The 71,754-nt window shown below is 44.0% G+C and overlaps 4 protein-coding genes across 4 annotated transcripts; all 4 read right to left on the reverse strand.

The window, feature by feature from the left end:
• Positions 1-2,391: 2,391 nt before the first annotated feature.
• On the reverse strand, positions 2,392-3,192 carry LOC132258431 (cuticle protein 21-like). The gene is made up of 2 exons (XM_059755758.1): positions 3,181-3,192; positions 2,392-3,123 (listed from the first exon to the last, which is right to left on the reverse strand). Exons 1-2 carry the CDS (start codon positions 3,190-3,192, stop codon positions 2,392-2,394), a joined length of 744 nt encoding a protein of 247 aa, XP_059611741.1.
• Positions 3,193-4,848: 1,656 nt separating this feature from the next.
• On the reverse strand, positions 4,849-27,822 carry LOC132258432 (homeotic protein proboscipedia). Its single transcript, XM_059755759.1, has 6 exons — positions 27,465-27,822; positions 7,851-8,008; positions 7,666-7,783; positions 7,473-7,604; positions 6,906-7,078; positions 4,849-6,631 (listed from the first exon to the last, which is right to left on the reverse strand). Exons 1-6 carry the CDS (start codon positions 27,820-27,822, stop codon positions 5,726-5,728), a joined length of 1,845 nt encoding a protein of 614 aa, XP_059611742.1. The 3' UTR covers positions 4,849-5,725.
• Positions 27,823-48,220: 20,398 nt separating this feature from the next.
• LOC132258168 (homeotic protein deformed-like) lies at positions 48,221-57,014 on the reverse strand. Its single transcript, XM_059755309.1, has 5 exons — positions 56,889-57,014; positions 55,735-55,835; positions 55,490-55,676; positions 49,840-50,174; positions 48,221-49,637 (listed from the first exon to the last, which is right to left on the reverse strand). Exons 1-5 carry the CDS (start codon positions 56,956-56,958, stop codon positions 49,410-49,412), a joined length of 921 nt encoding a protein of 306 aa, XP_059611292.1. The 5' UTR covers positions 56,959-57,014; the 3' UTR covers positions 48,221-49,409.
• LOC132258433 (homeotic protein deformed-like) lies at positions 57,007-57,614 on the reverse strand (the record flags this gene model as incomplete). The annotated part of the gene is made up of 1 exon (XM_059755760.1): positions 57,007-57,614. A coding segment is annotated over exon 1 (321 nt), but the record flags the coding sequence as incomplete, so codon positions are not given.
• Positions 57,615-71,754: the final 14,140 nt, after the last annotated feature.

Genomic DNA, 71,754 nt, shown 5'->3' on the forward strand with positions numbered 1-71,754 from the left:
ATAATCTCTTCTTTGCTTTTTTGACTTTGACTTTCTCACACAACACCTGGATGACTTAATCACGTCCCTCGGGATTTGCAATGAAGATTTCCTTGTCGCTCTGCGGAAGATGATTGAAAGGCGTCTGTGGGTGATGATTTGGAGAAGAGCAGCCTGGAATTTATAGGCATATCTTGTGTGAATCGGGATGAGTATATGTCAATGGACAAGGCATGTCGCAGAGACAGGTCATCAGGGTAATTGACAGGACATCCCAGGATATCCTTTGTGTCTCACTCCGGGATCGTCCAGCCTTCTTCTCCGGTGCTGTCACGTGAATTCTCCTGCATGACACTTTTCAAATGTGTCTCCAAAAGTTCGTCCTCAAGCGCGCTAACACACACTCTCCACCCTTCAGTCGCCTGAAACTCAGTGCGAGCTAAAGGTGACAGAGATAGTGAAGAAAAACCGACGTGAGTTGCTTATCGTGGCCCATACATGAAATTTGTAATCATTTACAGCTATCACTTATATCTTTTTCAACTAATCCCCGCGCATTAAGTGGGATTTTCGTAGTCCGATTACAGGAGAAGGTAATTTTGGTTATTTTGCGCGTCATCCGTAGGTGGTTCGTCCCTCTCTCAAATATTTATATTCAATACTATGCATATATTTGCCATGTCACACCCCAGCCAGAGAGGCCCTCATCATCTGCCAAAAAGAAGCCCAGAACAGGCTTAATCTGATTTCGCGAAGTGTCGCGCGAGAGATCACATTAAGATGTTGTGACAACATTAATTGTGACTTGGTCTATCGCGGTGAGGTGACTCTTGACGAGGAACATCCGCCTCTAAAGTTGATTAATTAAATTATAATATCCTTTCGCGCCACTTGACACACCCACACGACATCTTCAGCGCGCCACTTTTCGGCCTCGCAAAATGTGTCTCTCCAGCTCCAATAATCGCATCTTAGCCCGTCCGCGTGTCCAGCATCTCGAGGACTCTCCATCTCTGCGATGCACTTTGAGATTGAAATGCGATACCCAAAATATTGAAGACAGTCGAGCAACAAAGTCAACGATTTCAGTGGTTTTGTCCTGTCACCTCGATCAAGTGATGGATGATGACAAAATAAATTTAACTGTGCAGGATATCGTGGCAGAAGGATGATGACTAAATTACTTTCGCGTCCTGGAATTCATTACAGGAGGTTATCAGCGGTGAAATTCCGCAGAAATGGTCGATGAGAATCGAAGGGTTTCAGCAGGTTACTTTTTGTTCAGCTACAAACTGTCATACAGTTTAAAGATTCTAACCCCCTGGAATTAGGGATATTCAGCCACGATTTGAGCCCACAGTAGAAGCATTATTTATAAAACATAGTGGATTCTTATTGTGAGGCAAACTAGCGAAATTCCACGAGTCATTCTCATGAGAAGACGTGTGGGGAAGGATTAAGAAATCTCAGCATTTTTTCTCTTTATCTCCCACATGACAAAATATCTCTAGCGCTGCAGGGAGCTCCAAAATACTCACCATTGAATGTCATTCCTTGTGGTCTTGTACAGTTCTTTCTGTCTTTATGAATATGAGAGATAGAGAGCTTGTGTTATTGCTTAGAGAAATGTATGCCAAAAAGTTGATGCAGTTCATTGTCCATTCAACTTCTTTTTTGAGATGTTGGGAGTGTCTCGACGGAGGTAAAAGGTATCAATGTCTTCCTGGAAGATTGTTTACACAGTTTAGCCTCTAAATCCCATTATTGACCACACTTTAGGGATTTTACCTGCCTGAGTAATACTTTCTCAATTTCATCCTATACAAGGATTAATTCGGTGGCTCACAATTTGTCACACGCTCTTTTCATGACTCGGAGGAATTTGGGTTGAAGGTCGCGGGGGTGTTTCTTTTTTTTTATTAATTAGCACAGGTGGTAAATTTTTGGCGCTGCGTGAACATGGACTCTTTTGTACCTACTTGTGGTTATAAAATTACTTATTCCACCTTCTTGACGGCTCAATTTACCATTGACATGAATGAATTGCTCAGTGGTGGTCACTCTGGAATTATACCATTCTTTCCCGCTGTGACATTTTTCACCTGAACTGATCTCCCGTGACAGTTGCTGGGGAGTTTGGGGCGCGAAGGGGCCCTCGATGGCGCACCGATAGCATTTTGCAACAATAAATCAATCAAGAGAGTGTTCTTCCAGATTTGGCCTAGTCGTTGCTCAACAATTAATCAAACATCCACTTATTGGAGGTGATTGAGATGAACCAGGAAAACGTGAGAAGTCATTTTATAGATCTTTTCTATTTTGCAGAAAGAAATAATGGATATAAAGTAGAGTAATAGATGTCGGAGAACAGAATTAGGTGTAGAGCAAGGGTTGAAGATGTTCGTTCGATTATCAGTATTTAATATACTGCGTCGAGGCGTAGGGTAAAGTCGTGGCGTAGGCAGCAGGAGCCAGAGGAGCATAAGCTGGCGCCAAGGCTGGAGCAGTCTTGATGTACGTGGCTGGAGCATAAGCTGGGGCAAGGGCTGGGGCGTAAGCTGGAGCAAGAGCTGGAGCATAAGCTGGGGCCAGAGCTGGAGCCAAGGCTGGGGCAGTCTTGATATAGGCAGCCGAAGCATAAGCTGGGGCAGTCTTGATGTAAGCAGCAGCAGCCAGAGCTGGGGTCAATGTGGCCTTAGCGATGGCCGGAGTGGCGTATGTCTTGATGAGAGCTGGCTGGGCAGGAGCGATGGCAGCTCCAGCATATTTCACATCAGCATTAAATCCGTTGATAGGATCAGCGATGTAGTCCACGATTCTCTGTCTGCCATCGGGCTCAATAAGGCTATACTGTCCCTTGATGACGCCATTGTCCAGCGTCTCTTGTTGGTTCTTGATATCTCCTGTCAGGGCATCCTTGATGTCGTAGGCGAAGCTGTACTGAGGATTGGGATCGATGGTTTCAAACTCCTTCTTCAGTAGCAGAGGCGCGGCGGGCTTGGCCAAGAGAGCTGGCGCCAGTTGAGCCTGGGCAATCAAGGGAGCTGGCTGGATGAGAGCAGCTGGAGATTTCAGCAGAGCGGGCGCCTGGTAGATTCCGGGATAACCGTGAGCCACAGCCAAGAGAGCGAGAATAGGAACAAACTGCAAAGAAGTGACATGTCAATACAGGGAATTATAAGACAATCTTCTTCTACTCACCTTGAATGCCATTTTAACTGAATATGTTTATTGTGCAGAAGGTGCAGAAAAAGACTTGTTTAATGCTTTATTGCGAGCTGAGGCTCTTCTATATCACTTGAAGGTGTGAATACTGAATGAATTGCATTGGCGATTCCAGTGACTTTTATACAAAAGTAGAGTGGACCAAGAGTGGTTGTGGAGGGAAATTCGAGACCGCGGTGCAGGTAATATTTTATCAATATATTTCACGTTGAATAAGAGCAGCGCAGCAAAGCTCGTGGCTGATGTAATAACATTGGCTGGTGTCGTTGATGCATTTATACTGAAGACACATCGCAATCCTTCATCACGCTGCAATGACAATGAAATAAGCTCTCATGTCAGTGAAGGAAGTGTGATTGGAGAGAAGAGTTATCAATTTTTCCCGAAATTTGACTATCAATTGTAAAATTGCTGATGCAATTCCGCACTGAAATTAGTGCAAAATACCAACTGGATTGCAATATAACGCGAATTCGCGGCTTTATCCCCACACCAATGCTCTGTTTGGAGTGAGAGAGCAGTAAACTCGTCGGTTAATCCATCGCTTAAAGTTTCAATGCAGAGCTTACGCAACGGCCTATGTAATTTCGTATTTTTTCTCTTCATGTAGTTTCGCTGATTCCAAGTTCACGGTCACAATTATGCTGTGGTTGATGACAAAAGAGCTGTTTTGAGAGGATGATGAATACCAGGGATCGTCACGGTGGCGAAAATTGAATTACAGGATAGCGTTTCGGTGAGAATTCATATTTCTGCTATCTGGAATGACTTGAGTGATTTTTATTGTGCCTTTCTTGGAGTACGGAAAATTCCCAGAAGATTCCAGATGATGCCAAGAACAGAGTTGAGAAGGAAGAAAACACTCTCTACAGGTTTATTGTGGATGTGTGGCAATTTTCACTCCATAATACCCTTCTATGCTGCTGCCAACTCTGGCTGGGAGGAAACTCAATGTCTAGGGAAAGAATATAGCGTTAAATAAGACGATTGCAGAGTGTGAGTGCAGTATAGAAATGGTAATATAATCCGACTAGTGATGGCAGAAAAGTGATCAATCTAAAAATTTCACCGACAATGTCAAAATCAATGTTCAAACTCTTATTCAGTAGTTTGCTCGCTCTCGCATTTTTTCCCGTCCAATAGAAGTATGACTCTGGGCTTTGGATGTTAAATAACACTTCTTTCCCTTTATCTCTCCTCCCTGTATTTTCTTCAAATGCTTCCTGTGCGACATTTGAAAGACGCGAGCGTGTTTTTTTTTGCTCCCGCTTGATGGACGAGAAAGAGGTGCTGCGTGGAAGAAAGAGGAATTTCAGCAGAGTCGTGATATTTTAATCTAAGCTCATGCCGAGGGTGGCCTGAACCACCCTGTACCTGTCCCATTGAGACGCAGAGGAAAACCCATATGGATGCTGGACAGCTAAAGACCGATCTATCTTTCTGTCACCTACAATGCGTATGTATGCTGTCCATAAAAATATTCCTCTCGTGTAAATGTTCGGGATATTATGTTGAAAGGCATGTACTTTGCTCCGTCTTATGTACTCTCGAGAGGGTGGAAGGCTGACTAGGGGAGATTGCATGAGCTCACACTTCTTCATTTAGATTTTATTCTAACTTTTACTTTATTCTGTTATGTACATTGCTAGAGGAGAGATTCAAAATCATCAAAAGATTATACATTCCTAAATTGCTCGCTGTCGCTCAGCTAAGAAATTCTTTTCATTCGATAAAGAAAGGCATTTTCATGCACAAATCATAAAACAAAGCAAAATATTAAATGGTGCTTTTCTTTGAGAGAATAATTTTTGAACTCAACAAACTCAACATAACAATTCATTTTGCCGAAATGTTTCCCTGTGAAAAGAATTCGCGGTGAACAAATTTCTTGAGAGAAAGATATTTTGATCATAAAGTTTATCGTGGTTTTACACATCAATTGTTATTTATGTTAATTCCTTATTATATCTTCCATTTAAATACTAATTGTAAGTTTTTCTGTCATAATTTAAGTATCCTTCTTGCGCTTTATACAAATATCTTGTGAACTTTTATGCTCTTTACACATTCAATAAATTATTCGAAAATTTCTTCTCTTTTCCTATGTCCATTCTTGCTTGAGATTAGAATTGATTTTTTTTCTTCTTCTTCTTACAGGATAAGTTCTGTCCGATGATTTTGGAGGAATAGTTCTTTCCTATAAAGTACTGAATTGAACTTTATGCAAAATAATTACTTTTTTCTATTAATAGTGGACAGCAAAGCTTCCTTGACAATGTATTCCTTATCAACTGGTAGTATTGAAATATAGGGACAAGACGTATCAATTTATCTGTGAAAAGTGTCATCTTTCAGTTGAATATTGATTTTCAGAAACATTCTAGTCACTCGAACTTCCTCTTCAGCGGACATTGTGTGCAATTTACAAATTCTTCTGACACTGCTCGTGACTCCGTGGATCACGAGGGATGTCGCATCTGTGCGGTGCGTGACCCATTCACTGCGCTGCCCTGGAGAGTGACTAACTCAGCTGGTAATACTCGGGAGCGAAGTCGTTGGCGAGATTGCTGAGGAAGTTGAAATCCGACGAGCTGTTGCTGTTCTCCAGCGCCACCATGGCAGCATTGGGATTCACATTGGCGCCGCCGTGGTACTGGTGCTGTGTCTGCGCTGGCATTTGCTGCTGCATGGTTTGAGGCCCCACGAAGTTCGCCGCGTGCACGCCGTGGTGATGGGCGACGTGGCCGGCCGGTGCGGGGACTTGGTTGCCATTCGGTGTCTCGTAGTACTGCTGGAAAGTGGCGAAATTATCACAGTTGTCGGTGGATTGGATGGTGGCGCCAGCTGGCGGCGTCATGTACGCCTCCGCGGGATATTCGCCGGGCTGCTGATAGTTCATGCCCTCGTAGTAGTTGGTCTGTGTCTTGGGTTCGTAGTACGCGGACGGGTCCATCGAGGGCGCCTCGTAGTCGCCGGGGTAGCCGCCGTACTGATTGGGGGGATACTGGACGCCGCCCTCCTGGTAGTACGCCTGCCCCTGGTGGAAGTTGCCCACCTTGTGCCCGAAATCGCCCTTCATCTGGTGATAGTCCGCCTTGGGCTGGTGCACGAAGTCCACCTGATGCTGCCCCATCATCGGCTTCTGGTGGCTCGTGAACTCGATCTCGTACTTGCCGTAGTACTCGGGCTGCTGCTGCTTGTAGTAGCCGGGGAAGTAGCCGCTGGCGGGGTCCATGCTGGTGTTCTGATATCTCTGCTGGGGCCCCTTCATTTGGCCCATCTGGGCGCGAGGGTACGGCGCATTTGTGGGCGCTATCGGCGCCGCCACGCCCGCCAGAGGCGACACTTCGCTCTCGCGCCGGTACAGTTCGTAGTTTCCGAAGTAGGTGGACTGCTTCGATGTGGACACGGCCTCCTTCTTCACAATCTGCAAAGGTGGTTCAAATAGCAAAGTTGAAAACGCACCCAATATTGTTTCATAGATTTTGGAGAATGTTGTTGAATTTTTTTCATAATTCAATTCTATAGAATATTCAATGCTGAGAATTGTGATAATTGCTCAGTGTGCAATGATTTCTTGGGCAACATAAGAAATACTCGTGTGAAAGTCTTTCTGCTCTTCATAATCGCCTATCTTATCGTGCAACAACTCTGTTGCGAAACTCTGTCCAACCCTTTCTACCCTCGAATGGGACACTCACGTGATTATCGTCTTTCTTCTTCACCTTGGACGGTGCCTCGTCGTCGTCGTCGAGGCTGACACTTGACGCCACGCTGGAATCCGCACTGATGATGCTCGTGGCGTTGATACCGTTAGACACGACCCCGTTGTTGGTCGGCGTTCCGAGATCCAAGCTGCTGGAATTTGGTGTTGCTGCGAATGGAAGAAGGCCCTCATTAGGAATTAGTCACACTTCTCCGCAGACACACACTCGAGATGCCCGCGAACGGTTTTCTCTCTCTCTCGAGTCAATTGCAGGAAATCATCTGTCGTCAATTTGATGGTTGTTTTTCTGCTAAGATCTTTTGGCAGAAAAATTGAGGAGAAATATAATAGAACGAATGGTGGGATTCAGTTATTTTTGTACAATTCCAAGATGGTGGACTCTGTGTCTTTTTTCTCTGGGTTAAATAAATAAGGATTTCCCACTTGATTGTTATATCTTTTAACAGTTGCTGCGTAGCGTGAGTGTTGATAAATTTCTTGTGTCTCTCCTTGACCTTCCGCGCGCGAGAGAAGTTGATTTATTGACCACCAAACTTACCACTGTTTGAATTTTGATTATTGTTGTTGGTGGCACTTGGAGTGTTATTGTTGTGGCCACGAGAATTGGACGTGGAGTCAGGAATATCGTCGGATGGAAGTTCGCATCCTTGGCAGGATTTCTTTGAGTTTGAATCTGCAAAAGCACATCACATCTGTTTACGCCTGCTGAGGTGTCAATGTGGACAACAACTTACTACAAGGTTGACTGTCATCATCACCTTTTAAACCATCCTTGTTGGAGTCCTCGTCATCGGTCTTGGACAGCGTTTGTCGCTTGTGTTTCATCCGGCGATTCTGGAACCACACTTTCACCTGCCATGATGGAAGGGTGCAATGGTCAGGAAGGTGTGGTCTTTGTTGGGAATTTTTGCCGACTCACCTGTCTCTCCGTGAGATCCAGACTGGCGGCTATTTCGATTCGTCGAGGACGGCACAGGTATTTGTTGAAGTGGAACTCCTTCTCCAGCTCCAGCAGCTGCGTGTTGGTGTAGGCGGTCCGCAGGCGACGCGGCAGTCCATTTTCTGCGACAAATTCAGCTGTAATGTGTGAAATTTTGCATAACTCTCAAATTGATTCTTCAGCACATGTGGAATGATTAATGGATGAATGTGGAATGGATCTTCTGCCATTTATTGCACTAATCGATCGGATGCCACACATTTTCGCCTCAGTGCGGCAAAATTGATGGGTGAGAACCCCTTCGAGTGGAAGAGAGAGAAACTATTTAGCACTCTGAGTGGGTGTTGTGATATCATTGAGGCACTTCCTCACATCAGGAGTACCTCTAATTCATGCTAGAAACCGAAAGTTTCAATTTTCCGGGAAATTTTGGTTGAAACTATGAAGTTTTCAACAACTTCGGGCCACTCTAGAGGTCAATCTCTCGGTTTGATGCGCCTTTTCCTTTCTGGCTTGCCTCTAATTTCGCTCAAGAGTAGTCAGTACTGAAATATTGCACCAATTCTCGTGAAATTTGCAAATCCGCAGGCAATTGCACAGCATATGGAGAGCAATACAAGGGGAGGATGTGCCATAAGTTACCGGGTGGCGTGGATGAGGAACCTGGGACCTTATCGGGAGCACCCGGCGGAGCATCCCGGCAAACTATCGGGCGACGAGAACTGGTGATGACACCCTCTCCTTTGTGTTCGTCAAATCGGAAATTTCATACGAGAGGGAGTCTCATTTGAATGCCGTGATCGTGGCAAGACGCGCTGACGGAAAAGCATCCCCGATAGGACAGACGCTCTTCGGGTGCGCGAGATAAATCCCACCAGGAAGAACAGCAAAGCCCGGAATACAGCACAATCGGCAATGTTGCGGAATCATCTCGCCCGGAGATTCATCTTGAATTGTGTGGCGCATGAATTATGACAATTTTCTCACTCTCATCGTCGTCAATCTTCCATCCCTGCGAGCGAGGAAATTGTATCGTGAGTTCAAGGGTGACACATTCGAGGTGAGTTCGTGTACAATATATGTATGTATTGAAAATATGCTCTTCTCGCGCGGAGATTCTTTTTGCCGGAGCGCGTCTCACACGAGCCGTGGGTTAGAGTTGATGTAATTAATATTGTAAGAAAGTAAAAACATGTCAATTTGTTAGCATGTCAACCTCCACTAATTACACGCAACAGTCCCACAAGTTGGAGTCTGTGTGGTTGGGAGGATTCGCCACCCCGCATGATATTTCACTGATTCCCCGCGCGTTTTGACCGTGATAATTCTGCGAATAGACAAAATGGTAATTGTCTCCGGAATTAGTGTAACATCGCGCGTTATTTGCTATGTTACTAATTCTGGGTAAAACAATTATTGGTACATAAATTATCTGCATCATCGCATCACTTGATCCTAGGTTAAAATGTTTCACATTATGTGAGTGTCCAAAACGAGAAGAGATGGGCTAAAAATACGCACAAGATCTGAGAGGATGTTTCACAATGGAAGCGACAAGGAGGGTGAGGCAGGAGTCCCTACAGTTTACCACTTGTGCCAATGATGAGCTCAATTATCTCTCATCATTGACTGCCTCCAAAATAGATATGAAAATGTTCGCTGCGTGCGCCAAGACAGATCCAATGAAAAAGCCATCCGGCTCCACTGAGTGCGGACGGACGCGAAACTCCTCGGGAATGCGTGTCACGAGAGAGTGAAATGTGACATCCAAGTTGAGGAAATTACTGAAAGACAACTCTGGGACAGCCACAACTTTTTTTGTCGCGTCCATCCAACTTGTTCGTCTTTTCGGGCACTTTTTTGTCACCCAAAACACTCCTGATGGTCCCACAGAGATGTGTTCTAAACGGGCAACAGTCAAGTCGAGAGAGAGAGAGAGGGAGAGAGAGTGAGGAAATTTAGGGGAGGGAAAAGTTTGAGCATGTATGAGGACAAATGATTGATTTCTTCTTTTCCTGCTTCACACGCAATTTTTTCTCTCTCTCTCTGGATGCTTTTTCAGGCCCATTTCTGGGTCAACAAAAAAGTGGTTTTTCACACACCCCAAAAACAGCAGAGATGGAAATCCCTCGCACTAATTTCTGCCCTCGACCACGGGGGAAAATCCTCGGAGGGTGGCTGGAGTATTTACAGCCATGGCGAGAGCCTCCCCGAGCCGCACAAAATGTATTAAAGGGAAAATATGCAAATGGGCGCAATCAAAATCGCATTTGAAGAAAGTCAGAGCGGTGAGTGGTTTTGCCCAAAGTATAAATCTCGGATGTGCGCTTTTTAATGCATATCAATTTACTGGAGTGCGCGCATTCCCAGCCACCCCTCAAGAAGTCACCACGCACTGTCGCGAGTAAATCCACCGTGGCGAATAAGATTAAGTTCACAGCCTCATAACAATTAAAAACACTAAATATTGCCGCCAATTTGCCCCCGCAATGTGGGTGAATTTAATTAATTAAAAGATGTCTCTTGCTCTGCAACAAGGCGAATGATATTCGCCGCTTTCGTACAATCGTCCGCGGCAGCATTATGGACAATTTACAAGATGTGGTTAAATGTTTACAACAAAACACAAATTATGCATTGAGGAAGCAATTAGACCACTTCGTGCTCAACTAACTGTCGATACTCAATCAGTGGAGGTGATTGAAATTGCAAATTGAGGTAATTTGCCTGACACAGTCATAAACTATTTCAATTCTAGCTGTAATTGAGTGATTTGTTTCACAGGTAAGGAAACATGAAGCTTCTCAAGAGACATGCTGATGAAATAGGAAATGGGTGGTTTGATTTTTCAAGGATTGTGTATGTGTGTATATTCTATCATTTGTTAGAACACAAATTGCAAAGTTCGATTCGAAGGTAGAATATCAGTGAGTTCTATTTACCTTGAACTATCTGTATATGTAGTTTAGAATTTCGACAACTAGTTTCTTCACTTCTACCTCTTGTCCAATGCTAATTGGCAAGTATTCTGGCTACTGAAAGCGCTTCAGAGTTCAAAAGAGCGTCTGATTTGGCTGGGATTCGTGGGAATTTCTGCATTTTCGCCCGTATTGATCTATTGAGATTGATTCTATTGTTGGCTGTGAAACAAGAAAGATGACTAAATAATAATGATTAACCATCATTGTGACCTCTTCAAGTGGCTTAACATTGCGGTTTGGTGTTCATCAGTCTTCTTCTTCATGCGCTCTCTGAAGTCAGTGAAAACGGAACTTACCACCTTTAGCGGCTTAGAGGCTTTTTTCGGGTGTTTGGAACTATTATTGTTTGGTCCGCCAGAGGAAAAAGAGTGGAGAGAAATTGAAAAATGATCGGACGAGGGCTTTTTTGCCCGTCTCTGGGTGTCTATTGAGGTTCTGACGGAGGAATCCTCCACTATTTATATCCTCGGCAGCCTTTTCTCTGCCATCAACAGCACTCTCGGTATTAATTTGTTTATTTTCTCATGTGCCATCGAAAAGACTCTCAATGGGGGGAATAATAGAAAAATCAGAAAGCCGAAGGCCGATCGCATGAACCCATTCAAATGGGATTACCGCGATAATTAATGATTTTTTCGGGGCCTCCATTCAATCTCGTTACAGGTGGTTGTGTACTCTGGAGCTGAATATGGTTCATGAGCCATACACTCTCTTCATCTTACCATGTTCAATTTCAAAGCTACTCAAGAGAGACGGTTGCCTCTAAGGTCTCTCGTCATTCTACAAAATATGACGTTCTGTGACGACTTTCATCTGATGAAATTTCCCTCTGTGCGCGTTTTTTTTGGGGGGGTGGAGGAAGAAAAATTATATTTGAAACGCTGTGCTGAGGGTGGAGAAGCAGCCAAGAAACATACACAATTAATTTATCAGAATTACACTCATTCTAGCGTATGAATAAATCTGCATTTCTGTATAACTTTCAAAAAATGCCAACCCATAGAAGCTGTGGCGTATTCTTGTGAGGCGAAAAGGGACGACGAAGGAATCAACTTGTATATTTTTCCAGACACCCAAACCATTGAGGGGCAACTTTCAATGTGAAATACAAGCACAAGAGGGCAGAGGAAAAATATCTCTGTGTGGAAATGTTTAAAAATCTCCCGAAAAAAAACCATTTAAATGATTAATGATGTTTTTCCCAAGCAGCATTTTTACACACACCGACCATTTTATATTATTCAAATATGAAATGTTTTATTTTTCTATAATATGACAAATGTTAAAATGTGTCGACGACAGGTCCTTTAGCGAAAGGAAAAATATTCCATGCTAGGAGAATAATGAATTGCGTCACAGTTCTCATCCACCGCGGGGAGGGTGTTTCCGAGGGCCACCCTCTCGATGATTATTTGCCGGCCAACAGAGGTGGCGAGACAATAAAAATGCTCTCGAGACTGAGATTTTTTCCTATCAATCATCCCGCAGGAATCTCAAGTTTTCACCCAGAAGCTCAGTGGTGGATTGCTGCTGAAGAAAGGAAAATGCAAAATTATTTAAATGTGACCTTTTTGCAACTTTTTATGCTCTGATCCCAAGTTGGACGTCCAACATGGGCTTGTGCGAGGCTGTTGAGTTGTGTACTGCGGGGAAAATATCTATTCTCTCAGATCGGTCTGTCAGACGTTCGTTTTTTTTTTTTCAAACTCATATACTATATATAATTTTAGTATGTGAAGAGCAGAAGAACAAGCAAAAGAGAATAACTGAAAATGCATATCTTGGTGGTCTAATTGAATAAAATTGAGCTTGTTTCTCAGAATAATTGCTTAGATAGGCATCAAAGATTATCTCAGTGTTGAATCGTGGGTCGTTTGCACTGAAGGAGGAAACAAAATAAGCATAGAATTGCATAGAGAATTCAGGTGATGTTGTACAGAGACAATTTGTGTGGTTAACCGCGCTGAATATTTCTCTCAGTGATGCTGTGTGTGATAGTCTGAATGGCGCTCCTCGAAAAGGGTGAATCTGTCAATCAAATCCCTTCCAGCCATTCCTGGCATCCACCCCATAGGAAAATGCCTCAAAAACGGATCACGAAGAAGCCCTTTTTCTTGCTGTCTCCTCAACTCGGAATGGGTGCGGATTTTCTCATGTATTAAACATGGAAACCACGATACCACCCACAATTTCGGGCTCCTCGCCTTTTCAATACGCAACCCGTGAATGTAAAATACTTGAGAGAGGATTTCATGATTCCATGGGGGAGTGATTTGAGCTATGGAAAACTTTCAACGGATATTGTGTTTAATTATTGGGAGTACGTACACACTTCCACCCTTGAGCCGAGCCCTGAGCATGGAAATGATGTGCTCGAGACGGATGAGTCTCACCCGGAGATTGAACTCCATACACGCCATATCCGTGGCCCATGAAGGGGTTGTGAAAATCCTCGGAAGCTCTCTTGGGTGTAAAATTCACCCGGGAGGAGCTTTCAATCATTGATTTTTCCCTTTATCGTGTCACACAATAAAATCAACCCTCGCGCGTGAAGTTCTTTTTTCATCTGTGTGGAAACTTTTCTCTCTCACAGTAAATATATTAGTTTCACGTGTCGATGTGAGTGGGAAATGGTGGGAAAAAAAGCCTCAAGGGTGGCAAACAGATCGATTCTGGGGGGAAAAATGACGAGACATCTTGAATAAAACATTGCAAATGTGATTCTCAATATTTCTACAGAGGGTGGAAAAGTATGTGAAAGGTTTCGGGGGAAAAAGACAGCTGATTCATTCTCTCAGTGATTTTCTTCATAGTTGCACAAGATATATTTTCACCAACTGAACACAATATTTATGCGGACAGTTTGTGCAATCTCTGCGCTGAAAAATTGCGAAAGTTTCTTGGCAAGCGGGTGAAAACATCAATGTCTTAGCGCGACAGATCATTTCTCTACGGGTTTCGCCAGAAGTCGCACCATGTGATGCCGAGAAAATATCGATGTAAGTTTTCCTCGCCTTATCAAATGGTGAAATTTCCATAAATGATGACAATGTCACACAAATGAAACTCCCTCCGCAGTTGAATGGTCCGAGAAAGGTGTAATTGATGGCCTCCTTTTAGAAAGCACACCAAATGAACTTTTCTCTCCCATTTGTCTCACCGAACACCCATCAAACTAACACAAACTTTTATTGTTTATTGTCCCAATTAAATTCAATTGCACTTGCCGTGCAGCGAGTGTCGTTCGCTGTTTCTTTCTTCCTTGTTGGGGAAAAGTGGACTCAACAGCGCCCCCTTCGCCTCCTCAGCCATGGTGGGGCATGTTCGTACCATAAAACGCAGAAGTGAAATCACTATGAATTGAATAGGCTAGAAAGACGTGTCGAGATCGTCATAACAATTCAAGCAGCAGATTCGCTCAATTGCACTTTCGGATCCGCGCGACTATTTTTCACTGGCACACATTTTTTCGATGGATTTTAATACCTTTTTTCCGCCACTGCACAGACTCTTTCATATTCCTCACGTGATGCTCAAATGGCAGCGACCTCACGAATATATGAATAATAGGCGAAAGAGGGTGGATGAGAAAATATTCAAAGGTTCGAAGGGGGTGGCGCGCCGCCACCCCTCGGCATCCCGTGGCATATGTTTCATCCATGAGATCTGCATGGAATACGTGTTTTTGGTGCGTAATGGCAATCAATAAATCACACGTAGCGAACTCACGGAAAAGTGTATCAACACAGAAAATGGGAATATGATCAATTGACTGCGTATCACATTCTCTCGAAATAACACACTTTATGTCATTGCCTCGGCCGGGCATTTGCGGAGTCGCACATTGCGAGAGATATGGCCAACTTCGACCCTTGCGCATCCCGTCTCGAGGATAAAAGCCACAGAAACAGTTCATAAATTAAACCCTTTCCTCACCATCTCTCCGTCGAGGCCTCGACACGGAAATTGAATATGAGTCGCCCTCGAGTGGCAAGAGATCACACGGTTTATCTGCAATTTGGGAATTTATTGCTCTCTCAATTGCTGAGACAATGGTCAATTACACCATTTAGCAGTGCTGCTGGGCCAAGGGAAAAATGAATTAATAACAGGACACACTGGGACTTCCCCGCAAAACCACAAATTCGTCCGAAAACAACTTCCACCCTCGAGGGTGGGGAGAGTCTATCAAACATTTACCAAGACAATTTATTACATCCACTTGGAAGATGGTGTTGTCCCGCAGACATGAGAACACTGTAGATAAGATGTAAATGATCTTTTAATCTCTCCTATCAATTTAAATGAAGTTGTTATTGATTCCATCGTCGATACTTAAGACGTTTGTCTAGAGATTGAACACTGAAGATGTGAAGTTAAAACACTTAATTTAAACGTGGATTCTTACGAGGCTGTTTTGCAATTAGTGACTCTAATTTGCATCTCACTTTGAAACATCTACAATCTTTAATTCATCAACTCTGCGTAGGATGTCAGGTCCAGGATTACGAGAGCCACCCACAGAGCAAAAACGTTGTGAGGGTGAAATTGGGGTGTCTTTATCATGTGGTCACTTAATGTAAAACATCAACCACCTTTTGAGGGATTCCGTATCATTTTTCAACTGACCAAGCGGGAAACCCACAAGAACTTTCATCAAATTACCAGAAACACGAATGAAATAATTATAAAAATCGAGCTGCCGAGGAATTTTAGAGGCACTATATGTGTGTGAGTTTCAGCCGAAAGGAGAGATAAATGGTGGTCATCTTTCACTTTGTGGTCGGTGTGCCCTTTTGACACCCACCCCGAAAACACAGACGCCCCACTGAGAAGACTCTTGGGTTTTTGCACCCACTGCAACTTCCCTTATCGGTCGACACTTCGAGGGTGAGCTGAGGTGACCATTAAATAAATTTGCTGCATGTGCGTCGAAGAGGACAACTTCTGACCCAACGAATTTGCCTGCAGTCCAAGAGGGGATTTCCAAAGGTAACACACAATTCCATGTGATGCCGCGCTAAGATGGTAGCAGACGCACATCCATGCACACCCTAAAGAAGCTGGAAAATGCATTTGAGGGTGAATGGGTAAGTGGAGATACTTTGTAATACATATTTTCACTTGAATTAATGCGATTGTGGTTTTGTAAGTTAACTCCATAAAATGTTTGTGCGAGGATATTTCAGGAAATTAATTCTTTCAAGCAGTTAAAAGTCACCCACTCTCATTCCCTCGTCTGGAATATTATAATAATAATACCATTGCGGGTTGCACAGACAAACCCCCTTTTTTCTCGGGGCGCTTCTCTCTTTTCCAACCCTCCACGAGGGGTGTTGTTTTTTCACGATATTTTGCGTCTCGACGTGAACATCTGCACCCCATCCCCAACTCGTAAATATCGTCGGTGGGCGAGGAGCAGCCTTCCCTGGAGATAATTCAAAAATACCCAGCGCACGCTAGGGGAAGAGTCTCGAGATCTCCGAGCGAGATTCACGGATTTTTCACGCTCTTTTTCACCACATTTAAATGATCCCTAAATACACCATTGGGGGTTTGTTTAATTTGGCACTGCTTTAAGGAGTTGTTTATGGCAAAAGACGCATAATTTAAGTGCGAGCAAATTGAGGTATTTTTGCAGAATAAGAGTGTAGTGAAGCAACGCTCGAGAGCATCCATGGAGAGAATTGAGATCTCAGAGATGATCTTCGCTCGATTCTTGGCAGCTTCCGTGTGTGTGTCACGAGCAATTGTGGTTCAGTGTGAAGATTTGAATAATTCTCACGTGGGGAGTGTAAAAAACAAAAGACAAATTACAACGCGAGATGGGAGAAAAAGCTCCCACCTTTGATGTGACCGCGATGGCCGCGCAATGTCCGTTGAAATTTAATTACTCGTTCCCGTCCGTCGAGCTTCATATCTCTTGTGGCTTTTTACCACTGCATCGACAATTTATTAAAATTGGTCATGGAGGCGTGTGTTCCACTCTTTCACTGTCTCCCCACCGCGAGAGGATCACGAGGAGCTGGGCTTTTTGTTGGAGTTCCCGGTGAAAAAAGGCGCGCATCTTGAGGAGAATTAAAAGTCGAGTAATATTTATGTGGTGGCCATTTATCAAAAAACACGGAGGTATCAAAAGCTGCAGCAAAAAAAGCCCGGCTGTGTAATATCTCACAGAAGTCATTCTCTCTCCCAATTCTTCATCGCGCCATTGAAGTGGCTTCAGCTGCTGGTCAACCACGCTCCATTTGGGGCTGCCCCGAATGGAGCGCATATAATGAGAGACATTTTTCCATTTCAAGACGCAGAAAAGTCAATTTCAGCCCGAATGCCCAGGTGATCTTGTTATACCTTCCGCTCAATTAGGGCCACTGGCGTTTGCTTTGCAATTGTTCCGCGTCTTCTCTGTTGGTGCCGCCAAGAGAATTCATTGACAGCCAGACACTTTTCACATGAGGGAAGTATGGGAAAATGCTGAATGAAAGTTTATAGTTGAATATTGAAGGGTATTAAAGCTTCTGCCAAAGCTCTGATGCAATTCAACATCAACAGCATGATCTCATGAGCTGCTGGGAACCACTCGAAGGCGGATGGAAAAACGCGTTTTATGGAAAATAATCATTTCTCACTCATCCAGCAGGTATTACCCGAGGCGTGGAGAGAGAGAGGTGCTCTTTGAATAAACAATCTCCGTAGCGTCTTTGGTGTGCAATGAAAAATATTTGTTACACTCTACTATGTAATTATTGGTCATTTATTCTCATTTTGTGCTCGCGAGAGAACATGTTTTGCATATTTATGCAGAAAAGGTGCACCGTAGAGTTGACTTGGCAAATTGATAGGTGGAAAGTTGACCTGCAGAGGTGAAAAGCGTCTCTCTTTCCCGGAGACCCCAGTGGGGGCGCCTGGTGGAGGATCCGTGAGCGACTAAATTGGAGTTCTTGGGGGTGTTTTGTATCGTGGCGGCAGTGGGGCGTGAGTTTTTCAAAGATGATATCCTGAGGGTGTCGCGGTCGATGAAAATACGAGGGAAAATCGACTGGAGAGGGCAAAAAAGGGCGCCGAGTGAAACTCAACATAGAAGAAACATGAGCCTCAATCATGTGTAATTACAATGAACGTGTTCGTGTCCATGTTGAATTCAACTCAATGATGTGTACCTATAATGTTTGAAAAAGCAAAATTATAGCCTTCCAAGTCAGCTTCGTGGCATTTATAGTGGCTACGTTAGACTGTTGGGGGGACCAAACGGTGCCAGAGGGAAGTGCCTTTTTGCTTCCACCATGTTTCTGCTCAATTTTTCACTCACAACAAATAAAAAACCCACCACATGGCCCAATGGAGTCACTGGAAACATACCCAAGAATCTCGCTTGCAGTTGTCATACACCTTGTGTGGATCTAAAATTATTTCCTCTATCTTATATGTATGTTGTGTAGCGCTGAGACAAGAGAACATCCCACGAAATGCTGTGAGAAAGAAACAATTTAATTGGATGATCGTATTGACGGCTGAATTGGAAGTCATCGCGAGACAGTGGAAAAAAAAACGTTCAAAGTGGGAAGAAGAAGGAAATAATCGTAATAAAGTTTAATGGCAAAATCGTGGTCAGATATAAAATTATTGGTGATCAAGAGAATTGCTAGGGGTCTCAGGTTGAAATTGGCTCAAATTGGACAGCTCAGGAAATTGAGAGGAAAAGAGATACTCTGGCGCAGTGATGAAAAATCTACCTTTAACAAAAATTCCTCCGCCTCGCATGCCTTCGGTCCCCAAAACTTCCGTCTCCCCATCGCATTTTATTTATTTATCTGCTCCACAGACAGTGCCACGCCTTCGCATCCCATCCCCCAAAGCATTCCCACCCACTCCTCTTGAGAGGTGGAATTTCCCATCTTCGAGACAACTCACCTTAAAGACGAAGTGTGGAGATGTGAGCCCAGCAAATTGGGTCTCGAGACAGAACGCCGCGTCTTGAGATTTGGGGTCTGGTGTGACCTGGGTGGGTGGCAAGTCAAGGGTGATAAATGACATTGTTTTGGGGTATGTAAACTGCTCCACAATATACACTTGTCGCGGTTTAGCGCAGCTCCTTAACATATGTTCTTCGTGGCCGCAATTGTCTCACCATCTCATGGCCGTTTTCACACGAGACATCTTCTCCCCCAAATTGGGCGATTAGGTGAAAGGGTTAATAGTTGCAGAGACTTGTGTGATAAATGGTCCCTAATTTTCATCACCTGCACAGATTTTCTGATTACTTTAAATGCAATCTTCCATATATAGAAGATGCATGTGCGAAATTATGGGATTTTCATCTCAAGACAAATTGCTGTGATAGTTATTTCAGGGAGGATATAACGGAATGGGTGTTATTGAAATTTTATCTAATGACTATAATTGTACAAAAATGCTGAATAAATACTTGTCCATCTTGATATATCCTCCACAAAACATTACGCAATGGAAACAATTCAACAAATCGCTCACAAAATCATAGAGAGACTAGAAAAGTGTGTGAAACGTTTAGCGTTTTCTCTCTAATGGCCTCAAAGGCATTTCTAAAATGTGTCCATCAGTGAAAAAAAAGTGTCTCTAGCATGGGTAAATTTCTTAATTATTTCTGATGTTTTCACATTTGTTTAATTTCAATTTAATGTCTCTTGGAATTCTGATCGTCTTGTTCGTCGCTCTTCGCATCTTCTGCACGTTTCTTGTCGATCAAAGGAAGAAGCGCGTGGAAGTGGAATTGTGGGATGTTTTTCGTGGGGAGAAAACGAGAGGTTGGCAGGCAGAAAAAAGTCTCATGTATGGGAGAAAACTTGGAAAGTCGCTGAACCAATGGAACACATGACGCTCTCATGACGCCTGGACGGAAGGCGGGAGGGCGAGATGAGGGATGATGGTTCCCCCTCGAATGTCCACACCTACTGTCAATCAAGCATCATCCCTGAGCTCTCTGACACATTATCTCTGGCCATGGGGAGATTAAAGCGGATGGTGTGTTCGACTGGAGGAGGATCGCGCTGCCTCAAATAAATTGGTTCTCGCTTGATGAAGGAGATTTCAAGATTAATTTGTGAGAGGAGCGCTCTTGGAGAGGAAAGGCATCATTTGTGGCCCTCAGTCTGGGATTTGTGAATTTTGCCATGTGAGAGCAAAACACTTCCTGTGGGTGAGATTGCTGCGAAAGGCCATTCATGCACAGTTGTGTATAGAGATGGAAAACTTTGTGAACGTTCAGCAACATTAAATACACAACACAAAATCTCGAGTCTTCAGCAAAGTCCCATGGGAAAGAGACACTATCGAGGGGTTTATGAAATATTTTATAGTATGAAATAATGGAGAGACTCGATATCTTGCTGAGGAAATTCTCTTTTTCTTCACTCTTCCTTTAAAGTTTGCACCAGAGAGATGAGAGCCGAAGTGACGGAGCGAACGAGCCAGACAAGAGTGAATCAATTTATTTGAGTCTCTCGCGAGAGGGAGGCGAAAAATGCGAAAGAAGCATTTGTCCTAATCATAGCGAGGGTTCCTTACTCATGACTTTAAGGGCAGAACCATTATATTTTTCAGGCTAATTACCCCTTATCCGGTTTAAAGGAATACCATCAATGGCAAAAGTCGACCGACTAAATTTCATATAATAATTCTTGTTGTCTCTCCACCGCCAAATCTCACCCTCGGAAACTTTTCACGATCTCAACCACCATATTTTCACCCTTATCTCTGCAGTTGGAGACGCAAAAAAAACGGCAAGCGAGCACAATGAGAAACGGGCATTTTTAAAAGGTTGAATTATTAACTTCCCGGCGAGCAGTGTCATTTCATCCTCGGTCTCGGCGAGAGAGCACCAAATTGAGCTCATTGATTGAGATATTCCATTCACCCAGTGATATGAATTTCTGGGCATTTCCCCGGCTCTCCCGGTCTGGGAATCAGTCGGGGATGAAAGGCAAGAAAATGCGTATTGATTTGTTAGAAAATACCCAACCGAAAAACTCAAAGTCATCTCCGTATCATCAAAATATATGACTCAATCATGATTTTCATATTTCACCAGCGATATTTTTCACCATTTCCACGGATTTCCCGGCACTTGTGCGAGGGGCGGACTCGTGAGTCCACTCACTGGACCATATGTGGCGAGACTGATTATTTCTCATTGACCCAAGCGCTGACCTGCTTCCCTCTTTTCGGCGCCAAATGTTCCAGCGACACTCACCCCAAACCCTCTTCGGTCTGGCCCACACCCTCGACAAGATGCAATTATTCTAGCAATTTTATGCTAAAAATTCTCACTAATAGGCATGGAAATGGATTCTAGCCGGGAGCGAAAAAAGCGGAATGTTTTCAATAAGATAAGACATTTTTCTAACAAGATGAAGGTGCTCAAAAAGTTTCCGGACAAGATATGCTGCACAAAAATACTTTCTTTTGATATTTGCAACGCTTGTCCGGACACTTTTCGATCATTTCTTAGAAAGAAAAAAAAACTTTTAATTCACTCCCTTTAAGAAGTCAATTTAAAAGCCGGATAAAATCGGCATGAAAAAAACTTATGTTGCTGATATTTGTCTTTGGGAAAGTCGTATTTTGTGGGCATTTGGGGTCTTTAGTTGTTTTTAAATATAATAAATTTAGCAAAATTCCCCATTAGTTTGCCATCCTTCGGCAGCGCTACTCGGCGAACAGGAAAGTAGATAGAGGGCTGGGTTTGAACAGGGTGAGTCTGTGGAAGGGAGGGAGTTTCGGTAGCGGAAAAGTCGTAGAAAGGGCAATGTTCGTCGCACATAAATTATTTCGACAACAGTCTTCTTATCTCGAATTTAAAACGTTTAAAATAGTCGAGAGAGAAGCCCAAGAGCTGGGTGGTGAAAATTTTTATGGGGTATAAATTTTCGTTCGATTTAAATGACTCCCTCTCCGAAGGTTCTCCGCACAAATCCCGGGAAATTCTGGGCGGTGAAAGGAGAGTATTTCCGCTCCAAGTGGCTTCGATCCCCCTGTGGAAAATTCACAAGCAATGGAAAAGGGTGGGCTTTGGAGGAAATTATTGTTCCGCCCGATATTTTGCGTTTAATTTAATCTCAAATACGTAAATGACTCAATGTCTTTTTCCCGCAACTCAGATAATTGGCGAGATTGCGTTGTGCGCCAGCAGAAAAAGCCCATCTCTCTCTCTCTCTTGGCTGGCTTTTTTTCTGCCACCATTGGCGCACACCGAAAAATAAACGATCTCCCACAATTTGCGGGTGGAAAAAAAGCTCTCGCGGGACTGAGTGTTTTTTTCGTCTCTCTGAGGCCCACGGAAAAAATTTCACGTGTGAGAAAAAAGCACATCTATCAATGGCGGGAAAAATTTTATGGTCAACGATTGAGTAAATTATTCAATTACACGCATCAATTTCACTTGAATGCCATCAAATTATTGAATATTAAATTTCAGGCATGAGGAAAAAGCTGAAATGATGAATGATTGGGGAGCCCCCGAAAAGCCATTGCGCCAAACAATTCAAATTGCAACATTTTGTCAATCAATTTGCGAGAGAATCACTTCAAATGGATCTATTTAGAGACTTTTTCCATCATCACATCGCTCGCACGCTTGCCGGAGCCCTCGAGATTTTTCCGAGCGTGGAAAGCCTTGAGTGATAACGTGATCAGCGTGAAACTCGCATAAAAATTGAAATTTATATGCAGCAAATATTTCATATTTCTCCATTGAGGACACAGTAATGCGTTGTCATTTATAATATGATGCGCGGTGGGGAATTGTAAAAAATCTGTTGAATACATTTCATTCTCCGCCGAAGAGGATCATCTTGCATGTAATGCTTGAGAAAAAGACACACTCTCACCACATAAAACAAGTAGATAAACATTCCATTTGGCGGAAAGTGTTATAAATAGAGAGATGCCGCGATGACAAACACGAGGGGTAAACTTTCGTACGTCTTCATAGGCGAAATCTGTGGGCCAAAGTGGAGGGTGACGTGCGGCAATGTGCGTCAACCCCTTTTTTGCACCCCCGCGCGCACATTCATGTGCCTGAAAATAATTTATAGTCGCGGAATCACGTGTCAAATGCGAATCATCCCTCGCAACATCTTCGCATCTCCACTTCCGGCGAGGGATGGAAAATAAATCAACACATATCGCCCGCGTAAGTAGTCGGATTTGCTTAATTTCTGCTGCCCAACTTTGCATGTCATTCGACTACTTATGGGGTAGAGTTTAACACCATTTGGTACATATTTCATGCAAGATTTCATCCATTTGTGCGACAGCGCTTCCCACTCACAATGGCTCAATGGGAAAGCTCGGCGGAAGCTTCTTTTCAATTGGATAAATCAATACCACATCACTTGATCCACTTTACTTAAATTGCCCTTGAAGAACCTCATTAGAATTCGCGGAATGCATCTCAAAACTGCGCTAATTCCAATTCTTCGCCCAGTCATAATGCTTTGAAAGATTCAGTCCCCATAAAAAAGTAGTTGAGGATAATCAATTCAATTGACTGTAAGACTGAAAATCCAATTGTCTCGTCAAATTCCGCCTTTTCTGCGCTCCAGCACAGTCCATTCGTGAGACATGCAGAAAAGTATTTTAATATAACGAGGAGAGAAAGAAAATTTCCTCTCGAGTCTCCCCATTTGAGATTTCCCTCCTACTTTTTTTCCCCCGACAACTCGGGGGTGGAAATGGTGGATTAGTAGAGAGTTATCTCTAATTTGTGGAGGATTTGTGATGTCATTCTTTTCTGCGTTCCTCATCCACCCACTTTTGCATTTTTCCACCGTCGAGCGCGATGGGGAGACAAAAATGGTGAGGGTGCGGGAATCATAGAGAGGAAATTAAAAAGAACTCCAAGTATTTTAAATTAAAACCGATTTTCCATCTTCTCTGTGAGACGCACATATTAAATCGAACTTTGAGTGACACATTTTTGATTAGATTCCCTAAAGCTCTTTGGGAGCAGAATCGATTTCGCTGCTGAATTTTCATCAAAACTTTTCTTCTGCCTCTCGCAGTTTTTTTTTTCTTCCCGTGCCCCAGACAAACCCCACAACCCACTGGCATCTGGAGACGAGGGATTTCCATTCAATTCGCGATTATACCGCCTCTCCGACGATTGCGTATAAAAATTCAATATGAGTGGCAGTTGAGGCTGAATTCGACATGAGAGTTTTCTTGCACCAATTGAATCTATCTCAGCTGGAAATATCTTTAAGAGGTTGAAGTACTCCCTCAATGCCGCGCTGAATACTTAACCGAGACATCCTAGCGTAACTTTGGCAGAAAATATCACAGAGTAGAGAGTCAAGGTAACGGTCTTGTTTGTGCACGGAGTTGACTTAATGCTGATAATTTTATGCCATCAGACGTGGAACTTCATGGTCTGATTGCACGTATTTATTTGGATAGCTTTTTTCTGGCACAATATATCAACATGCTGGCGTAGAACAAAAAAGCCACCCAGAAATCGCGAGAGTGTCATGAAATACCTTTCGCAATGCATGGAAGAATGCGACGTCTTCGATATAGACACATGGCAAGATGGATTTTTTGGGTGGAATAAAAAATTCTTTTGCCAATTTTGTGCAATGCACGTGATGAATCTGAAAATAATTAGGCATGTTCGATGGGGTGAGATGCATAAAAAAGCCACTTTCACACAATCCATCATTTCTCCGGCGAAACGCCGTGTCTTGTCTTGTTCTTCGCGAGGGTCGCGCGGCAAGATCGAGCGTTTCGACGACAAATCACACGACAATTTCGCCAGCTCTGATCCACGGAAAATCTCTCCATCCATCTTTTCAGCGATACACATAATTCTCGATTTTGGGTCAGGGCGACTGAGTGATAGATGGCAATGGGAATCAGAGGGTTGTAGACGATTCATTTTATCTACAGCTGACTTCTCGCCAGCTCTGTTCGGAAGCACTTTTGGCACGCTCAGCGAGTGATCCCCGCAGTCGATCATTGATCACTTTGGGGCCTCCTGAGGAGCATCCAAAATTGCCCACAATTAGTTCACTCATCGAAGTCACTCCGATGAATTTATAGCTCAATTATGAGTCTCTCAGTGGATGATTTAGTGACTGAGTGAGAGCAAATAGAGGGAAATTTATGGTGTTCATTGAACATCTGGGTGAAACAATGGTGTGTGGTTTCTTTTCCTGCGATTTCCGCGCTGTATGGACTCGACTGAGGGTGGACTTGACTGAATTTTTAATGAAAACAGTGACGAGGGGATGAATTGGTTGGCCAAAACATGAGATCCACAGCGTAAGGATGACGCTACAAAAATGCGCATTATAATTAAATTAAGGGATACAGCGAAGTGAAACCCCGCCGAGATTTTTAGACACTCCGAATGGGGGCTCCTTTCAACAATTTAACATTGTTCTGCGGTGCTATCTTTTCGGGAACACAGGAACAATGCAAAGACCGCACGGGAAAAATAAATGCGGAATAATGTAACAATTTTCCTGTCCGTCACGATGGTCGGCAAATTGGGGATTTTCACTTCGGCCCACGGACATAAAAAAACCACCCAAGAGCAGGGGATGAAAAGTAAAATGGAAGTCTCGGGAAAATCAATACACCATCAAATCGATTTTGTGTCATGAATGACACGATGGGGCGGAAGCTAATTACTCAAAGCGGTGATGAATTATGTACTTTAGGCTCATCCTTTCGTGGTCAGTTGCATCTTTTTGGGTGAAAATAAAAAGACTTCGAATCGATTTCACGCTGAAGAAACATCACATAAAATTTCAATTATACGCTAGTTGATCAATCAAAGTCACTGTCTTGATCCTTGATTCCTAGCAATTTGCTTCGCAATGAAAAAGAAGAATCGAGAAGAATTTTGCAGAAAAGAATTCTCAGGAGATCTTCTTTTCGACAATTGGTGACTTTCTCGAGCGCACTGGCCATAAATTCAACTAGATTGAGCCTGCGTTGGATTTGAGGGCATATAATCGTTTATCATATCATCCCCTATCGTTAAATCGCACATGAGTTGGTGTACAATAGTCGGGGCAATAAACATAAACATAAAATTCCACGATTCCACCCCACATATGCGGAGGGGATATTTTGGGAGCAGACAACGATGGGCTCACACTTAAGGGGTTAATACCATAAATCCTGGAAAAAGCCTGTTGATTCTTTGTTTTCCGGGGGGCGAATTCGTATTTACTCTTCGGTTTTGGGTTTCAGCCACTTGAGATACAGACTGAATGGACCAGATTTCCCGGAACATGATCCAGAGAACAAAGGGAGCGATAATCGGTGTGGAAACAAGATTAATTTTGTTGTTGACACGACAATGAGATTAGTTGGTTTTACAAGTTTTCCAGTGTGTCGAAAAAGCAAATTGTTCCCATGTTAATCAATTATTTGGTCGCCTGAGAGGGAATCCTGGCGGAAGATTTCAAGAATTTGTGGAGGAGAAAGACTCAATTTGGCGAAAGAGACTATATATTCTAGATCATTTGTCTTAGTCCCAGCATGGGGTCTGGGTAAGTATAATATATGGACTCTTGTCGACTTACGCTCTTCGGTGCGATGGGAAAAGTTGGGGAGATTTACCGGCGCTAAATGCTCAATTACGATGTTGAGCAGCAAAGGAATAAAAAAGTGCCCATTCAGCAAGAGAAAAAGTGTACATAGAGACTTTCCGAAGGGAATCGATATAATTGGGCAGATATAGATAGAATTGCATTTTGTTGTTAGATGTCAGAATGAACCCTTTTCCAGGTCTTATTAACTTTTTCATATCCATCAATTACGGTTGTCTTGAAGTTCCAGTGACAGAAGTCATAATGAAATGACTGTATCATCTTAAGGAACTAATTACACAACTCTTAATCTTCACCACTCTCCGGAAGGGTGTCCATCAAAAGTGGCGCTCCCCCTCCATTGCGGGTGTAGCGCGGTGAAAAGTGGCCCTGAGAGGGAATGGAGCTCTTAAATTTTTTTACGACCAATCTCGCGGAGGTTTTATCACCCTCAGAAGTGAGGTGTTGGTGAAACTTTCCTGGGAATGTCGGCCGATGGAATTGCAAGAGCCAAGGCAGCAATTCCAGGTGAGTGGCTTCGGATGAAATTTGTCCAAATATTAATTGCATCGAGGCAGAGGCGGCCAGAAAAAAGGAGGAAGATAAATAGCTTCAGAGGCAGCGGCAAACAACCTGATGCTCGCAACAAAGGTCGGCACAAAGAGAGTTGCCTATAATACCAATAACCAAAATAAAAGAAATGTTTTTTCAACATTTTGACAAATGAATCGAAATAATAGGGTAGCCGGACGGATTTCGTCATTTGCTCATCAGTTGTTTGCTAGATATCGTGAATAACAAATGAAGTTCGATAAGTCAGGAGGGCTTTTTTGCTCCTCCGCGCACGTCTTTGTCTCTGGCCAACACTCGAGCACTGTGGCAGGGCTGGAAATGATGATGTGAAACAAATGATGGCAAATAATAGTTCTGCCTCCGCTGAGGTTTCTAGCTACGAGAGTGGCTCCCGAGGCGCCACTCTTGCTTGGCAGGAAGATCCAGAAGTCATCAGGGTCTGAGGGAATCACTTGACTAACCTTGAGCGTTGCTCTTGCGAGCCGTCTTCTTCTCCTTCATCCACGGATACTCGGGCACGCCGTCCATGCCGTCCGGGGAGACGACCGGGTAGCCCTGCGGCCCCATCTTGGGGCTCTCGGGTCCGATGTGCGTGAGGAACTCCGCCATGGAGGGCTGCGAGTTGATGAAACCACTCTCGGTGGTCATCCAGTAGGCCGTGTCTGCACGCTTATCACAGTTCTGTCCCAACTTCACACCCATCTGGCCCTGCTGGGCGGCCTGCTGCGCCTGGAGACCCCCCTGGAGGGCGTTCATGGGCGACTCTGACTTTATCTGCGCGCCCATCTGTGGGTCCAGACTGTTACACTTCTCCTGCATATTGTCACTGGTCAGAAACACCATTCAAATTGGAGCACTGCGTCCCATGCCTCGATCCCGACGGTCACTGGCCGCACTATTTGCACCGAGGTGGGATTAGGTGGGGTTCAAACGCAACTTTCACTCGCTACCGCACCACTGATCTAACCGCGATCACAGCTCACGACCGCTCACGTTCAGCTTAGAGGCGCGACTGACGAGAGTCTCGGGCACGGGACTCCGTGCGAGCGCCAAGTGTGGGGTCTTCACGCGGAGTGTGAGACGCGGACAGGAGGATCACGGGCTCGGATTCCCATCACTTCGCACAAGTCACCCCTTTTTTCGCCGAATCTCTGTGTCTCTCTGGTGGATGGCCCTTTTTTCCCTGCTGAGCCCTGGCGACAGCTCAGTCCCTGCTGTTCTGCGCGCCGGACCACGTGACCTGACTACACTGACCAATGGCACAGTGACTACTGAAGTGAGATACAAAAAGATAACATCCATGTGAACGCGGCGCTGCTGAGAACGAGGAGAGGCGGTCTCCGGGCCCCGACGAGAGCACTTTGCGCGCGCACGGGGCGGAGTCTTGGAGACTTTGCCATGGCAAAGGCACTGGCGCGCTCATGGCATAGACTGCGTAGGTGAAGCCGAAGTCTCCAGAGAGACTGTGGAGAGATCTCTCCAGACGGCCGCAAAAAAGACACAACGCGGCCCCAGGAAAGGCGATGAGATGGGTAGGATTGGACAATGAGAATCTTAAAGTCACTGCCTCTCAAGGCGTATTGATCCGAAAACTCCCCAGATAGCACTTTAATTCTACGGCACCTTTTAATTGACACGCGCTTCGCGGAATCCCCTTGATCACCGCAATGCCGCGAAACCCGCGCTTCCCGATCGCCGTTCGCGGATTGTTTTTCCGCAACGGGTTTTTGGAACTCATGGGCTTTTTGCGCGCCACATATAGTGTCAAGAATAATTAGACTTCTCAAGCACTTGGCGTTATGATTTACGCGTGTGAGACACGCAAAAAGGAGCACGTTCAGAGTTTCATGACATTCCGATCGTATTGCTGTGGTCGCTACTGTGTCTTTGGATACGTTGGCGCTGAGAAAATGACGCGGAGTAGTTGAAATTTCTTGGAACCATTTGATCGGGGCATTAGATTAGGCACGGCTCAATGGTGGCCGCGGTAAAAAATAGCCCCCAGAGAGCGACATATTTGTGATTTGTTCGCGGGGAAATGATGGCGGGTATGAGAAATTATGTGAAATTATAGCGATGGCCATCAGACGAAAATAAATGGAGAAATATTGCGCGAAAGTCTCGGGCCGCAAACTTTTGTGGCAACCATCAAATGCCAACCATTTGATATCAAGATTGAATGTGAAGCCCATTACAAGTCTTATATGCACATTTTTCCCCTTTTTCGCCACACATGTTCCTTCGCGCTCTCCAACTCTGCCTCCGCGCGACTTTCGAGAATGGCTGGCGAGGAGGAGAAGCACGGCAAAGAGACCACGGAGAAGGAAAAAAAGAAAGAAAACCTAAACCAGAAATTTCTTTCGGCGAACTGTAATGGGTGGCTGTCACGCGAGCTTGTCGATTTTTTTCTCCGCTCCATCCTATCCGCCATGGAAGTTTGTTAGGCATTAAAGACACGATTCCCGAGAGCGTTTCTCGAGTCGAGGCCTCTCGTTTTTTTTCTTTTCTTTCCTCCACAATACTCCAATGCAGAAATTGCTTCGTGATTATTTACATAAATATACCCTATCCGTCCAATTGAATCCCCGATCATCGACTGGATAAAATGTCAGCAATCATCTTGGCAGAAAGAGCGCGAAGAACTCGCCCAAGATATCTAATGATTGTAATTGAAGTAATGCCGCACAATTCACTACTCACTCATGCGTCTTCACTGGACTCCTCGATTGTGCTCAGAGGCAAAACTGCACCCAGAGAAAATATGCTAAAAAGGCGAACAAGACGCGTTGTTTTTATCAGTGATTAATGATGTTGGAATTGGTGGGTTTATGTTTGGGAATTCGCGGCTTTCAGCGAGGGGGGAAAACGCGCTGAAGGTCTCTCGGGAACGGGGTGAAAACGTTGTAAAATGATGCCACCGATGCATATAGCAATTGATTACAACATGGTTAATTGTAACAATTGCCGCTGTCGTGAGGCTAACCATCCATCTGCGGGCTCAGTTTCGGTTGCAACTCTTCATAGGGGTTAAACGATCGCAAGTTCCAAACTTGTTCTACCTTCTTACTAAGGGCATTTTGTCGCAATATGCATAGAACAGAAAGTCATTTACAGATCTTTCGAAGATTTAATGATTTTATTCTGCATTTTTAGCGTCTCATTTGGGAAATTCCCTTTCCAATGGCTCGGTTCAGCTGAAAAATGTCCTGGAAAGCCTTGCGGAATAATTTGAGCGGAATCGTGATCAAAGGCTCATCTTATTCCACTCAAAGCATGTGACATCTGCGTGCGTGGATATTAAAGGCATAGCGCAGGAGATATTGCATGATGTGGTGTAATGGGCAAAATATTGAACAGCCTTTAAAATGATCACCACCAATTGTTTTATTAAAACATGCCACTTGGGGGAATTTGTCGTGAAATATTGCCCCATATTAAGTTTTGATTTTCCATCACATTTTCCGGGCACATCAATCACTTTCTTAGAGTGTTGGCGCAGACGAATGGGACACTCTTGTGCTCCCCGATTGAGAGTGGCTTCAATTGCTCGAGCCACAATTATTTTCTCCTTTAAATGAATGGCACAGGGAAGCACGGCCATTCAATTAAGTATGGAGACTCTCTGGGAAATGCAAATTTTTATCGTCCTCAGATGTCCCTGAATGGCGGGAAAAAATAGATTCCTCGTGTCTGAAGATTCCACCCTCCTCGATTGAATGAAAGTGCTCTCAATGTGGGACAATTCCGAATTCATCCCCTCGCAATTTAATTAAATTCTATCTCGATTTAATGCGGAAGAAAAATCGCAGTATGAAGGCTCTGGCTGAGAAAACCCTTCTGAGACGCACCATCGCGGGGAAATCTGCTCACCGGCTGAATGTAGCCACAATTTGTGTGATTTTAGGGCTTTATGGGTGGGGGTGGGCGACGCTGAACAAATGGAAATTGCGCACCTTATGGAAGTGAATTATGAAGTGATTTAGAGGGTGATTCGGTCTTTCTCACCCTCTCCGCTGACAATTTTCACGTGACCACAAGCCTCTCTTCGCCAGGAGATGCAAAACATCCGAACCAGCAATTAAGAATCTGCAAATCAGCCACAAAATCCTTTGCAGATGCAAATAATAGCGCTGTGTGTATTTTCTCAATTGATTTTTAAAGCTACAAATTGTGAAAAGGATCGCTTAAAATGTCCCAGAGAGTGAACTGGCTAAGACTTCCTTTTCGCCTTCCTTCAGCACTTCGGCAAGTTTTGCGGTAGACATAAAACTTGCCCTCCAAAAGGGTGGGTGCTCGTCCCGAACTTGGAGTATATTTTGTGGCTGTACCAAATTCCGTTTCTAAAACTTTCCCACACTTCTAACCCTCGAAATTTTGTTGGGGATATTTAAGAAAATTTACTTCTAATACTTCCTGGGGAATTTTTTCCCTCACTCCTTCCCCCTTTCGGGGGTGAGGATAGAGACTTCCGATAAACATATTTGCCCACTTTTATGTCGACGGGGAGAAAAGTCTTAGAGATCGACTTGAGTACACAAAGGACAGTGTCCACCCTCATTTGTGTCCCTTGAGGTCACAATTTGCCACAAGGGTTGCAACAAGAGTGTTGCCAACACTGGCAAAAGTTCATAAATCAAATGGTCCAGGGTTGGGGCCTCACCCTCGACTGAGTGATTTTTTTCACATCCCCGAGACTCTGCATACAAAAATACCTCCACATATGTGGTTGGGGTTAAAAATGTATTACAGCAGTGCAGAAATGCTCAGAATGTGGTTGTTGCTTCTGCTTTTTATCCTTCTTAATGTGCAAAATTTGTAATTAGATGGAAAGCAAGTCATTAGAAGGGTTGCCAACAGGGGTGATTGTGGCTTCGCCTAAACAAAGGTCCTGCAGGAATACATCCTCTCTGCAATGTAAGGTGAAGATTTGTAGGCAGAAAATTGTCGAATGACGCAGGTTTTCTCACCATGTAATTCAATTTAAATGCTCATCCTTCAGCATCGTTTCTTGAGATGATTCTCTCTCTCACACTTGTGATAAATGAGCGAAATTGTGCAATTCTCGCTCTCTCGGAGAATTCAATTCATTCCCAATTGATGGTGAAAAAGTGAGTGGTTCTCGAGACTCGACCACACCTCTTAAAGTCGAGAGTCATGTTTGAAAACAAGGCGATCGCACTGACGATAAAATCATCTGACCCACTTTCGGCTCCCGAAAACAGGGGAGAACGATTGTTTTGAACGCGCCAAGAATCTCACAAACAGCATTAATCTGCTGACTCTCTAATCCGATGAGTTATGATGCGGTGAATCTCCGGGGGTGGCAAACCCTTTCGGGGAAATTAAAACAATCCCGCGCGCGCTAGAAAAAGTCATCTCGGAGGGTTGATGGTGTGGGTAGAAAAAAAAGATGACCTCGATGTTGATATTCCATCGTGATGAAATTTCATCGCCACTCGTCAAATATATGAGAAATTTTTTAATTTCCAAATTACATCGCCACTCCATTTAGATAGAATGGGTGAGATAGATATTGAAATAATCCAACCTCGCGAGAGTGTTTGTACGCTGGCAGTTTGTTTTCCATCACGGAAATTGAGTGGATGGTATACACTTTTTCCATACCTTCACCCACCTTTCAGCCACTTTCAATTCATTAATGGATATTAATATGCAAAAATTCACCTCAGCAATTTGTACAACGTGAGAACCTGTGAATAGATAAATTAAATAATGAGGGAGAAACAATAAAGGAGTGAATTAGACTTTTTTGCGACGCACTCTCATTTTTAGGCCCCTTTGTTCAGGCTCAAGTAAATATACAAGAGGTTTATAAATCACTCAATTTGGGTGTGAAAAAAAACAATTCAATTTGTACTGGAACAATTTTTACAACTCCCCAAAATTCCTATTGAAATCTTCCATCTAATCACTCTTCAACTCTCCCAGAATGTTTAAATTCTCTCTCTCTGTGAGGTATTTGTTGCCTCAATTGATCTTTTATAGTGTTTTGTGCGTGAATGACGGAAGAAAGGCCGATACAAGGCAAAATCACCCCTTCATCTGGTAGATTCCATGTGAGGAAGCCCAATGTATTCATCTCATTGAATGATTTTCGGATGAATGAGGAGCGAGAAAGCAGCCAAATCATCGTTACAAGTCAACATTTGCCCCTTGACCGAGCCTCAATGGACAGAATCCGACGTTGCCCGCGTGCCCAGGTTTATTTCGTCATGTGGAATGGATTTTTGACAAGATTTCGTGCGTTGTTGATTTTTCACTGTCTTATCAGACTGCTTCTGGCAATGCCAAAGGGTGTGGGCGTCGAGAGAGAGATATTCGAAGGGAGAGAGAGAGAGAAGCGGAACAATTGTCTAATGATATCGCGCTGAATAATTAATTAAGAATGAGAATGTCGACAAGAGGGATAATGTTTAATATTGCCTCATGGTATGAAATTAAAAGGACATTTATGATAAATTCAGCAGCGCGATTACACAATTGATATCACTGGGAACATCAACATCTGTCATCTTAGAACAGTGACGCCAGGTTGAGTGAGAAAAATACTTCCTTTTAGCATCTTGGCGACGCACAACAAAGTATCTTTTAATAAATAATGTTAATTGAATAATAATTATCTATACGTTTCAAATTCACTGTTCTTCTCTAACAATATCGGTGAATGAATATTTCAGGATGAGCGCCTCGTGTGCACTCCTTTTGCACTTTGATAGCTATATAGGCATTATTTGAAATTACTCTATGCCAGGATTATAGTGTGATATTTCCTTTTATTGCTCATTCCAGCGTTTTCACTCCATATAGCAAAAAGTTCTGCTGCGTGGAAAAGCGAAGCTCTTGGAGAAACAGGTGTGCCAGGGACATGAGAGATCCTTTTGCCCTCTGCCACTTAAACGTGACAATAATATCAAGCAGGGACAAAATGCTCAAGTGTTTCCCATTTTTTGCACACACACACACACACACACATTTCCCCAGCCTTCCCTAAGTGATTTTTCTCTCATTTCGAAACCTCTGGATGACATTTTGTGTCCTTGGATGTGGCGGAGATAAGATTTGAAATGCGAGGGAGGGCAAATAAATTTGAAGTGTCTCAGGATGAGAGAAATTGAACATCAAAAGTCACCCCATCAACAATTGTGTGACAAATCAACAAATTCCTGATAAGATGTGGCGAAGAAAAAAATGCGACAATAAAGCCTAAAAGAGACCACAAATAGACCATGAAAAAATGTCTCTTCAAACACTGTTAGAAAAAAAGTGTAATGAATTTTAGTACAAAGACTGTTTTGTATAAAATAATTTTTTTTAATGAGAAATAGAGAAAAATTGAATTTGTGCTTAGAAAATTGTGATTTTGAGACTTTTGGGAATCTTTTATTGGGAAAGTGGTGTTTTCTGTTCTTTTCACTGTAGCGCGTGGCGCAATGTGAAGTCCTCACCATCACGCATCCAGAGGTGAAGTGGAGTGAGGACATCCTCAGCTATGGGGAGCTCCTCCTGCAGCTCATTTTGGCATAACGAGGCAAGAAATGAGTAAATATAAAAATGACGAAACAACCTTCCACTTCTTCGTCACATTGCAACTGATAACGCCAATGTTATGACACACTGATGATTCTTTGCCCGCTCAATTTGATGATTCTCGACGGCTGGCAAAATGTTCCTCTCATTCTGATGATGATTTCATGCGGTTATATTTCTTGCTGGCGTCAAAAATACCCATCCGCGAGATAAAGTCAGCCACTAATAAATGCTCACAACTTCCACCATGTCTCAATTTCAATCCCACGGAGCGCTAAAAATTGCGTCAATTGGTGTGAGAAGGTGAGGTGCTTCGGGAAGAAAATGACACATGATAAGTTAATCGACCCTCGCATGATTAGAAATCTGAGCTCCTCGAGAGGTGGAGGAGGAGGAGAGATGTCTTCTCGTAATTCCGGAAGGATGGATGGAATGTCTGTGATTAGATGAGAGCAAATGACGTTCGCGCGATGGGGAAAAAGTCCTCAAATGAGCCCCGATAGGGCAGCTCTTGCCGGGAAATTGCACTTGTTTCCAATTGCAATCGAACGGCCACACACGCCAATTACGGACAATAAACCAAAATGACGACTAATGACAGGCCGCATGCAACACGCATTGGCGATTTTTCAGCCTCCCCCTGTATCGCCGGACGTGCGGTAAAAAATGGCCAGGAAGAAAATGCAGCTATTATCGAGGCGAACATTCCCATGTTTGAGATAATCTCGCGCCTGGGCATTTACTCGATCCGCCCTTGATGGTCAATGGAATGAGGCGCGGCAATCAAATGGGAAATGCAAACGGAGACAATTTAAATAATAAATGACATTTTTCCCCCACTCCACTCAGAAGTGATCCTTCAGCAAACAGAGAGTGATTTCTAGTCTCGAGCCTCCGGGTGGAAGTGTTAAAAATGACTGGGGAAGAGATCTCATGCAACCTTGTTGATCTTTCGAAGAATTGCAGCGGAGGAAATGTAAGTGATCGTTATCTTGAGAAACACCCAGAGAAATTGTTGCAAGAATTCTTGGGAACGAATTATGCGAAGGCACATTAATTACGTGTGGTTGTGCTAATTAGAAAAATTAGGCTATAGTTAAGGATAGAATCGAATTAAAAAGTGGCACTTGTGGTAGTACAATGTTGTCGATTTTTCCTCCCATTTCCTTCATCTATCTCACTAAAGCGATTCCGATGATCTCCTCTAATGCCCATCTCATAGGCTCTTTGTTCACACTCGCAATCTTAATGCCAATCAGCAGAGCATCAAGGCAATCCCCATCGCGAGATAACCACGAAAGAGCAGTGCTAAATTGCGAGATGAGCCACACTTGCTCCTCTGCAAATATTCACCATAGACATCAATAGAGTTTTAAGGACTTTTAATGGGGTGCTTGAGAAGTTGCTGTGGAAAGTCGTAACTTTTGCTCGAGTGGTCAGGAAAAAAGCACTTCGTGACCTCATTTCTGGACGGGTATAGTCTATTAAACACTTTTCAGTTGGCAAAATATCACTCCCGCGGGATGTATTAGTGCTTTTCATTCCATCGCGATTGAGAGTTCAATGTGCTTCACTTTGCATGCGGGATTTCGGTTGAAAAGGGAGTTTTCAAACTGGCGACTGTACAAAGAAGGGACTCCGTCTGCACACGGTAAACAGAAATACTCCACGGATTCTATGGACAGTGATATGGAGGGTAGCGAATACAACATCAACCCTCGTTCCACTTCCATACGATTTTCATGGCGCTCATCAATCTTCCTCTGCCGTCGACTGACAGCTGACGCCAGGCCAGGACTCAGTCTCGGGTGTGCTGTGTGAGCTTTGCAGGACGATTTGGCTCCTTTGCGGCTGCACTTCGACTCTGGCCTCCCTCGAAATCGAAACGAACCCCCTTGTCTGGTGTATCTCTGGCATCTTTTCATAGTATCACAGTGTGTTCGGAATAAACGCAACGAAGTAGGAGCAGTGTTCAGCTTCTGTGCCGCAGAGACGAATGTCGAGGACTCAAGTGAAATGCCGTTCACCACCCAGTCCACCCACATCTTGCAACGGTGGCGTCCTCCCACCGGGGCTGATGAGTGCTGGAGATGACATGTTTGCAGAGCAAATTAATATAAGGCCAATACTTTTACACAAGGCTTCATTTACTTGCCACGCAGTTTCATATCTTATATTTTAGAATAATCTTACAAAAATTGTACAGTCAAAGCATGGTGGAGATGGAAAATCTGGAATTGGAAGTTGTTAGCCTCCGATTTGTGATTATATCCCGAAAAATCTATGTGTGATTTGACAGAGAGAAAGACAGACAAGCAGCCTGCCAGTCAGATACCATGATATCTGGGGGATGGGATGCCAAAAAGGGGGCGAAAATTCGGGCAGAAGGCGTGCAAAAAAGGCCCCAGAATCCTCAAATGAAACGACCCAAGCTGGAAAAAATACCCATCTCAGTGTTAGCACATATCGTGAATTGGTGCCTTCTGCGGATGCAGAAAAAATCATCCATTCCAGATGCAGGATTTTCCGGGGGCTTAGATTGAAGAGGAAAAGTCTCAAGGTATATGAAAACATCCACCCTCCGGTGTTGTTGGGTGAAATTTGGTGAAAAAGTTTCGCCAATAGAGAGAGAAATACACTTATTTTCCTGCACTTCAGCCCAAACTTTCTCCCTCACAACAGCATCCAGGTGGGATTTTCCTGTGGAAAATGCTGCAGGTAAGATGAGCGTTTGAACAATTGTTTATGCAAAATAACACTTTTAAATTCACGCGCAGACTTGGCAACTTTTGCAGAAACTCAATAAACTTCTTCGTGGTATTTTTTCCGCATGCGGAAAATTCTTCTGGAGGGGTAGAGAGAATATGGGGGCTTTTTTCCTCAATGGCAAACGCGAAGGAATTCTGCGACAGTTTTGCTTGGAAAAGTTTGTGGGTGGTGTTCGTTTAAATATTTAAATATTTATACGCCAGTCAATTCGGCGACGAATCGCCGAGGAAAAGTGGCAGAAAACTTTGATTATCCCCAAGAAAAGTTGAGCAGTGTGACAAGAGAGTGAGACAGACACATTCACTGGTGAATTGATATGATTGGGAATAATCAAAATCTGTGTGACACAAGAGAGATATTTTATTAATATTATATTGAATTCACCAGGGGCACGCGTGTGCAGGAAAAATCTGCCGGATTTTCACGCCCAGAGGGGGTGGAAGTGGGAAAGAGGGGGTGGCAAAATTTAAATTTCAAATTTTTCGCGCTTGGGGATGCGTGTGTCAAATTAGATAAATCGGCGAGATCGTATTATATAGTCATTTCGACATATTGAAAACATTTTTAATATAAATTTTTCGCTACATGTACACTGCGTATTACGCGCACATGTTTCCCCAAAAAAGGGGGTGGCATTTATTGTCTCTCGCTGGGATTTTCCACCATCCCCTCACACCCCGGGGCATTTTTCATCTCGTGATATTTGATCACACATTGTAAATGCCGTCACTCGATAGTGCCACGAGGGTCGCATCGCCATCAGGCGGTAGATAAAGGGGTTCGGAAGTGTATTCAAATGAAATGCGATGACTCTCCTGAAGGCGAGGGCTCTCGATGACCCTCCAACGTCCCAGCGGAGATGCGAGAGTTGACTTGTTTGATTACACAAACCACCAAAGAGGTCACACTCTATTTGACCAACAATCAATCAATTTGAATTTATATTTAAACTCCCAAGCGAATTTTATCACGGCGACGCCTCACAACATAACCGTTGTAGGCGATAAATCCTCAGCGATGTTGGATGCTTTTGCAATGTAAGTAATTGTGGTCGATTGCAAAATAATGAGTAAATTGTTGATGATTGGCAGAAAAAGCTGATGACTTTGCACGTGTTGATTTAAATTGGAGGTTTTGAGAAGTTAGGGATTTTTTTTTGTATATCTCTTCATGCTATTGAATGTAAGAAATTGTGTTCACAAAATGTTTCTAATTTATTTATTAATTAATTCCATAATAATTCATTTTCGTTACGCAATTCACAATTTATTAAGCCCACGCCCTGATCAAAGATTTGCATGCAAACCTCAATTCTCTTCTGTGCAACTCATTCCAATATTTACGTGATCATGGGATGAAAGTCATGCTTCATGGCAAAAAGTGGCATTTCCCACACATTCTCATCATTTGTGTGATTTGTCTCCGAAATTGTATCTTTCGCAAGGTTTCCGTGCGCGTGTTTTTTGCCCGTCCTCCTGTCATTGATGGTGCAATGTATAATGGCACTTGTTCGCGATCTCGGAGACACGGCGTGTCAGGAAATGAATGACGAATGATTTGCCCGGGCTTATCATGGAGCCAGGGTGGAGCCGCGGGTGGCGCAAGTCATAGCGCGATTCAGCCCTTTTTCTGCGCGCCTACCCACACTAATTGAATTGTTTGGGGCAGTTTTTTTGCCAAACACTCTTGTCTCTCCTCACCAATAATTATGTCATTAAGTCAGACATTGACTTGGCATAAATTCTCCGACAAGTGGCAAATTCGACCGTTGGGGGTGTCATCGGGGCCGCCCGACAAAAGTGGCTATTTGTGAGGATTGTGAGGGAGCGGAAATTGACACTTTTCCTGCCTCTCTACCTGCCAAGAGACTCTCTCTCTCTCTCTCCAGATACCATACCCAACCACCCTCATTTTGCCGGGTGATTTTACGATGGGGTACACGATTGGCAAAGAGTATCCGTTTATGATTTCCGCCCAACCCAGCGCACCGTTCAAAGGGTGACTTTATCTTGTGAGGACAATTCTGGCGGTGTGAAAAGTGCATTTTGCCAAGAGAGAGAACTCAAATATCATCAGGCGTTGAGATAAAAAATGTCATGTGCAGAGCACATTTCCAGGATTGCTCATAAAACACTGAATGAATCCTGAGGAGTTGGGATGCTGGACGGGAAAAAAGGACAACTCTTTCTCTGGGGGCGCACCAGATGAAGAGTGACAAGTGCAAATGGTTTAAAGTCTCACTGTCAATTAACCAGAGGCCTTTGCAATCATTAATCATCATGCAATTCCTCATTCTCACATCCAAGCGCGTTTTTTTCCACTCGCAAAACGTCTCTCGCTTGAAAATTCCCGACTCTTGAAGAGCAGTTCGGAGAAGATTATTGGCCACAGGGAGACTTACTGTGTGCAATACCATTCAAATTCATTTGGAGATGGTTGTTTAGGGCTCCAGGATCGCCCTCTTTTGCTGAACTTGCCGACGCTGAAGTAAATATCAGTGGTAAAATGAAGGGAAATATCACAGAAACACACCATGTTTCGTTCTGTACATCGTTTTGGAAGCTAAAACAGAGTCAGAAAAGTCAACTGCTTGGCGAAGAAGTGGCAGTCGAAGAGGCGGTTAAAGCATAATTTCACTAAATATACTAACAATTCTAAGAACCACGGTTCGTGCTTATGATAGGCGGCAGAAGCTTTTGTGTTGGCCGTTCGAGCTTTTAATCAAATTGTCATGAATGAGGCAAATGCGAAAGAGATGAAATACAGACGGAAATAAAATGATCTGAATATGGATTCTATCTCAATGAAAATCCAATTGAATTTATCGAACTGATGAAATGACTTCGGCAGTCAAAGGGAAATTGAGAGATGTGCGAGTGCATCGGCGATAAAAAATGAATTTGCACAAATTTCAATGGGTTTTCGCCATGCTCAGGCCAGCTGAGTATTTGTGGCCTCTGAAGTCGACAGGATGGAGGCAATAAATTAGGATTTTGACACATTACCACAGTGGCTCGTTGTTCCCGATCTGGAGGGATGTGAATTGTTCTGCTCAGGCAGAGCCGGACGGGCAGGGACTCAGCTGAGTCTCTGCGGCGAAAGGAGTTTCTGGGGTCAATTGCCAGCGCCCGTGGTGAAGATGCTGGAAGTCAATGCGAAGAACAATCAATCACTTTCATTTGTGTGTGTCTCTCTGTATCGCGTGCAGGAGTTTGACCAACATTTTCCCTATTTGCCGAGTCCCGCAACCTAGGTCAAATTCGCGCCAAAAACAGACAATGGGCGAAAGGTGCGCGCTTGGGGGTGGCCGCCCCAGTCTCTGGCGCGATGCAGAGAGCATCCAGTAAATCTTCGGCGAAGGCTAAGGAGGGAAATGGCTTGGCTGTTTTATTGCAGCTTTCCGCGTCGGAGAGAAATGCAGCTGCCCCGACCCCACTGCAAAACAATTAAGTTGGGGCTTTTGTCGCTGCGGAGTGTTGCATTTTTCAACCCCTTTCTCGCCGGGGTGGGATTTTAATTTAGGCCTCTCTGAATTATTTATCTCTATTGTCGCCCCACCGTGGGAACGATGGCACACACTGTGGACCCCCTTTTCCACAGCCTTGGGGCTGTTCTGTGGGGTTGAGGCCTCGTCCCGCCCCTCGCCCCCCCGAATTCAATCAAAACACTCAGAGTCTGGGAAAAAAGTTCATCGGGGTGGCTTTCGCCACCCTCCAGCATCGCAAATCTGCATTTCGCAAGGAGTGGGGGTGTTTTTACCCTCCAACTTTTTCACACGAGATTTAGTGCCTAGTATTGATCCGTGAATCGTGAATACGAGCAGCCCCTTTCCGCCCCTGCGAGTGTGTGCGAGAGGAAAATGATTCCTTCCCCTCGCGCCCATTGCCTTTCATCCCTTTCTGGCCAACGCGGCAGATGCGACACTGACGTCGCTGTGTTGGAACAACACCCGACGCTCATCCTTGCAACCCCTAAGCGACCATCATGGCGTCCTTCCTCCCGTGAAAAGCGCGCGCAACTGCCACGTTTTCGCCATTCGCCCACCCTCACACCCTCGCGCACTGCACTCCTGTCTCCTCTGGCGGGGTCGCCCAGGAAGCTGCGAGTGCCACACAGATGCAAGGCGAGCGTGCGCACCAATTCATTCCGGAGATTTCATTGTGATTCCCCCCAGACTATCCGAGAGTATTTTGGTGCGCCTCACGATCTCGACGATGTGATACTATGCCTCACCGCCGAATGGACTCTCTGGCAGAGCGACAGGATTCAACGTCGGGCCGTCGGCAAAATCTCCCTCCAGTCTGTGTGATTTGGTGCAAAGGACGCGCCTTAAAACGCGTGTGACAGTCATTTAAAGTGAATTTTCTTTGACGTTGAGAGTATTTCTGTGGATTTCTGAGGTTCTTGCAGTTGACCGATAAAGTTCTCGTTGATGCGGATAAAATATTAGCAGGTTTGGAAGTGATGAACTGGAATTTACATCTTTTTTGGAAGTTTTAAGTATTATTTTTTATTTACAAATATTTGATATGCGTTATTTTATAAATTTCTGACGATAAAATTATTGATTAATTCTATGTTCTCGTTTATTATTTTTTATCCTGCTTTGAAAATTATAATTTTAACCTATTGCACGAATTTTTTTTGTATCTTATAGAGTTGTTTTTTGTCGTAACACCGTAAAATAGTCTGACTAATAATTAGTGATAAAGAGCATGGAAATTATTCTTTCGAACTTTATATTTTCTTGAGCTTGTCTCAATAATTTGTTCTTTTTCCTGACACCCTTATTTGCATAGAGTTAACAACCCTTGAAGTTTAGTTTGTGTATTACTATGGGATAACATCAGAACTTTGCATATATACAATTTCTATAATCTAGACGTAGGGAAATTAATTGAAATTGCTTCTGAATATACGTTGTGCATGGCATGCAAATTCTCCCCATCCAAGTGCAAATATTTAAATTCGATGAAAGATTCTGTCTCCCTTCTGGCATGAAAAGCTCCCCCACAAGGCGCTCGGGAGGAAAGGAGAAAACTGATAGAGGGGTCCGAGACCATCGCGCAATTTGGCTCCTCTATCGACCACCGAATCTCAATGAACTCCCATGTCTCGAGAGTTCTCCAGCGTCTGCCGAGTGGTGACAATCTTGTGGGCAAGAGGGCTTTGCATGGACCATTTGGGCATCTCGCACGACCAAAATTGTGAAAAGGTAGTTTGTTTAGGCGTTTTCGGGGCGCAAGAGTTCGGCGCATTTGCGGAGGGTGGGTTTTTCGCACACACAGAAGAGGCACTCAACAAAGTGGCAAGGATGTGAGAACCGCACCCCATAATCATGGCGCGCGACGGCTGGACCATTTCGCTGAATTTCACGCCAAACAGCCCTAATCCCGGCAGATTCTCGACGCATGGCGCAGTGAGTGGGTTTAATGTGAACTTTCCGCGGCCAGTGGCTGAAGAAATACTCGCCGGTTGGCAGAAAGTCTCCACAGGAGGTGGAGGGAGGGTGGCTTTCATCACCATGTCGTGATTGTTGTCATTGTGCATCCGTGCCGGAAAATCTCGAAGCTCATCTGCAACTGTTCCTCGCAGAAGGACGTTTCACCCCGGCTTAATTCATCGCCCGAGGTTCAAAGGAAGTGATTAATCAATTGCCGCTCTTTCTCTTGCAGAAAAAGAACCATCAATTGCCGACCTATCCTAAGTCGCGGAGGTGCGAGACAGACTGCGAGGATTGAGGAATAATTTATTTGTGTCTTCCGAGAGTGTCCTGTGCCTGAGGAGGTGTCCTTTAGACGCTCCCGTGACCTACCCTGTAGTTCCGGGCTTTTGTAGATGATCTCAATGGCAATATCAGAAGCTCGTCTCTACAGGTATCTCACAGGGTGGAACAAATCATCAGACTCTCGGTGAAAATCCGCTGTATTCATCAGTATTTACATGCAAAGTCCATCGCTTTATCACACTGAATTCCACAGAATTATGTGTATTGATCTCATTCACATCATTGGCAGGCAATAAATTTTCGGAAATACTGCAAATGGGAGGAGTGAAATAAATAAATATTTGTTAATTATTTCAAGTATTTTTTGTGGCATATCAACGAGGATTTGGGACGTGCGATGCAAAGGATGATGTTTAGGCGAGTTTCATCTGAGGCACATTCGAAGTTGAGACACTCAAGCATGTTTCTCAGTTTTCAGTTCCACAGGAGAAATCGATGAATTTCACTCGGACGATATAGTGTGACTACAGGCTCTCAGAGGTCGCTATGCACTTCGAAGAAGATGGTAAAATACAAGGGATGATATTCAGGGGGTTAGTTTTTGCATTGAAATGAAACTGATGAAATTTTTTTCATTAATTTCGGACGATTTTTGAAAAGAAAAACTCTTCCAATAAATTTGTGGTACTTAACTGAATTTCATATAGAGTCCTCCTATTTTAAAATACTTCCCTTTTGTTTTATGGTTCTATTTTAAGTGTCAAGAATCTACAGATGTTGGGATTGTCTGAAGTGTTTGTAAATCACTTCAGCCACTGTTTTGCTTGTAAATTTCTGCAACCCTTTTCTTCCTGAAAGGCGTCGCATGCAAATTTCACGGATTGATGTGGGTCATCTTACGGAATTCCATTTGGAGTTGAGCAGAAGGACATCATGTCGTGTGTGCGGCACGAAAATTGACGGCTTCTTGTCGTGTGCGTTTTCCCCAGAAGTCCATCCCCTTTCTGGCTTCTGGAGGCGCACAATCGTGGTGGAAATTGAATGACCACCGCGGGGCCAATTACGTGATTGCTGTTCCCGCGATTTTCAATTACTTTCCGTGCCACTAATTGCTGAGGCGCTCGGAGTGGGGCGAAATGTGCTTTGGCAAAATGAAAAATTATCAGTTTCTCAATCACGGTCAGTAGCTGGAGGAGAGTCAAACGATGAGTAATGCTTATGCACGAAAGTGGCCGGATCGCAGGTAATTAATTTTATTAGACAATATTGTAATATGATTTACAATGAGCTGCGCACATCTCGAAAACTCAACACTTCTTCCACTAATTGTATTCACAACATGATGCTGCTGCTCACCTTCCGCCATCGGCATCGGCATCTTGGCTGTCCGGAGAGGGGCTCGGAGTCGTCCCGAGGGGGAGGTGGAAAGGCACTCTCAGTGGTGCCCTGGCCAATTGCGGACGCCCGTCGAGGAGCGAAGACGTGGAGAGCCAAACTTTTCTCTCTACCTCCTCACAATCAACACCAACAATCTTTCGGCATTAGCATTTAAATTGAATCCACCACTGTGATTTTAATTTCCTGTTGTCTATCAAATTCTTTATTTAACACACACGTCTATTGCTCCCTTTTTTCTCCCTCACACCCCCATTCGGAGAACTCCATTTCTTGGCTCGCCATGGCGGAAATTTTCCCACTTCTTCCCACCCTCGAGCGTCAGGCGTGAAGAAAAAGAGTCACGCAAGATCCCAAGAATGGATCCAGCACTCAATAAATTACTGCCCTGAAGTGGTGAGAAACTTTCCCTCATTTCACCTGGATTTTCTCGAAACACGAAGAAAATCGCTTGCTTAAATTACATGAATTGGCATAAATTGGTTCAGACAAAGCGCTAATTGTACAGTGTTTCATTTGAATTCTGGCGACTGTACAGATGTGCACTAATTAATTTTCAAAATCATCTACTCACATATCTCATATATGAATTTAAATAGCGACACCTTAACAAGGAAATAATGAGGATCACAAGAGGGGAAAATTAGCTCAGAGATCATCAAAAGAGCAAAAGATATGACAAGATATTTTTCGTGAAATTTTTTCAATTTCTGAAGCGTGAAAAACAAGGTTTAATTTAGAAAATTACCATCTCCTTAAACGGTTTCGGATTTTCCATGTTTTACATAAAATATCTAATAAAATATTTCCCTCTGCGCTTTGCTGCTCCCTTCCAATTGATTTCTTTTAATATCCCAGCGCATTGTGTGGAATCTTGAATCAGAATTTTTACGGAGAAATGTCTAAATATACATCACATGTCAGGGCACGGTTGCTTTTGCACTCTGCACACCATTTGATTAATGATCTCAATGGCAATACACCACTGTCTTTTCCCATTCGCTCACATCAAACACTTTACCATGGGATACTTATCCTGGCTTCTCTCATGAATAGTCTTGCCCTCCTTTCGTCCTCGCCAGGATATACTCGGGGTCCCTGAGGAGTTTTCTGAAGCGCTGTGCCTCAGAAAATCAGTCGATCGTGCAATTATTCCCCGGAGAAAGGAGGGACGCCGTGGCTCGGGAGGGTGGATTTTCAGTGTGAAGGACTACACGGAGAGGATTTATGAAATCCTCCATTTTGTCGGTTGCGGTGCTGCAAGGAAGAAAAAGGCAAAGAAGAGGAGAAAGAGGACGCGGAAGGGACGAAGAAGGCACGATGGAATCCAATTTCTCAATATATTGTTGTTTCTCAATAGGGGAAACACAGACCCCGCGCGCGCTCATGACTTGAAAAGCCCTGTCAAAATTGCTGAAGAAGAATTCATTTTGCTGCCTTTGATGCCATGCTCCGTGGTCATTGAAATGCGAAGCGTGGGGGGCAGAGACTGTGAATAAATTCCCCACAATAAGAATTAATTTGGAGCTCATCAACCATGGAATATTGGATGCTGGAGCGTGTGCTTTGTGCTCTCTTGGGCACAGCCTTTTGTCCGGCTAATCCACTCTTGGAGGTGAAACTCCCTCGAGAGGCATCGGCGTGTCATGTGGAATTAGAGCTCTATCATTGGGGAAAGCGCTCGGACAGTGAGTGAGTGGCGAAAATGGCCATCATCACGAGGGGCTGGCGAGAAAAACTGTCCAGACGCCGAGATTACTCCCAAATCCATTTAATTTGAACACCCGAAGACGTCACTCTGGATTGCAGGCATTCCATCCCGATAGTCCTGAAATAATTAGGCATTACAGTTCGAGAGTCTCGACGCTCCCCTACATTGGCAACCCTCGCCCGGAGAAAAGGAGGGACTTTTCATGTGAGGAAACATGTGGGAATTGGACGACAGACTTCATACGCGAGGGGAGAAAACCTCGAGGGTTAGTCGACGAACGGCTTTAAGTTGCTCTTTCAGCGTCGTGTAGAATATTCCCTCTTTAATGTAGAGAATACTGTGATCTCTGGCCTAATGAGGCGACGATTGCATGGAGATTGTGAGGCGGGCAATTACTTGAATTACACCTTCCAGTGAAAACATTAGCACGCAATTTGCCAGAGGTCTCAATGTAAGTGAATTTATAATTCGCGGAAGTCGCGGAGTCTGCAGACGAACTGTTGCAAGAGATAAGCATTTACAAGGTTTATGATTTCAATTAAGATGTACACACATTGTGGGGAGGTAAAGAGAAAAGCAATTATCGTCTTCTCATGATCTTATGTTTATATTGCATACAAATGAACAATTTGCAATTGCTATTCACGTAATGATATGCCAAGAGACATAAATAGAATTGAATTCATCACGAAGCAATGCTGAAGTCACTGATAACATTTACGATAATAGTCGATCACTTACTTAATTCAGCATAAAGTGTGGGGTATAAAATGCCTCTTCTGTGTAATAAATTCTGGTAATTTACTGCCACTTCCAGTGCAGCAGTTGGGAAGTCTGCGCGTCGAGCACGAGTGAGTGAAACGATGTGTGGATTTCTGTATTTCAGGACCAATATTCGTCGTTCCGATTGAAAGACTTTCAAGTAACATTTTCACCCTCCTTTTCTCTCCGTTAACTCCCATTTCGTCCATTGTGGTGGGAAAAGCTCTCTTGCCGTTTTTGCATGTCTGAAGGGTTCTTCACAATGCGAAAATGCTTTTCCCAATGGGGGTGGTGGCTCTTTTTTTTCCACCCATCCGCTCTCCCTCCGAACCGCCGCAGCGCCACAGAATGGAAACAATGATGGAGGGAAAAATCAATGAAGAGACTCGCTCAATATTCCATTCCATTTTTGGGTGGTGAAGAGAAAGAAGTACAACTTCTTGCGGCCGAATGGTGAGTTGATGGAGGAGAAAAAAAAATGTTATCTGGCGCTTTCAATCATCTCACACTTGTTAATTTGAAAATAATTTACGCAAAATAAGTCAATGAGGCAATTAAATAGTTTTTGCTGATGGAAGTGAAGCCCAGTTGAGGTCCAACGAGGCGCATGGTGAATTAACGCATGGGAAATATCAATTAATCAATTTGGGAATTCATGATGTTCTCCGTTGATGGCTCAAATATATCATTTTGTACCACCTACAAAGCTGAAACAGTGAATTAGAAATCGATCATATTAAATAAGCTTCACGAATTGATAATTTTGGGATGGCGAGAGAAGCTCACATCAATTCCATTATCGTTCAATTACCTCAACACTTTTTTTGGGCGTCGCACAGTGTGCCTCTTTGGCCCAAATTCAATTGGCAATGTTTGGCCATGCTCATTGATTGATGCTTGTGTGAAAATTTGCATATTCATGCTGCATGAGCGGTGAAATTCTTTGATTTTTTTTCTCTATCTCAACTCTTCTACCTGACGACAATATTTGAGGCTTCCGTCTCGCGGCGGGGAATCTTGTATTTTCGAGGGAATCCAATATGCAAAATGCGCCGTAATTCTTGACTTTTTAAGAAGTGAGCATGAAGGGTTGAATGCTTTGTTGTTATTTGCCAAATGCGCCCTAAAGACAGTGCCTGACAATTGACCATGGCGTCGTGCTGGGAATTTCTGCATATTTGCAGAAAAGTGGGTGGAACGTGCAAGAAAGCAAAATTGCTACTTCAAGTGCCAAATCCCAAATAGGATTACCTTCACTTTGAACGCCCGAACAGACAACAAAAGACTTGGAATGTTCTTTTCATGGTTTGTCGAATACTTTTTATTTCTTCACTTGCAATCATACATACAAATCTCAATTGAAAACTCCCAACAAAGTCCACAATTTCTGTGAGAAGGAAAACCATATAATATTTTTGCGCTACTCTTGAGAGATTGAATACAGTTTTAACTCAAGATTTTTGAATTGAATTGCATTTGAAGGGAAAACATAAAGGATAGTCTCTAAAAACATTAAAAAAAAAATCAAAAATGGCACATTTCAATTGTATCATCTCCCAATGCAAATCTATAACGATTCAGGAAAGACTTCACGAGTTTACTTTAAATAGATTTTTCTCACTTTATTTAAATATAATTTACTCTATTTGTTTACTCATCAGATTCTTCATTACCTTTCATTTTTTTTACTAAAATTCTCTTCATACTATCTTTTATGTCACTTGATATTGTCAACTGGTTTTCTCTTGCTGTTACAATTTTGGTAAAATGCACAATTAACTATATGTTTTTTTTCCATTTATCTTACTAACCTCTGCTCGATGTCTCTCACCCAAAAAATCTACAATTTACATCTTATCGCTTATATCGAAACAAATTGGGGTGCGATATACATTCATTGGAATTCTTTATATGAAATTATATACTTAATTTGGTGGATATTTACATGAAATTTTCAGAGATTTACCTCCCAGTTGTTCCTTTATCAATCCAGGCGAGAGGATCTTACAAACTAATTCACTGCATTTCCGAATTGATCAATTGAACCATTTCTGTGGCTGAAAATGTTGGAGGAAGGGTGGTGGTCATCTTAAGAGTAGCAATACTGGATGTGGAATGAAGACGTTTGCCAATTGTTTGGGGGAAATTGTATGGGATGTTGCAAGGAAGGGTGGATCCAAATTTAGTCCACAGTAGAATGGTTCAAGAGGAAAAAGGCGCTAAACTAGCAGAATAACCCAGATATGTGGGCAAAGAATGAATAATTTACAGCGAAAAGAGGAAACTAAGATACTAGAGACTTTTTGTACACAACTTGCAGGGATCTGGATTCCCTGCTTATACCCTTAATGAGAATTGAGGGGAAGGTAATACGTTTATGACAGACTTAATGTTCATCTTATCTTATTACAGTGTTTACCCAACTTACAACTAAGGTCCTAAGGGTGCCCCACGAGGCTCGGGGGGCAGCAAAATCACATCGCAGTGGCCCCTCTACAGCGCCGTGAGGTCGTAGTCGCTCTTGATGTTGAGGTTGTTGGGGTTGAGGTTCTGCTGGCTCTGTTGCATGAAGGAGCCGTTGGCCGCGGACGTGGTGGGCGGGTGGGCGTGCAGGGCCGGCTGCTGGCCCATGAGACCCATGTCTGCGGCGGGGATGTACGGGGCGCTGCCCAGGGACGTGGTGACGTCACCCATGCTCTCCAAGCTCTCAGAGCGCAAGCACTGGAAGCAGATGGAAGAGTGGTTAGGGGCCAAGTTGCGGAGGGCATAGATCTTGATTTCCCGAAGTTGCACATGCGAGACTCGCCGAGAGTCTCTCAATCTATCATCTACACAGAGTGACAAACTCAGGAGCATATGAAGCGAGCGACTCGAGTGGTATGACAGGGAGTTCATGAGGACAGAGGGGGTGGATGGGCCTCACCTCATTCTGTATGGTTTGCTGCTGTTGCTGCTGCTTTTTGCTGCTGGCGCTCCTCTTCGCCTTCTTGCCGCCACCCGTCCCGTTGGCGTCGGTCTTCTTGCGCACATTCTTGGTATTTGGCAATTTATTATCCTTTTTCCACTTCATCCGCCGATTTTGAAACCATATTTTTATTTGTCGCTCCGATAGGACTAGAGTATGGGCGATCTCGATGCGTCGCCGCCGTGTCAAGTATCGATTGTAGTGGAACTCCTTCTCCAGCTCGAGAATTTGGTGGCGGGTGTAGGCGGTTCGCTGTCTCTTTGGCTCCATTCCGGGCTGATAGGAGCCGTTGGCTGTGTCGAGAGAGAGAGAAAAGAAAAAAGAGGAATCCTCCCGTTAGACTCAATTTGGCGGTTTAATTGGAAATTGGGACGAAAGTGAGAGAAATTTTCAGCCATGACGAGGCACCAATGCAATTGCATTCGATGATGGGATGCAAAGTGTGGCAATAGATCTCGTTTTTCATCCATCTCACCAGAGAGGCAGCGTTTGTAATTAACCTTGTCGATGGGTGTACAAAGCACCTCATTTTCCATCGTCGTCTCTCATCTATGCACAAGCAGAAATACCTCACGCGAAGACAACAAAGAGGGACGTGTCTCTCTCCCCTCGGATAGCATCTTGAGATGCTGTTGCAAAAATAGAAGACTTGCCAAGTCGATAAAATCAAAAGTATCAATCAATGCCCAAGACAACACTTTTCAAATGAACTCCCCATTGAAGCTTAATAATTCTCGAGGGGGGGAATTAGATTTTTCCACACGCCAGGAGTTCATTTGGCAGAGATTTATTCGCCTCTTTTATCCCTCCCTTCAAATTACAACTTCTCTCTCGAGTGTGACCTTTTTGCTATAAGATACACTCGGTGAAATTCAGCTAGATACGAGCCTCTGCCTGCTGAACAGCAGTGAGTTAGTGATTGTGCTTCTCTTTCGCTGACTGTGGTGCTTTTGATTGATTGAATGCGATGAGGCTCAGTGCGGGAGAGATGGACTCAAAAGGCGCATTTTCCATTCAAAAGTTCACTGGAAATTATATGAAACGTGTCAGTGAGAAAAAGGAGTCTTATCGGAAAAGACGAAAACTTCCCATCCAATTGTTCACAATTAATCAATTCCACCAGCACAGCAATTCTTTTGCTGGCGTTGGCTTCGAGGAAAATTATAAATTTGAAAAGTTATGCGCAAGATGAGGGTTGATTTAACTGCGAGGAAAATTGTAATGAAAACTGACAAACTGGCAGATGTCTTGTAGAATATTACAACGAGCATTTAAGACGCCCTCACTTTATTAATTACTCATTCGCGATAGGAAAGTTTTCGCGGGATGGTGAAAAATGGTGTTCAATTGCGATGGAGTTGGACAAGAGTGTGTTATTTCAATTCCACCTCTGGTGCTGGACCAGCATCTTTGCCACCCCCTCGCTAAACCCACACTTATCGGGACTTTTAATGAGTTTCTCGTGGGGATTGAATGGGTTGACGCGCGCGCGGGGAGATGGGATTTCTCCGTCCGGCGGTGAGATGGTTTGAGGATAAAAAGATGCCATGAAGGTCTGCAGAAACTTTCAAACAATGTGAGTGGCAGCACATTTATTTTCTTTCGCCCACGGCTCAGGGTTAGGACGAAAGGGGCCGCAGGCAATTTTCCCTCGCGCGCGCGGAGAAAGGGTGGAGAGTTCACGAGGGGTGGATTACTGGGTCAGCAGAAATTTTGACTGTGGCCGCGCGCACATCCACTCTCACTTTGATCCCCCCAATTAGATCTCGAATGTTACTGAAGAAGCTCATTCTTCTCCCATCTCATCGCTCCAGTGTTTTTTCACCGACCTCATCATCTCGATGTTTTCCATTGAGACGATATCATTTCAGCTGTGAATTCACAAGTAAATAAGACTGGATGAAAACCACTGAGTCATTGTGTATGAAAGGCGAAGTTGAAGGAGAAAAAAAAGACCCAACATTCATGCCGAGTGACAGAGAAAAAGAAGCAATGCCAATAGTGCTGAAAAGACTTCACAAATGGAGGAATTTTTTCCGCCGATGATGAATTTTCATGCAATCAGCGGGCAAATTACAAGTTCATTTGCATAATAGACGCGAGTCGGGTCGGTGCATGAGGCACAAAAGTGCAATTTAGGCCGTCGAATGGCGAACCCACCAGCTTTTGCAATTAAAGACAGCAAAATGCAAGTCACCTGCCTTCCTCCGCCCTTTCCCGCATGTGCCACCAACACTGGGCCCGATCAATAAGCGTTATTGATACCACCAGAAGTTTGCAAACTCTGTGTGTCAGCTTGGAAAATTAATCCCTCGGGAAATTCCTTCTCGCAACTTCTCCCCAATCAATTAGTCTCTGGGAACAATTCGAAAATCTCAATTATGCGATCTGGTTATCCTTGAGACATTCCGGGATTTCTATTTCCGCTTAGAATTTTCCCGGGCAAAAGATGAAAGATTGCGTGGCAGAAGACCACAATGGACCCTCCTCAGCGATGTTACTCCATCGGCGGATGATCTTTCGATATGAAATTAACAACACTGGAAATGTGCAACTCATGGAGCTCCGATCCTCGCGGGCTTCGTGACATCCAGTAGTTGTCTGGGCAGCATTCAAACATCCAGCCTGCAGCCATCATCTCCGATATTCGTCCATTTGATTGACTAACATTCCGCAGAATACCTCGTGCTCAAATTCGTGTGCCGGGGAGACGCGTAAATTTCAAGTTCGAGTTCATCAACAGTGATCTTTTTGTATTTGTCTGCCATGAGACACACAACAAAACCACCCAAATGAACTTGAAATGATCGAAGACGTTCAATCAGATTATTCAATGGCGCATTTTTATACCAGAAGCACTAACGAGTGGAGTCAAGTAACACAGTCACGATGCTCCAGTGGGAGGTCGCAGAGTGGCCCCATTGCCCATGGGAAAATCGATCGGGCGCTCAGGGGGTGGTGAGAAATTTCGGGAATTTGCCAGCTGAAAATTTCGGGTATATCGAAATTTTGATTCCCCCGACAGCTGTCAATTTGAATCGGACGGTGTGTCCAGCGAAGGAGACTTTTGAAGGGTTATTATTTACACGCCGAAATATCCAATATGGCCAAGAATGTAACTGTCCTTTGACACGCAAGCAGCCTTGCGAAATTCCACCCGAAAAGCTTCGCGGATGCTATGCATCTCGCGAGTGTAATTGATTTTGATTGATAATACTGGGTGTTAATCTCTCTTAAGCATCACTTTCATGGCGAAATGGGAAAAAGTCTCTCAAAAGTGCGCCGAAACGTTTTGGAGAAATTCTGTTAATAACACACGCGTCTCGCGGAGGAAATTCCCAGCTTCGTCTCTTCCAAAAAGATGAATATTGGGTGCCACGCGGGTTGAAAAGGAGCACAAGAAGTGACGATGATATTTATCGCAGAGAGAGAGCGAGATCTTTAGTGGAGAAATAAATGAGATGCCATTTATCTTGTCCCCTTCGCCGAGGACTCGAGGGGCTGGTGCGCTAATTTGTAGATAAAGAGGTGGTTTAGGAGCTCCTCTCCTTTGTCACTTGGTGTATGTTTTTCGGCTTGTTTAAAATTCAATTATTTCGAAATAAGTGTGATAGATGACTCGAGATGAAAATTGAAAATCACTCAAGTAGAAATGTGTCCCTGGGGGTGGTGTTGTGCCACCCCTACGCCGCGTGTGGGGCAAAAAGTGTGCCTTCTGGCCAAAAATTCAGTGTGGCCTCTGTGACATGATCCTGGACTTGCTTGCGGTGTGTCTGGTCAATTCTTGACTTGGCGCGTGATAAATTAATTTTAGCAAACTTAATGGTGAAAAATTGTCCCGATCAAAGATGGATTTATCATCAGCAAGCTGCGTTATGTTGAGTGTGTGCTTATGTACATTTGCGGAGGTTTCAGCATAGATTTGAGGCCACTTTATGGTCCACACGCGTGATCTTTATGGACAGTCTGGGAACGGCGAGAATGCCTCTGCGGTTACAAATTGCCTCTCATTTATCACCGTGACAGAGGAGATCACCGCAAATCAATGTGAAATAAACACCCATGGAGGGACCCTTTGTGTGGCGCTATTCTGTGCACGAAAACAACCCCCTAAAGTACCTCATTATTTCCCAATTCTAATCGTGACTGTGGAAGTCAAATTATCGATTTTCGGTAATTCATCTCTCTCCAGCCGCACAGTCTTCGAGTGTCTCCATCGGTGGTAAAAGATCTTAAAAAGTCGTTTGTTTGCTGGTAAACAGGTTATTGTTCGCCCAGTGAAGAACCCTAATTTATTATTTTATTCAACTTCTTGCGGACGAGTGAGAGTGATGGATAGGAATCCATCAACTTCACCACTCTCCAGAGTCTCTTCTTGGGTGTACAAGAGAGAGAGATGCGGTCCTGATCAATGCGGAATGAAGGCCAAAAGGGAAGCTCCACGCAAAGGTCACAATTTTCTCTCTATTCTCTTCTCAACATCTTGAGATAATGGAAGATGAAATATTCTTTTCTCCCTCGTCACTTATCTTGGGAGAAAAACACCTTTTAATTTGTTTCCCTCCGAGACACCTCACCTCAGATCACAATCAGAAACATATTAAATTTCCATGTGGACCTTTGTAGTCCGGAGGGAGCTTGAGATTTCCCATTCAGCCACTCGATGGTGCTCAAAATATTGATTTTATGGGATGTACCGAAACTACGCGCAAAAGTCAAACAACACCTCAAACCAATCGCTCCATCCAACTTCCATTTCTTCAGTCACTGCATGAGATCGGGGAATTTTAAGTAGTTGCCGACATGGAATTGTTTATGGAATTCTTGGGGTTATTCTTGTTGCGGGGGAAAAGAAGGTGGACTTCCAGAGACAATCAATTGAATTCATGAAAAAAAAATCTCATCAATGTAAATACATGCGGACAGCCTTTAGTGTCTGATGGGTAGTGAAAGCGTGATGAGTCTCAAAATATAATGGCATTGTTAGAATTCTCCAGGTGAAACTGAGAATGAGACTCATCTGCACAAAATTCCTAGGCAACAGTGCAAAGTCAGGTGTGGGGTTGGCTGATCTCTTCTGTTGGGTGTTTCTCTATTTATAAAGCTCTGCATAAATTTTAATTAATTGACTGATCAGTTGATTGAGAAAATCCGCCTGAATATCCCCCTGGATTCTTTAATCGACGCTTCTTGTGCATGCGTTTGTCCGTGACTTCCACTCAAAGTTTTGTGGCCATGAAGTGGAAGAACTACATTTATCTGTCCTCCTCGAGAAAGCCCATGTAGAGATTGTGAGATTGAAAAGTGGGAGAGGTTGAAAACTGGCCGGAGACAATGAGTGTGGTCCATTCAACTCTGACCACGCGCGATAAGGTTCTGGTAATTTCTCGCCGCGACATTTGGAATGAGTTCAGTTGATTGTTTCGGGAGTTGTCGCGTGGGTGGACACAATGAAGCTGCCTGTCTTTCTACCATGTTTCAGCTTCCAGCTCGCCACGGAGTGAAAGAATTCGAGGCCACCCACAGACCAGAGGAGGCAATTGCGGGAAAAGGGTGGAATTCCTGTGGTCATTCGTATGGGATTTGGATGTGGATTTTGCGAACTCACCGACTCCAGCAACGTGAATCTTCTTCATCCACGGATAGATGATTCTCTCGCCATCGGTTGTCGTCTCATTGGCGTCGTCCCCCGCCTCTGAATCTGAGTCTCCGAGGTCGTCCATGTCATTCCCGTGTGAGCCCATCTCGTCCGGTGATCGGTCCAGCATCAGGCGATCCTCATCGAGCAGGTCATCCTGCAGTGATTGATTGTCACTCTAATTGCCAGCCTAATGACTCTAACTGCTGACTTACGTGTTCGGAACTCGTGTCGTCACACCTCAGCCGCATTCCCAGTTCCTGAAGCTGCTGACCAGCGGGAACGGCTTCCTCGATTCGCCTCTCGAGCCTCAAACCTGCGTTCATGAGAAATGTGCAAAATCAGTCTCTCTCAGGTCGCTGTTCTCGCATTCCATCAGTGATTTGTCCACTACCAGGAATTTTCATCTCTCGCCCCACATTTTCTCACGATTCGCATCGATTTTCATCCTCAAGTCATGCATTACACATTAAATCCCTCTTCTAATCGCAGCAAATTCTGAGAACCGCAATCTTCCCGACGGAAAACCTCGATACAAATTGCAACTCTACAATTGGATGCTTTTTTTGTAATTTTCCCAAAGCACAAAAAAGCTCGTCTGGTAGGCGAATGGCAATTAATTGTATTCGATTGGCAACGTGAGATTGCGAAATTCACCATGAGATAGTGTCTTGATTAATTACGATAATTCCCCGTGACGAATTCATTATGCAAAATGGACAATTTGCACATCCTATTGAGTGTTCCGGAACGGTGGAAATTTTGTCTGTTTTTCTCATGGGAAAATTGCTGAGAGTGTGAGTAAAAAGAAAATTTGGGAACTAAATTGTATCACACAAGAAATTTCGAACATTTGGAATAAATTTGTCTGAAGCAATTGAATTTTTTTTGCAGCTGAAGTGTTTTTGATAGTCTCTTTTTGCATTGACTGCGAGTGAGTAAAGTAATTTGTATGTATCAATAAATGAATATTGTAATGATGATCGTTAAACAAAAATGATTTCAACGTATCATTTTTCAATTACTTTTATGCCTCTTATTGAGCAATTGAAATCAGTGATGCGACAATAAATTAAAACGCAATTGAAAATATATTTTCAATGTAAGGCATTTTTTCAACAAAACAACATCATAATTTCATTCATTTCAGCCATTCATATGTGAAAACTATGTATAAATGACATCACTGTGGCGCATTTGGAATTTCTGCAAGGCGGAAACATGAGATAAGCTGAATCCCCTGTCATTTTGCGAGATGAGAAAATTGCTTAGAAGAACGTCATAATCTTCTTAGAGGCTGGACCTGTTCTGGCGGCGCTTCTATCAACTCTAGGACGTGATTATAATTCATTTCGCGGGGCTTTCTCACCGAGCTCTTGCAGGCCGAGGGCCGTGTTAGTGGGCTCCGTGTTGGGGCACTGAATGGGCAGGTCCATCATCTGGTGGTGGCCGGATCCGGAGCCGTAGTAGCCTCCGTAGTAGCCGCCGCCGGTGGTCACGGGGGCCGCCGGCGAGTAGGAATTGCTCTGTGCGGTGGGCATCTGGGCCGCGGCGGCCCCGTAGCCGTGGTGGTGGTGATAGAAGTGGCCCCCGATGCCCTGGGCGTAGTTGAAATTGCTGTTCTGGTGCAGCGAATTGCTCTGGTGGTGCAGATAATCGCCGGTGTTCTGGACGGCCGGCGTCCCCATGGACGCGTAGCCATTGTGATGGTGGTGATGGTACTCCTCGTTTGGTGGGAACTTTGGCTCGATAGTGGTGCCCATGGGGCTCTGAATGTGATGTGGGTAACCCATCAGGAATGAACTCATCTTTCACTACCCACAAATGTCCATTATTTTGTCCTCCGTGGCGGGATCAGTGATCAGAAGCCACCATGCTAATGGCACAGCACATTTACATCATCCAACATGATTCTATCCACTGACACCCGCGGTAATCCCACTTCGCCACCGGAATCACTCTGAGCATTTTCCTCTATTGAACACTTTTGTCAAACTCTTCACTGCGCACACTTAATATTCCATTGGTACTCTTGCATAATCGATCGGGCGATGGAGCACTCCCGAGCACGTCCGTTTCTCACGAGATTGTCTATTGTTGTGAGGCACACAAGCATCCACGGCGGCTGCAACAAAAAGCTAAGTGGATTGTTGGTAGAGATTGTTGTTTCAATTACACAAAAATACCCATTGATTTTGGCTCCACCCCTCGCATGGTTCTGGCCGGATATCTGTAGCTCCCTCTTGCACTTGCTCAGCACTCTGAGCGGTGCCTGTGTGAGCGTTGGTGGGAAAGAGAAGAAGGCTTAAGAACGCATTGACGCCCACAACTCAACCATTCTGGGCTTCTCCAGAGTCACTCTTGATCAAAACATTCGCTCCCGAGGGATTTCGCTGCAGACAATTCGCAAGAACACTCTGAAAAATCAGGAAAAGCACTTTCAAGGAACACAAAAAATATCTTTTCGGTAATCTTGCAGAATTTCGTTCCGCGATGTTGGGAAAAATTGCAAGTGCAGTATTGCTTGAATCTGCAAAAGCTCTCTCGGCTACCTGGCGAAGTGTTTTGCGGTGGAAAAGTTTAAGCAACAGTGGTTGAAAGCTCTGGCAGTCATGGTAGATTCTCTGTATCTCACTCACTCTCCAGCAAGCCGCATCAAGCTCCGCCCATGGTGCTGCGTCTCCCTCGGATTGCCATGGGTATAAGAACAACAACATATTTTCACGTTGTCAGTTGTGCGCAGGATGAAAGAGAGCGAAAGCTCTCGTCGCCCGACAAAAAGTTCCTCTTCACACCACTCTCGAGTGGTCTTTTGGGGGTTCTTTTTGCGCACTTTGTCCATGTCTTTCACCCCCTAAAACTATTTTATTGCCCCCGCCGTGAGAGTGTAAACAGGCGAATTGATTTTTCAGCAACTTTGCACGAAATTTCACTCAATTTTGGGGTTACACCAGTATATAGAGAAAAACCTCGAGTTCAACAAGGACACAGTGGCATTATATGATTATATGGAAATGGGGTCATAAATTATCTCCTCATACAGAAATTTAATGACAATCTCATGTTAATAATTCACATGGACATGATTTCCATGTCACAGCTAATCAGCAAGACATGTTGAATGGGAGAAATTACCTTCCAAAGTGTGATTTACTGGGTTGTTATTTAATTGCTATCCCACAATTCGGCTTCTTCTGTTACGCCACGCCATCAATGGACGCACTTTTCCACGGAGGATAATTTAATTTGATTATGGCAATCATGGTTCATTCAATAACCCTCTGTGGTGACCTCGCCATTCACTTCCCGCGCCCCATCCAGGAAAAATCCAAAGCATTTGGCGGGTGGCGGGAAAAAAGCTGAAAATGATGGAGCTTTTACTGGTGGGTGTCTCCTTTATTAATGATCCCCGAACCTCGTGCCCAGTGAGAGAAGAAAAAATCTATCAATAAGGCATGAAAACAAGTCAACATTCTCCATTAATGGTCTTCAATGGGGAGAAAAAGAGTCGTGAAATTTTTCATTAATATCAACCACTGAATATATAATTAAATTACACTTTAATTACGCATTTAGTGGTGGGTGTGACCCGAAATGTCATGGACTTGCCATTTTAAATAGTCATTTATTCTAAGCACTCATTATCTCGTGTGTACAGCTTTGGCTTTTCTCACGTGGAGATTTGTTAACCCGTACTTGTCGATTTATCTCGCGCGCGCTAATTGGTGAAGGGAAGCTTTAGCGACTGTGAGGCATTTTTATTCTATTGCTAAAGACAATAATTGCTGTCAATTGTGAGCACTTTGCGACGTTTAGCGAACGGAGATTGCGGGATTTGCAAATCCCTTTGGTAAAAGCGGGGCTTTTGATTTTTTTCTTCTCCTTGGCAAACTCGGCTGAAGAGCTCATTGCACAATTTCAAAAGACATCCACGGACAAAGAGCCACAATGTAAATGGGTTAATAGAAAATCTCTCTTCACTGCAGAGATTGTCGGTGCATTTAAAATGCATTAAGAGAAGTCTATGAATGACTGTCAATTGCTGAGGAGATCTCAAGAGTGAGTCAAGGTGATAATATTGCAATTTAGTACGTCCTCTCGTGGGTTCAAGGATCATCACTGTCGCGAGAGAGGCTGCAAAAGTGCGCGACTCCCCAGAGGGTCACACCCAAAACAGACTGGCCACTTTTCCACTTGTTTTGGCCGGCGCGAAAACGGCGGCCAGAGAAGAGAAACTGATTGGATGACTTGCAGAAAGTTGTTGTGAAATAGAAAAGAATTAATAGTGTTGGAGGGCCCGAGAATAAGATCTCTCGCTTGCCGCGCACTTAGCACGTATAGGCAAAACACACCAACTATGCGGCTACCACAATGGCCTCTTATTTATGTTCATTAAGGAGCTCCACCACGTTGTGCCACCGTGGAATTGGCTACTCGGGAAGCTTTCCACCCGCGAAAGCTTCAGCACTGCAATTATCACTGACCATGACACTGTCTAATCTCTCGCCACTGTGGCAGCGTCAATAAATTACCCCGGGCGCAGATTATCGTGTAAACGAGGCGGCAATAAATTATCTAAAGCACTTTGAAGTGTTGACATTCGCACATTCAAAAGCTCACCACGATGAAAAATTGTGGACGATTCTTTCAGCTCAATTGTTAACACCATCAGACAATCCTTGCGGCGATGCGGTAGGGAGTATCATTTCATTAATTTCAGGGGGACTGTGTGATAAAAAGTGAGTTTTTTTTTATTGGAAGAAGGAACTGTTTTATTTATAGATACAAGAAAGAAGTCAATTATTGTCTTCTAGTCTTAGCAGTACATTAAACAATTGCTTGTCTGTCAATTTGCCTCATAAAAATTGCTCTGCGGAGTTTCTTTCTACTCTGAAAATCAATCAATTGAGTTTTTGATGAAGATTTCACCGTCAGAAAAAATACCAAGGGTGAATTCGGGTGAGTTTTTCATGGGAAATAAAAATGTTCTTTGATGTATTTCAATGGGCGACTGAGGGGATGGATGTTTTCGGGCCCATGATTGCCCAAGAAGGGCAAAAATCTATTTTCTCTCACTGTGATTATCAGCTGGGATGGTGAGGCCCTCCATTTCTAGTTGTGCGTCGTCCAGCATGGAATTGGGGCTCCCGCAAAGAGCGAGGATGGCTAAATGTCCCGGAGAAAACATCATCAATCAAAAGGCCACGGGCATTCTGGCTTCAGCCGGCGTTTGCTGGGGAATTCTTCCAGCCTAATACATGTGTCAATCAAAGGCCTCTCTCGTCCGAGGGCCCAGGAGGAGAAGGAATGGAAAAAAACGACAAACATGGAAAAACTTTTTGAAAAAAAAAGAATAAGAAAACACCCAATGCAAGACCCGTCTTGGGCGACATCGTGCAAATGGACCACGCATGCAGAATGCCAGAGAAATCACCTCAATTTTTGTTAATTGCTTTAACGAGGAGGCTTCTTGCACGGCAGGAAAAACACAGCTTTAATTTGACATCAATTTGACACATAATTAATTACAATTTCAGTCGCGGTCGTGCAACTTTTTCTATACATAGATCACTAATGATCGCGACCAGAGTTGGTGACACCTTGATCAGATGTGGAGATGAGTGTTTCAGATAGATCAACCGTCATGACAATAGAGAGAAATTATTGTCTATTTTTGTGTCGCGTTCTGTGATTTTTCACTGGGCATTTTGTCCATGCATTTTTCATTAATGCTTTTCTTCCGAAAGTGCATCATTTGTGCGCTCTTTTCAGCAGTATTTCCTCCAATTTCTCCAATTACGTCCCAGGAATTTGTGGCAGCGCTCAAGAGGATGCCAGAAAATACATTAATCCTCGAGGGACAAATAGTTCATTTATTAAAATTAGTTCCACTGTGACATTGAGGATCGCAACCAATTCAATGCTGCCTGATGCGATGGATGGAAAATCAAAGATGGGCATCGGAGCTGAGAAATCGCCCCAGAGATGATCCCTGGACGTTTTATTCTGAAATTAATACCACCTGACACGGTGATTGGAGGCAAGAGAAAAAGAAGTTCTCGGTGGTATGAGGCTGAATAAAAAATAAATTAAAAACGGACATGCGGTTCTCATTAATGTGGCTGTCAATGCTCTTTTTTTCCTCCCAGATTTGATGTTGATTTATACTGCTTTTTTCCTCCTTTTATGCCCATTTTTATTGTATTCATATTTTCTCTCCCCATCCAATTTTTTTCCTATCGTTTCACTTCACTTTTCTCTCTGTTCCTTGCGCGATGGCGGCTCTTGGATTTCTCTGTTCCTGCTTCTCCGGATTTGATATACACAGAAGAAATTTTTATATGGTGTGTGTATAAATTTTAGTGGCTGGGCTCTCTGGGTGGATATTAAAATAGAGACACGCATATACCACATTTCGTGACACATGATTGATGATTTCACTGATTTTCACATGAACAGAAGAACGTCATTCAAACACCTTCCAAAGTAATTAGATTTGCTTGGAGAAAATGTGTGTAATTTTTATATACGCCAAGGATTCCCTGGCGGAGGACTCCGTCGAGAGCGAGACTCCGTTTGTCGGCAACTGCCTTTCGGCTAATCCTTTGACTTCTGCTCTGGCTGAATGAGCAACGCCTCCGTTGGTCAGTTCTTTGTGACTGGCCAAACAGCTGGAGAGGCGAGAAGTGAACAATAACAAGATTATATGCAAGTAATCATGCCTCTTTTTTCTCTACCTCCAGCGAAATATCCGCCACGCGAGGAAAAATCCACCCATTGAAATCCTCCTCAAAGGCTTTCAGGGAGGATAGAGAGAAAAAAAACCCTCAGGAGATTTATCCTCGTCACATTTTGCCTGATAAAGCTGAAGAGCAGAGAGAGAGGGAAATTTAGAGGCTCTCTAATGTGATGGCGAATGTCACAGTGAATTTTCCACACCACGAAAAAGAATTCATCGGGATTTTGCAGAGGATTTCCCGGGGATTTTCCTGGAGAGATATCTCATATCTTACGCAGAAAAATCCGCCAAACCCTCACAATGATCCGCCTTTCCTCCCCCCTAAAACTTACTTATTTTGCCATTTTCACATTTTATTCCAAATGCTCTCCAACCCTCGCCACGAACTCGTTTTCCGTGGAAGTTGTTTTCAATGCCAAAAGTGCCAATCGAGTTGACATCCGCAAGGAATGGGCCATATATAAACTTCCGCGCTCGACAAGTTCAGTTGGAGGAAAGTTGGAGAAGGATGTCTGTGTGTCAGTGTTATGTGCCTAAATGTTGACAGATACAAATGATTCTTCCCCCCGTGAAGGAGGAAAATATCGGGACCAAAAAAGAGATTCTCCCCTTTTGTGGGCCTTCACGGATGGGAGGTGAAAAGATCTCCCAAATTGACACATTTGCCATCAAACAGTAGCTCAAGACAAAGAGAGTGAGGGTTCATCAGCCGCGAAATTGATGGACATGTGAGATTACGTGCGCCTCAATTGAATTGGATTACAGAAAGCTCGCCCCCGAGAGAGAGGCTTAAAGCTCAACCGAGCGGCTATTTTGCTCCTCAAATGGCATTTCGCCAGAGATCGAGAAACCCCTTTGACTATGTGCTGAAGTACTTCAAAGGGAGATCTCCTAATTAGACATTGACTGGCTCATGTTCGAGACAATCCTTTCGTTAGTCCAATTAGTTCACTCGAGGCTCATCCACGACACTGACACACGTCACAGGCCGGCGATAAGGAGGCCACCGGAGACGCTGTATCAAATCCAGTTCCAGGCTCACGAAGCATGGAAGCACTCGTAAGAAATTGCTACATGAAAGATCCATTGAGAGAGATTGATCACCCGAAATTATCTGGTTCATTTAAATACTGGCCTATCCTCATCAATTTTGCATGTTTCATAATATTTGGAGAACCCTTTTGAGAGAGATGCCTTTGAGCGCTTTCCCGAGGGAGGATCGAGGCTAATTGTCAGGGATCGCATTTTTTCGCACAGTAGCTCAAAGCATTCAAATGATCAATCATATTTGGACAATTTCATGTCTTTCGGTTCTTTTTGTGTGTGGAATTTCGAGTGTGACAAAATATTTGCCGATACGTTGAAAGATTGCCATAGATTAGAGAGTGTGTATATTTATTCACCGCAATCTCGTGGAATTTTCCCGCTTTTTCCACCCTTCACACGGGGGCTGTGGAATTTCCTGAGCGATAAACCTCGGATAGACTTGTCAAAGTTGGATCAAATTTTAAATTGAAGCTGAAATGAGGACGTGAATAAAAGTTTGATGAGATGTCTTTTCTCTGGGTGTGGAGGAAAAAAAGGCTCCGGGAAAGGACTGAATGCAGTGAGAAATTTCTCCGTCTTAGACTTGGCTTCAGATGGAGAAAAGGGGTTCCTCTACCGGAGAGAGAAAGAAAAAAACCATTAATTTAATTTCGACTCAGTGTACATTCTCCTTTTGTCGAGATTGTCCTTTTCTTCCCCGTCTTTGTCCTTCGGGATGCGTCTCTGCATCAATTGGCATCTCCAGTTCATTTTTCAAAGGTGAAAGCACGTCTTTTTTCTGCATCCTTCAGCCACTTTTTACTGCCAGTCTTTGGAAATTGATTAAATTCCTCTCCCGTAGAAATTACAGAACCGGCCATTTTTTCCTCAGCTCCTCCCTTTGCTCGTTTTTCCTACTCTGCAGCCTTCATCCCTCCTGTAATTGTGCCACAGGGATTGGGATCGACCCTCATCAAAGCTGTAAATGCACCACAGAGAGAGAGAGAGCGGAGTTCAGTAATTGAAGATCTGTTGAATACAAGGTTTGTGGAAAAAATTGAGCAGAATTTTTCAAGATTGCGCGCTTCTCTTGATCAATAAATATTGTGAGGAAAAGGCAAGTGAACTCCAAAGTACGCCAAAAAGGGAATAATTTGAGTGAAAATGCGTGCTAGAAGACGCTTCCCCCATTTCCATTTTATTTTCGGCAACGATGTGAAACTTACAGCCGGCAGTACATCATTAATCATCGCCACAGTAAGCATTTTGGGCGAATTTTTGATTGCGATATTTTAATTATTGATTTTCATTCCCACTCCAATCGCAACACCCTGCTTTTATCCAACTCACATGATCATCACTCCAACTAATTCCACATTAATTGACTGTTTCCAATTGATTGTGCCTGAAATCGACGAGAATTTGGATGTTGAGAGGCGCGAAGATGGGGTCAAGTGAGGTTCTGCTGTGACTTTGTGTATCGGATTGAGGGATTTTCACTGCCTAGAGCGACATCTAGGTGTCGAGAGGAGAGGAATTTCACATCGATTTAATGTGGAACTTATTCGACTGGTCTAAAGGGGGTTTGTGTCTGTGCTAAAGATGTTTTTTTCCAATTACCTTTTTGATTATGTTTTCAGACTCAAAACCACCCTTCAAAATTAATACACATTTTCTTCTCCATCTCTTAAGTGAATAGAAATTGAATTTTAATTTACACGAATGTTGTGTATTTTCAAAATTTCATATTACAAACAGTGAAAATTCTCTACATAAAAAAAGTCTCTAATTTGCAATTAATTCCATTACGCCTCATTGTCCTCATGTCGGCTGAGCCTGGAAAATTGAAAAGCACAAAAGAGTGAAGAAAAAAAGCAATTTGTGAGTGGTGTGAATACCATTTTGCGCATTTGCATATAAATCATCACTTCAATAATTACGGCGAGTGAGAGAGAAATCCTTGGTGAGAGTGCCGAAGTACGCATGTCAGCATCGCGTCCATTTGAGGAGCGTCGTCTTCGAGGACTGGGTGCCACCCACCGTCGGATCCGGGGCCCGAGCGACCTCGCCACCCCCTGGATGCTGTTTTCCTCCCACTGTTCCTGTTCTACAATTTTCATGCATTTTCCTCTCCACGGAGAATAAACTAAAACACACACTGGGGTTGAGGACACGGCACTGGGGACTGTCAGGGTGGGTGGATAATTATTGGGGGTCCCGCTGAGGGGCGGCCAACTGGCGCTCTGCGAACTGTGCTGCACGGAACCACCGTGCGAGAGAGTTGGGCTGCTCGCCCCCTGGGCGAATGCAAGAGCTCCCAGGCGGGGGGCTGGGGATGTGGGGCGGAAAGCACTTAGTGTGTGCTCTCCTCTGGGTGCCTCCTGAACTCACTGGGGCATAAATTGCGATAGAGAAGAGGGAGTTCGGGGGCCTTCCGCGCGGAAATCCGCCCGAATCAATTTATTGTGGGGCGTGGGGCCTTGCCAGAGGATTTCAGCGTGAGGGATTAAGTGTTTTTCCATGAGACATTCTCTTGTAGATTTCGCCGAATGCCGGTGGACGTGGTCGTTGCTGGTATATGCACCACACAAACCTCTCTAGAACCGAATTTGTCGCGAAATTTCAAACAAATTCGGATCTACAGGGTAGATGTAGAGCATGATTCGACGAGAATCTACAAGATGGGCTCCTGCGCCTCGTCTGCGTGGACCCCGAGGGCGCGACTTGGGCGCGCGTGAAGGGTGGAATAATTAGCGCAGATGTTTGATGCGAGAGACCATCAGTGAAGGACGCTGGCGCTCGCAAAACTTTATCATTTCTGCCAAATTTATCTCAAACGACTCATGAAAAATCTCCCGAAATTTCTTCAGCCTCGCATCCCTCTGGGTGACACCCTCAGCACCCATTTTCTTCGACAATTGCCCTCACTCTGTGCTATAGTGTCGCCTTTTTTCTCGGTGCCATAGAGGCAGAGAATTTATGTCGAAGGGTGAGAAGAGAGGGAGAGAGCGAGAGAGCGAGAAGGAGCGTGGAAAAAAGTGGAGGGAAGTTTTTAGAAAGTTATCCCCCTGCCTAGTTGAAAAACGTTAATTCTTTCCCAAATAGCGAGTCTATGAGAGAAATTTCACTGAGCGAGAGCGCTTGAATTTGGGCTGTTTAGACTTAGACCTTTGCCATTTGGACAATAAATTTAATTGTATGCCTCATAAAATTCATTTCGGGGTACGAGAGATGGTCGCAAGGCATAGGAAAAATTTACACACTGTCCCCGATTGTACCTGGAAGCATGGGTTCCCGGGAACAGTACGCATCGAATGCGTTCTCTCAACTCGAAAATCCATGGCCGTGGCCATAAAGGAATACTTGGGGGTTTTTAATGTCTCGAACATCTGTCGTGTCACTTCGCTGTGGGGTAATTTATGTAGAAAAACAAGACCAACAGAGGCGCGCGTAGAAAAACCGTTGGAGCCAGCTAAATGACACAATTTCCCAGCCCTGTCCCAGCCCATGACGCTCCGCACACATCTCTCCATCAAATTTCATCGCGGGCCCCCCCGAGGGGGCGACCAAGATGCCAAGGATGGCTCCATCCCCATAGCAACATGGGGATATTTATTATTTTTTCTCCGCGCGCCGCGCCGAAGAGAAAAAAAACCATAAAGATTCTCAGAGCAAAAGAACAAAGATTAGATATGGAGCAGAAAAGTTGTACATGAGATTTTTCCTGCTATTTTTTCCGCACTTGGCGTGTGCTGGAAGCTAAATGTGCTCAGGGGATGATGGCGCAACTCTTGGGGGTGGTTTGTCAATATTTTCCCACCCGACCTCGCCTTTCACCACCGCCCGCCCGGGCGGAGAGAGCTTCCAGAAGCTTCGATTTGCTGAAAGATGACTTTTTGCCAAGGCGACGAGCATGATTCTCCTGAGAGAGTACATCACTTTTTTGCCACTTCTTATCAAACCATACCAACGAGGAGAAATCTCCGTGTGCGCTATGATTTCAGTGCGGAATTGACTTCTCACACCGCGCTCTTCTTCACCCCGTCGAGATGTACACCGCTCACGGTGAAATCCTCCCCCTTGGCATTTCCCAACAATTGAATTTCCCCTTGTGGGTGGATGAAAATGTCAGCGCAAAGAGAGTGGCTCAAATATTGGGATGACAAGTTTGGTGAGAAATTATGCTGCCACTGAAATCTCATTAATTCATTCGTCTGGAGAGTGAGAGATAGATTTGAGTCCTCTATTGAGATAAATTTGGAGCTAATTTGGGAGATTATCTAGCTAAAAATAGAGCGGTGAGACCTCTCTCTTGGCGTGGAAAAGTGCCATCAAATTTCAAATTCACCAAATTTACATTTCAAATGATATGCAATTAATGGCGCTATGTTTTCCCTTCCTCACCACGGCGTCTCACATATTCGTGGATTTTTTCTTCACCATAAAGCGGTTTTTTTTGGGATTTACGAGCGAGAGCCTGGGTTTCGAATGGCTCTTTCCTCTCTCTCTCAGTGAGCCGAAGAAATACTTATCAGAGTCTCTGGCGGTCGCGAGAGCGAGGCAGAGTAAATGAATGATGTGGTGAAAGAATCAGACAAATCGCGGAGTCTCCCAAATTGACTCCAGCGGAGCGCGTTGGCAGCTCATCATCCCATTCATGGCTTGTTGCTGGGTGCAAGACTCCATTGGCAGTTGACACAATTAGCGGCCAGTTGGACAGAGGCGGACTCGCGGCCGATCGGGCTTCAGGTGCGGTCCAGGTGGGGCGGCCGGGGCCTGCGGATCAGCTGAGCGGCGAAAGAAGCTGCAAAAGGAGAGAAGAAGAGACATGCTTAGACTGGCACACATTCGCTTGGCCTCTTCAATTGCTAATTGCGAGATGAATGACTGCCAAGAAGGCATCCAATTTCCACCGGATTTTGCCGCCATCCAATTAAACTTCCACCATTGAGCATCTTCATTCAATTAAAACCCCCCCAGATCAGGGGCACTTTCGGCTCGGGATTTCACGGGAAATTGCCTAAAAGTTACCTTTGAGTCTCTCTCCATTGTCATCCAAAGTGTGTATGGTTAGAGTGGGTCGACCTTCGGGAGAATGGCGTCAGGATCAGACCCAGAGTGAAGAGCTTTAGACTCAGTGTGCTCCTTCAGATTTATGTGAGTGGATTATCCACCCTCTTTAGGCAAATCTCGAGAGGATTATCCCATGAGATTTGCCATACATCCGCCAACTTTTCACGTGTACCCAATTAATTTTTGTCACCAAATCTCGGGGAATTTATGAGAAAATTTGACGAGTTGAGTTGAAGATTGCAGGAGAGAAAGATGCAATTTGGCGCAAGAGAGTCTCTAAATTGGATGAAAGTTTCAATACGAAAAACTCTCCTTAAAATTTCCAAAGTCATAAAATCACCCCGAAAGTCGTTAGTGTCGATTCTTTCTCGCTTGGGCAAGATGAGTCAAACTTTAATCAATAAGTTGTTAGAAAACTCACACGGAAAGTCAATTAAACTGTCCGAATGGTTTGTGTCGTCGTTTCTGCTTTCACGTGAAAATCTTAAAAGGTGGAAACTTGAGAGATTACACAGGAATTTCCTAATAGTGATTTAACTCTGATTCACGATCCGGGAGGACCGAAGAGGAATGTCTGTGCGCGACACACGGAGAAAATGCCAGAAATCGACTTTTGAGACATTTCAGGTTTCAGGCTTTTGTCTCTTCGTCTCACGTCGCCGGCCCAGAGGCTCGACCATCCCGTTTTAGGTATAGATCGATAGACGTTAAAAATATGGCAGAGAGTCGACATCATCTGCCAGTGTGAGTGTGTGCGTGAAGAAGCCATTTAATTCAAATGCAATCCCCTCTTCCCATAATCTCCGGAGGCCTCATCGCATCAACTCTGTGCCCTGTTTAGGGAAAATGGGTGAGAGCACATCCTCTGTAAATTCCCTAGAAAATTGGCCGGGGCTGAAGTGGGAAAGGCACAGGGGAAAATGGTGTGCCTTTGCAATAAGCCCGAGGGGAATTGAAAGCCTCATATTCGAGCTCACAAATCCACAAGACAATGATGGTGGTTCAAGAGTGTATTTCACTTTGATAGAGGCTGATAGAGGAGAGTGAGAGAGATGAACCATCTTGTGTGCCATAATTGTGGAATTGATTTTGGGACTCTTTTTTGCGCCTCTCGTCGATTTTCTCATGCTTCTGCCCAGATTCGTGATATCTATTCCCATATCTTTAGCCTTCGCAGCGGAGGCAGCAAAAACTCTAGCCGCCCCAGAAGAATTAAGAAATTCTTACTACATCGCCGAGGATTTAGCTGAGATGAATTGGCACGGAGTGGTAGAATTAATTACAAATGCTTTTGAGGGTGTAGGAATTGGCGTAGAAAAATGTGTTAGGGCCGTATTTCGGTTCATCTTGCGAATTGGAGAGATTTTCATTTGCCACAAGTTTGATATCGTGTTCTTAAGGTATCCTGACGGCAGGAGAGCATTTTCGATGTTTCTCTACGCGTCACAAAATGCCCCTCTTGCCAATCGATAGCAGAGAAGTGACTGAAAAGAGCACAAGTGCTGCTGATAAGGATGAAAAGTAAAATAAATTTCGGCGAGGGAAAAATTCCATCGGAGTCTCCGGAATGGCAGATGAATAAATTTGTGGAATTGATATGTGTGAGTGGCCCGGGTGGGGGGGGGGGGGGGGCGGCAGAGACGGGACATGGAGGAATCTAGGGGCAATAAAGCTCACTCCTCGACTTGGATACATGATTAGAGCTTTAGCATAAGCTTCACTTTATCTCTCTGTGGTACAAGATCGTAAAATGAAGTGAGCCACTCGTTTTGGGGGGGCCGATTGCGCCCCCAGCCAAGCCACCCGGTCGCCAGCCACTGTTGTGTGTGGAGAGTGGTCATTCATGCGAATGGCAGTTTTTTTTCCGGGCGGAGGAAAGAACAAGAAAAGGGTTGATTTAGCAGTTTGAGGAAAATGGCACACCATTCGAGAGTGGGAAGTTGAAGTTTTCCAGGGCGCCGGTCGCCCGTTGCGGAATAGAGACAAAAATTCTAATTTACGATTGAATTTCAACCCTCGTCGATTTTTGTCCTATTTTGCAAGATTGAAATCTCCACCCTTTCGAGGGGCGAACATCTGTGATTGCGAGGCGCCCTGCCTCGGCAAATGGGATGCTTTTAAGAGCGAAGGGCGCCCGAGGAGCGGGAGAACCTTGGCGAGAAGGCTGTGTTGTGCGAGGAGGGAAATAAATATTAATGATGAGAAAATTATTAATGAAAAGTCGTGCCACATATTCATGGGGCAGTTTTAACAGGCGAGAAAAATCGATATTTTCTCAAGATTTCGTGCAAGTCTCTGGCGCAATTATCGAGTGCTGTGGCACTCAAAAGAGCACCATGAAATATTGACACTCATTTTCGTGTCTTTCTCCCCGTTCAGGTTCTGTTTGAACACATTTTAGCAGATGTACCGTGAGGCAAGAGTGAAGCTGTTGGAGTAAAATCGAAGGTGTTATGTTTATTTTTTCAATTGGAGCCCAGTTTTCTTCCTCTTCTCCGGCCCGAAACTGCCTGGCCACAGAAGAACTGTACTCGTGGCCTTGGTGACCTTCTTTCTCGCGGGCCCGCGCGCACACACACTCTCTGCCGACACGCGTGATCTATCGATTATGATAATTTACCTCGGCTGCACTCTTTTCGCGCATTTCGCTCTAAAAATTAACTCAAACACACACTGAAAATTTTCGACAAATATCCAATGGAATTTTTACTGGCTTCGCCTCTTTCTCGCTCTCGCACCAATATTTGATCAATATTTATTGCAGTAATTATAAGGCGGGCAACACGAAATAGTTTTATAGGCGAAACACACAAATGTCTTGCTCAAAAATGATCCACTTTTTGCCAGGAAAAAGAAATTCACCCAAAAACAGATCTCAAAACATCAACTGCCGCAGAGTTACAACAACTCATTTCGCTGAGGAGCGACACTTCCCTGTGTGAATACCTATGCTGAGGCATCCTCGTTAAAATGTCTCTCGTTTGGTTTTATGGTTCCATTTTATGACGACGAATTACAAATTGTCCTCCAATGAACATAAAAAAATATGTTGGGTATTCTTCTCAGCATTAGAGCACTTTTCCCTTGATTTCACACTGAATATTCATATAGTCGTAAATAAGTTTCGTTTGCGAATGACTAACGTTTTTGCACACACAATTTTTTTTTCTCGACTATGCAATCTCGCATCACATAATTTTTGAGGCTGCCGCATTATTCACCCAAAGCGGACAGTTATTCTAGCGTTAATTAATATTAATAAAAATCCCAGAGTCATAACTTTTAGGCAAAAATCTGGCATTTTGGGCTAGTGTGAAATGCACGAGTGAACAATGAACTGCGATGAGAGCGCATATTTTTAAATTTTCTATTATGTTGTGGGCTAAGCGATGATGAA

This window comes from Phlebotomus argentipes, unplaced genomic scaffold (assembly GCF_947086385.1).
Source record: "Phlebotomus argentipes unplaced genomic scaffold, Phlebotomus argentipes genome assembly scaffold_4, whole genome shotgun sequence".
NCBI classification, from domain to species: Eukaryota; Metazoa; Arthropoda; class Insecta; order Diptera; family Psychodidae; genus Phlebotomus; species Phlebotomus argentipes.

What these genes read in the sequence shown, in the direction of transcription:
- LOC132258432 (XM_059755759.1), bottom strand. Translation starts at nt 27,822, where the DNA reads ATGCAGGAGAAGTGTAACAGTCTGGACCCACAGATGGGCGCGCAGATA. An exon ending in TGATGACAGTCAACCTTGTA is followed by an intron (nt 7,605 to 7,665) that starts GTAAGTTGTTGT and finishes GTGCTTTTGCAG; the next exon opens with ATTCAAACTCAAAGAAATCC. An exon ending in AGAAGAAAGACGATAATCAC is followed by an intron (nt 6,632 to 6,905) that starts GTGAGTGTCCCA and finishes CCACCTTTGCAG; the next exon opens with ATTGTGAAGAAGGAGGCCGT.
- LOC132258168 (XM_059755309.1), bottom strand. Translation starts at nt 56,958, where the DNA reads ATGATGGACCTGCCCATTCAGTGCCCCAACACGGAGCCCACTAACACG. An exon ending in ACGACACGAGTTCCGAACAC is followed by an intron (nt 55,677 to 55,734) that starts GTAAGTCAGCAG and finishes CAATCACTGCAG; the next exon opens with GATGACCTGCTCGATGAGGA. An exon ending in GATTCACGTTGCTGGAGTCG is followed by an intron (nt 50,175 to 55,489) that starts GTGAGTTCGCAA and finishes CTCTCGACACAG; the next exon opens with CCAACGGCTCCTATCAGCCC.